At 34.0% G+C, this 72,089-nt stretch overlaps 2 protein-coding genes across 3 annotated transcripts; one reads left to right on the top strand and one right to left on the bottom strand.

The window, feature by feature from the left end:
* Window positions 1-24,433: 24,433 nt before the first annotated feature.
* Window positions 24,434-47,205, bottom strand: zc2hc1a (zinc finger, C2HC-type containing 1A). Of its 2 annotated transcripts, XM_056451059.1 has the most exons (10): window positions 47,120-47,205; window positions 46,378-46,448; window positions 42,487-42,603; window positions 40,409-40,444; window positions 37,625-37,766; window positions 37,391-37,539; window positions 33,713-33,812; window positions 28,685-28,790; window positions 28,496-28,606; window positions 24,434-25,487 (listed from the first exon to the last, which is right to left on the bottom strand). In XM_056451059.1, the coding sequence occupies exons 1-10, from the start codon at window positions 47,133-47,135 to the stop codon at window positions 25,352-25,354; spliced, it is 984 nt and encodes a 327-aa protein (XP_056307034.1). In that variant the 5' UTR covers window positions 47,136-47,205; the 3' UTR covers window positions 24,434-25,351. The 2 variants fall into 2 exon arrangements, with proteins under 2 accessions (XP_056307034.1, XP_056307035.1); XM_056451060.1 differs by lacking the exon at window positions 40,409-40,444.
* A 7,873-nt stretch (window positions 47,206-55,078) lies between these two features.
* Window positions 55,079-58,793, top strand: pkia (cAMP-dependent protein kinase inhibitor alpha). The gene is made up of 2 exons (XM_056450593.1): window positions 55,079-55,229; window positions 57,810-58,793. Exons 1-2 carry the CDS (start codon window positions 55,079-55,081, stop codon window positions 57,884-57,886), a joined length of 228 nt encoding a protein of 75 aa, XP_056306568.1. The 3' UTR covers window positions 57,887-58,793.
* Window positions 58,794-72,089: the final 13,296 nt, after the last annotated feature.

Below are 72,089 nucleotides of genomic sequence, written 5' to 3'. Positions count from 1 at the left end.
CTTACGTTTTCTCGTGAGATTAGGCTGGCATGACGCATGAAGAGCGCAGAACTTTCATGAACGTGCACCCTATACTGACACTGAGGAGAACAACCCGCTGAATAAAGTTGTTATTTTTGTTTTATGTGAACACAAAATTGTTCTCTTGATAATACTTAGATTGAACCACAGAAGCGATATACCTTTCTGGACTTTTAATGAGTCGGGACTGTTGCTGTCTAGTTTATCATGAACCGTTTGTAACCTTTTGATTTAATTTAATTTGTCAGTTGTTGTCTTTTTTAAATGTTGTATGTTATCATACTGTAAATCTGTTAAAATGTAGTACTATTTGATATAATCTGTTATAAGATATGAAAATGGTATAAATATATCTAGCTGTAGAAAAGGTGAAATTCTATGAGAGGTTTACTTAAAGAGCCCATATTATACATGAAATAGGGTCATATTTAGGTTGTAAGGGTCTCCAACAACAGTCTAATATGCATGCAAGGTCATAAAACACTTTGATGGTCTTATAATCTGCATTTATTTTTACCTAATTATCCCAACGACTCCCATATGAATCGTTCAGCGATTCATTTGTTCCCAACCCCCTCCTCAGCGCGAAGCTAATCTGCGCTGATTGGACCGATGACAGCCTGCTGCGATTGGTCGACAGTGACAGGCTTCAGCACGAGACAGAGTAAAATGCCCAGCTGGTAATCAACTATATAAAAGTAGTCACAGTGCACACGCGCTTCATAGTGTAAGGCTTTTTTCACACACACACACAACCCTCCTCAGAAGAACTGGGGAGATCGACGCGAGTCTCCTAGCCTCTCCCTCTCCCTCTCACACACACACACAACGCTCCTCAGAAGAACTAGAGAAAGCGACGCGAGTCTCTCTCTCTCTCTCTCTCTCTCTCTCTCTCTCTCTCTCTCTCTCTCTCTCTCTCTCTCTCTCTCACACACACACACACACAACGCTCCTCAGAAGAACTAGGGAAAGCGACGCGAGTCTCCTGTCTCCTAGCCCCTAGGCGTCACAAACTCGACCTGTTCTTTTTCTCTCTCTCTCTACTAAAGAGTAACCGCGTGTACTGTACCAGGTTAACAAGTAACAAAACACAATAAATACATAATTTGCAAGTTAAACGAGGCAACAATTTTAATCGCACTTACTTACACTAGTGAATAAACCTCAACCACTGACTCTTCACAGTTCACAACTCATCTTTGGGTAGAGACTGTCAATATAATCCATCTGAGCACAGCGTGACTTCATTCGACCGGCGGCGTCTGTGTGTGTGTGTCTAGTGTTTTTTCTGTGTTAGTGGGCGGGGCCGCAGGTTTCAAATCTCCCTGGTTTGCGCGCGTAACTACTGGCGAGGCTTGTGTTTCGTGGCTGCGTCATCGCGAAACACCTAATGACTCGTTATCAAGATGACTCGTTTGAAGCACTATGAGTCGACTCTTTTATAGATGAATCAATAGTTTTAAACACTGTACACTTACAGATTTAAGCCTTAGCTGGATATTTCACTTCACTTAGAGCTGTGTTACACACTACATGGAAGGGCATTTTCAAAAACCCATAATATGGGCTCTTTAAAAATCAGGGGCAAAATTGACGCAACTCCATACTCCACACAATAGATGAATCATTAAGAAGCATTTCAAACACATTGGATGCATTGATATTATTAAATACAATGTAACTCTATGTACACTGTATATATTGTTTGATTTATGTTAAGCTAACAAATATCAATTTATTAGTTCAATTATGTTAAAAGTAAATCTTTTCAAAAGTCTATTTTTTGAGTGTATGGAGGATGAGAGAGCTTATGGATTTAATCTGAAATATTTTAATTTGTATTCTAAACACATAAGAAAATCTCAAGGGGTTTGTAATGACATGACAGTGAGTAATTAATAACATAATTATCATATTTGGGTGACTAACATACTTGACTAATATATTAATACTAATATATGTCCCTCCCTTCAATGAGACAGCAAAATAAATAAAAGCTGGTAAATCGATGTGCTTTAATTACTGTAAAGTCATTTAAGGTAAGTCCAAGTATGCTAGCATTGTGTGGTATTTGATATAACGCTCAAGGCTTTCAGAGTTGACAATTATGAGAATTACCTGAGCAAAACTGAGATACCACAGTACACCTATGACTTACTGCTCAAGTATTTAAGGAAGTGCCAAACACTCATGAACCCTTATCGCCAACAGGTGGAATTCGAAAGTAAAATATTTATGACATGCTGCTTGTGTTTTAAACCTTTTCTTTTTGCTAAAACCAACTGACTCCATCCGTGCTAACAATTGACCTGTTTTAGAATGTCTAGTGAATGTTGGTTTTTAGTTCCGCGAATGTTATTTTTATCTATATTTATAGTATTTATGGTGTACAGGTATATTTTGTATATTTTGTCATATAACACTTGAGTTATTATTCATTCATTCATTCATTCATTCATTCATTTATTGTTTGTTTGTTTGTTTGTTTGTTTGTTTGTAAAAGCAGAGACTTTGAACAGTCCAATGTTTTTAAGTGATATTATAGTAAAGTTCATATACAATTTTCATTCATTCATTCATTTTCTTTTCAGCTTAGTCCCTTTATTCATCTGGGGTCACCCCAGCGGAATGAACTGCCAACTTATCCAGCATATGCTTTATGCAGCGGATGCCCTTCCAGCTGCAACCCATCACTGAGAAACATCCATAAACACTTATTCACACACATACACTACGGAGAATTTAGCCTACCCAATTCACTAAACCACATGTTTTGGGACTTGTGGGGGAAACTGGAGCACCCAGAGGAAACCCACGTGAACATGGGGAGAACATGCTAACTCCACACAGAAACACCAACTGACCCAGCCGAGGCTCGAACTAGCTACCTTCTTGCTGTGAGGCAAATGTGCTACCCACTGCGCCCATTTACAATTTTATCTGGTTAATTGTATCGGGACACTTCACAACAACAAGGTACTGTATGTATTGGTCATATGAGTCAAATAATCATGTGCAGCCAGGTGATATGATAAACAATAATATTAAATGTGTAGGTTGTTTAAATCACACTATCCACGCAAGATAAAAAAAAAAAAAAAAAAGATCTAGCCCCGGATGCCAGATCCTGTCAGAAAATAGCTCTTTGTCATAAAATGTGTTAATAAATAAAGATATTAAAAAAAATATGTATTTATTTATAAATTTATTTGTACAGTGCATCTATGAATGATCATTTTGCATGGTACTGCAGTCTTCCCTCTAATAACAAAGCTTTGTTCATAACTAGGCATTTGAAGATAATCTTACTAGTACATAATATTGGGGAAAAGTAGAATAGAAACACTTAATATTAAAAATATATTTGTATGCTTTACTGTTTAAGAATAACTGATTTACAAACATTTAATCTCATTCTATACAGCAAGTAATCAATGCTGTTTTTTTTTTGGAGGGGGGGGGGGGGTATAAAAAATATTTTCTTCTAAATATATAAGACAAAAATAAAAACAAATACCCTTGTGTTAACTCAGTTTTTCTGTTTTCCTTAATATCGAAATATAAATATACCTTCCTTAAACATATGTAAGAACAATGTTAATATTTTTTTTAAGAAAACAGCTGATTCACCATTTTGATATCTTTTATTTCCTGTTATACTTTCTTGTTTGTTTGTTTGCTGGCCTTCTAAAAAGAAACAGCATTGTTTCCATGAAGGTGGAGAAATAGTTAGCAAGTGAATCACATTGTGTTTTATAAACATGTACAATCCTGTCTAATACTGTAAGTCATCCTGGTACCATGCAGTTGAAAGACAGCTTGTGAGTGATGATTTTAATTACACATCATCTTTATTTCCCTTTTGTAAAGCTCACATTTACGTCCACATGAGACGCTTCTCAGATGTTACCGTATAGCTTGGTTTGCCTTATTCGTCTATTCCTATTCTCAAATGCAAGGGCATTCCAATCATATTTTAATCACATTCTAAAGATCATTAATGTTTATATATCTTTTCTTAAATATTAATGTAGTTATTGTTATTATATAACATGTATATGGAGGTGACACGGTGGCGCAGTGGGTAGCAGGATCAACTCACAGCAAAAAGGTTGCTGGTTCGAGCCTCGGCTGGGTCAGTTGGCATTTCTGTGTGGAGTTTGCATGTTCTCCCCATGTTCATGTGGGTTTCCTCTGGGTGCTCCGGTTTCACCCAAAAGTCCAAAGACGTGCTATAGGTGAATTGGGAAAGCTAAAATTGGCCATAGTGTATGTGATTGAATGTGTATGTTTGTTTCCCAGTGATGGGTTGCAGCTGGAAGGGCATACGCTGTGTAAAAAAAACATATGCTGGATAAGTTGGCGGTTCATTCTGCTGTGGCGACCCCAGATTAATAAAGGGACTAAGTCGAAAAGAAAATTAATGAATGGATGAATATATATATATATAAAACAGCACTCGTCCAGCCTCTTCACCTGTCACCCTTGTGTATTACTCAAGGTATATACAGCGACAAGCAAAGGACACTCTACAGTTTGACAAAAATTGCTGTTGTTGGGCAACAATGTACTTTTGAGGCTTTTTTAGTTGAGAATGTAGTTGTTTAGATTGCAACTATGCAGTTTATTTATAAGGATAGTGCCTATTTTAAATATTTATAATTTCTGATTAGCCTGTCATTGAATAGACCAAAGACGGTTGACGTTGTCAATCCACAAGATGGCGACAAAGACCACATAATAAGCCCTTAGAGGGAGCGAGGACGAAAACCCCAACGTAATTTTAAACTACAGCTGATCAAATCATTATAAAACTGGTAAGTGACTTACCAGTTGTTTGTTGAAGGGCTGTATTGAAGTGACTTACAAGTTGTTTGTTGAAGTGCTGTATTTATACCTAGTAATTGTAGTGTGTTGAGTGTGAGATGGGACTCTTAAAACCAGAGATGGCCATCTGTTTCTAATGAGTCTACTGTTTCCGTTACTGCAGACTAGCGTTAGTATAGTAAACAGAAAGAAAGAAGAAATACCTGCATGTGTTTAGCATTTTTCCTTATCACAAACACAACAGTAATCTGGTAGTGATTGCATTACTTTGGCTTTTTTGGGTTAATTATTGTGATCTCCCGATTGCAACAGAGAAACACTGGGAAATCTCTGGAGACTGAAAGCATTTCATGCCATTCCGCCTTATAATCTTAAAATGTCAGCAAATTCAACTGTTTTCTCATCGCTTTAGACAGTACACCAGAGAATCATTCAAATACGAGCTCTAAGGTGATGTTTCTGAAGTAGCAATTGTTTCTGCTGTGAATAAATGGCAAAAGAAAATAGTTCCTCTTACAAAAGGATTTTGAGACTCTCTGTTTGATTTTCTTTTCCACACAATTCATTAATGTTGTCCCAACACAAACTGATTAAGCTAACTTAATACTTTTAACAAATTTATATGGATTGAACATAAAAAAATTAAGTTGTCCCAATGAAATCTCAATAATTGTTTTGTTTCAGCTCATTTTAAACAAGTAGTTTGAACAAGCAAAATATATATATATATATATTTGAGTGTATAATACCATTATTTAATGAGATTTTAAGCAGAATTTTATAAAAATATTTGCTTACACACTACACATTTATAAATTGTAATAAAACCATAAAATTGTTAGGTATCAAATATTACAGTATATGCAGAGTTAAAGAAAAAAAAAACAGGAAGCATATTTATTTAAATAAAATTGTGTTACAAAAACATAACTTGAAATAAAAGATTTAGTAATAAATCTGAATCAGAACAACCAACCAAAAGTCCCATGTAACAATACATATGCACAATAAAAAACAAATTAGCGCTTCAAAATGTTCAGGTACTTTTAGTATTAGTAATCAAATGTAAAAAATTCAATCATAAATTATAAAACACTATATGGTCTAAACTGTAATCACTAAAAATAGACCAAAAAGCTCTTCAGTCATTTTTGTCTTGTTGTTTGACAAGTTGTTCAGGTTGTAGTCCCTGAAGTTAAAATACATGCACTTGCATTTTCTTTTTCTGCTTTTCATGTTCACTCAAGAACTGCAGTACAACCAACTGCTATTATGAGGAGGAAACCTGCCAAAACCAGCATTATGTCACAATCTTGTGTGAATCTCAAAATTCTCAAGAACTCAAGAAAGATGTGTAAGACTTTATTCAGTTAAACAAGCATTTTAAAACAAAAAGTTTGATCATTTCTGTCATCTTCTTCAAGGGATTTTCGCCTAAACCAGAGATGCCCAATGGCTCATGGTAACCTTTGGTTTGGCCCGCCATCCCATCTGATAAAAGTGTCAGAATGATGGGGATGGTTTTGAGATTGACAATTCAAATTTAATGTAAGAATTTGTCTGTTTTATTGTTAAAAGCCAACTGAAATTAATTGTTTTAATTAAATGGTGTAAATGAATCAGATTTAGTTTAAATGTACGCACACTGTCACCTGACAATGCGGAGACTTTGAGCAAATGATGGCAAAGGCAGAGTCCACTGTGTTATAAATGTGATTGTTTCTGTTTTTATCGCAACAAGTTATCATTTAAAAATGTTTTCTGCATTAGTTATTACAATTTAAAGTAATGTTTTTCTATTTATTTTGAAGTATTATTAAATAAATGATGGTATATTCACCTTCGGCCCACTTCTCTCAATGATATTTGATTTTTGGCCCTTCATACGAAAAAGTTTGGGCACCCCTGGCCTAAACTGTTCATTATGCTTGTTTTTGTAGAGTAGCTATTGTATTATTTGAATTTACTAATTTGCATACTGTACATCTTCTAAATGCACAGAACGTAGCTTTTATGTAAAATAAAATAGTAAATAAATAATAACAAATGAATAACAAGATCCAGGTTAACCATTTCAATGGGTTTTGCAATGGTTAAAGGTAGGTTAGGAGAATATATCAATCAAATGTTATTAATTAAAATTCTTGAAAATTATAAACACACACTAAATATTAACAGCTAAATAAAATACAATAAATTAGTAGTATTATTGAAGTTATTGTAGTAATATTGGTAGTAATACTAGCAGTATTACTGAAGTATAATTTGGAATACCATAGCAACTGCATGAGAGACGAACTGAGTTTTAAAAATTCTCCCAGAACAACATAGCAACTATACACAGCAACATGCTAAAAACAGTAAGACATCATAGCAACTGCAACACAATGATAAAAAGCATTTAAAATGCATAAACTGAAATAAAATAAAATGCAAACACACTAGCAACTGCAGAGCAACTTAGCAACATGCTAAAAACATTATAATAAAAATCACTGCAACTGTATAGCGACATGATAAAAACACCTTCAAATCATAATCATTGCACATAAATGTTTTTTTTTCACCATAGCAACATGCTGAACAAAACGTCTACAATATCCACAGCAACAGTACAAAATGACAAAACACAATAGCAAATGCACAACATGCTAAAAACACTTAAAATCACAGCAACTGCATTGGTAAAAATAAAAAGATCAAAAGTAGGGGGATGTGGGCAAAAGAGGGCATTGAAACTTCACATACACACTGTAGGGATATCAGGGGCTTATTTTACATCTTGTAAAAAGGAACATAATAGGCCCCCTTTAATGTACGTTTTGAATTACATTATGGGACCTTGATCTTTCAACAGCGAAAGTCAACAGAGCCAAGATGGAGGTTCCATATTGCAATTTATAACCACAAATAAACAGAAAACACCTGTGAGTCACAAAATAAAAAACTGTTAGTTAACACACGTTTTACTGTGTGTCAATAGGGCTGCACAATATAATGCAACAGTATCTTTATCACGATAATATTATTTGCAATATATGTACATATCAAAGAAGTGTGATAAATTACATTGACTTTACACTACGCATGGTTATTTATCTCAATTTTATCAATCAGATGGGGCCTCCCCTATTGGCTTGAAGGACCCAAAGCTGAACCTAGGTCTGAAAATAAATAGGCCTACTAATGGTGGGAGTCGAGATGAGGAAATTGACAATAGCCAATCAGAGTCAGAATAGAGTCAGTTTTTTACTCATCCATAGTGTTTTAAAGACTAAATGTTTGCACCTTGTCACAGTTTTTTAGTGTGTGTGTGTGTGTGTGTGTGTGTGTGGATTAGAATGAATTAAATGTTTTTTACCTTTTTATTTTAATATCATTACATTAATGATTTCTTTCTAGGAAATTATTATATTGTAAGACATATTGTTTTATTTTACTTTATTATTATTGTTTTCCCAGCATCATGCAGCTCTGGTAGAAACTGGAGAGCAAAATGCTGAAAATACCCACAGCAAGCATTTAGCAGCCTGCTAATAAAAACTCGAAAAACCGAATACTAGGATAAATCTAGAATACGCATATTAATGCTACTGTTCTGCTCTTACCACAATTTCTCATCCATTTGTGTAAATGAAATGTGCCTTACTCATGTTTTGATACTGTACTGGCAATATATTACTGTTATTTCTGCGTGTAATTGGGCATATCTGACCAACCTACAGTAGAAAAAACACACCTAACATCCTAGCAACTGTTTAGCAATAAGGTGGGAACAAATGTGTTTACCATAGCAACTGTACAGCAACACACTGAAAGAAAAAATCCTTCTCAGCTGCTAGGACAGAGACCCTTTCATCAAGGCTTACAGATCATTCTATTCTGGAGCAAACTTTTGTTTTGAGATTTGTGGTGGAAATTCAAATTGTTTGCTCAAGCAATTCAGTTCATCCACAACTGTTTTCCACTGGATCTGAGATTAAATTAATAAATGCTAAAAATGCAAGCATGGTTACGCTAAGCGAAATCTTTATCTGTCAGGTTGTCTAGTAAGCTGAAAATTTTCCTTCGGGATGTCAGTAGAATTAAGCTTGGTATTTTAATGTGACTTAATTACATATGATGTTTAACAGAGCAAGGAAATTTTCACAGTATGTCTGATAATATTTTTTCTTCTGGAGAAAGTCTTATTTGTTTTTTTTGGCTAGAATAAAAGCAGTTTTTAATTTTTTAAATCCATTTTAAGGTCAAAATTATTACCTCCTTTAAGCTTTATATTTTTCCTGATAGTCTACAAAACAAACCATTGTTATACAATAACTTGCCTAATTACCCTAACCTGCCTAGTTAACATAATTAACCTAGTTAAGCCTTTAAATATCATTTTAAGCTTTATAGAAGTGTCTTGAAAAATATCTAGTCAAATATTATTTACTGTCATCATGGCAAAAATAAAATAAATCAGTTATTAGAAATGAGTTATTAAAATTATTATGTTCAGAAATGTGTTGAAAAAACATTCTCTCCGTTAAACAGAAATTGGGAAAAAAATAAACAGGAGGTTAATAATTCTGACTTCTGTTGATATATATATATATATATATATATATATATATATATATATATATATATATATATATATATATATATATATATATATATATAGCAACTGTTTAAAAACAACAACAAAGAGGCTACTATATACTTGCAAGCAGACTTGCATGTGCATTTGTAGAAATTCATTACTCTGAACTAAATCTCAGTTGAACTTGAACACCTGTGTTTGCTAGTGGTGCAACATTGGGTAATAAGCATGTGAATTGGAGATTGTGAGCAATAATGCACACATTACATTTATCTTTGATGATTTGAAATATTTTTATCAATAGTGTTTAGCCTGATCTCACGAGAAAACGCAACTATTTTCTGTTTTGTCAGTTTAGTGGCTAATTCGTACGAATTCGTATGAGTTCAGTCGTATGAAATTGTATGATTTTAAAAAGAAGGCGTGGCACCTAACCCCACCCCTAAACCCAACAGTCATTGGGGGATGAGCAAATCGTACTAAATTGTACAAATTAGTCACTAAATAAAAAAATTACGAATTGCCATGAAATTGTGTTGCTTAATCTCATTTTCAAAAGTTTACAATATATCACATTAACTGAAATCACAAATAATCAAAGTGAATGCATGTTATTTATTGATGGCTATTTGTGCTTTGTAAAGTAATTTTTGTGCCATCTGAATTTTTTTTGTAACTAATTCCAATATGCATATTTTTGTTAAAGTTTTTAAAACTTTATTAAAATTTATTTTAGATTATCAAAGTGAAGCCTTTGAAATATTTACTTTTTAACTAACAATTTATATATTTATTTATCATTAAAGAAATACTCAAAAAACATTTTACATTTGTATTGCATATGCAAGCTCAAAAACATTTCTTCCATTCATTACAATATTAAGCTTTAAAGATGTTTTGTCATAGCCTATCCATATAGCATAAATTGAAATAAATAAATAAATAAATAAATAAATAAATAGGCCGATTAATATTCTACTAAAAATGTTTTCTGAGCAAACATCCTTTAAGCAGCATGGTTAACATGCAGACCTAACATGTAGAAACCAAAATGCTAGTGATTTTTTTTACTGTTATGCTTTTGATGTCTGCATTTCATCCAGTATTCTTGTGTTCAAAAACATTTTTTCCTCTTTGGAGATGTTCTCAAAGATCTTCGATTTTATTAAACTAAACTCAGGCCATGTAGAAACTAGCATGGTGTTAAAAAAGCCTATAGAGTGCTCAGCATAACTGAGGACACCCCATTTTAAAATGTAATATTTGTATCCATTTCTCAGTGAATACAGGCAATGTATTTTGGTGCATTTAAACAAAACAGATTTATTAAACAGATATATTTATTAAAAGAATATTTTGCAAAATATCTAAAAAAAAAAAAAAAATACAACCTACAAAATTTCTTTTTTTGCATCTCTTGATTTTTCCTCATTTTAAAATTGATATTTAATATTTTTCTATAACATAATTTTGGGTGTACTAGTTTTTGGACCTTTATCATAAGTCATTTTGTTAGATAAGCTCCAGACTTGACTTCAGTACTGACTAATCTAATGTACATGCACGAACATAATATTGTATAGCTTCCTATTAAAAATATGAATTTAAAAGCTAGATTTGTGAGGGCTGTACTTATATATGCTTAGCACTGTAATACTGAATCCTAACTGCTTAATCCTTTAATTTATTCGCCTATTTTAAGGTTAGCCTATTATGTGAGATTTGTTAGTCCGGCAATCCGTGCAACATGATTCAAAACTTTTAAATAAACAAAAAATTAAGTAATTAAATGCACTCAAATCCCTCTCAAACTTACCAATCTAGCATGCACCCTTTTTAAAAGATAAGATAAATGAAAAATCTCAGTCGTCTTGCACCTGTTATGAAGCCCTTGCAGGAGTGATTGGAACCTGTAACACATCATGATTTGTTAAAACCATATGTGGGATATCCTAAATGAATTAAACAATGAAACCTGCTGTCCATACTGGAATCGAATTAAGATACAGTTGCGCATTCGACGTTCTCCGACGATACAATGCGACCAAACCAGAATGACCATCTGTCAATATGTCATGTGGAAACCGGGAAGGCCACTCCTTTCGGCAAGTTGCCCTCTCCACTCGGTCCACACGCGCGGCTCTGCATGGCTCGAAGCGATATAGCCCCATCCATGCTGAGAGAAAACGAAAGCGATGAGATTCTCCGGTGACAGAAGTTTATTTTCTCTGGATTATGAGTGCTTCAATGGCTGAAAGACGAGGAAAGCGTTCGGGTTAATTAACTGGCAATCTAACTGACCGTCAGGTTGATTTCACGAGGAAAGAAAATGGATTTCCATGTGTCCAGCTTGAGACGAGTTTGCGCTGACGGCTTCGGTCTGAATGTGAACATGCCTCAAAAATGACCAATGGTAAGCTGATGGCATGTAAAAAGTTGACCAAGTGTCCCAGTGCAGTCTTTCTCAACGAAGGAAAGGAGCGGAATGAATGCGTACGCTTACCTTGACGAGCGCGCCGTGTCTGCGCCTGGAGTTTGGAGGAGGACGACAGGAAAAGCTTGTATTTATAGCTATAATTACAGGGGGATTCCCGGTCATTGTAAGCTACAATCAAAACGAAACTCGTGATTTACAAGAAAGCGTGTATATTATGAAAGTGAATGTTCACTGAGGGCATATTCACGTGGAATGTTTACCAATAAGTGCAGCCGTTTTGTTCTGCACCCGCGTGGTGTTGGCCAGATAACAGTGTTATGTAAATTGTTTTTAATGTCTCGCATTCGGGTGAATGAAACTGTGTCTAATAATGTGCCATTTTTGTAGGGTTATCAGTGTGCATTTATTTATCTGCAGCATCTTCCTGGTACTTCTGTTTTGACGCTTATTATACTACTACCTCTCGCTTTTTCCTGTGACCACAACTCAAGTCGGATCACCGAGGATTACCGCAATATCATTGTGATAAAGCTGGATTACGTTGTAAGTTACGATCAATTATTTTGTATTTGCAGTTATTTATTTATATATTCTAATAGAGTATTAAAAAGCCTTACATTTATATTAAAACCGGCTACTGGGGCTGATGTGAAACGGTGGTTTCAAGCTGTAGGCTGCATGTGAAATATTTGTGCCTTATACTTATAAATATATGATATACTTACCTGCTTTGTACCTTCAACATTTGTTGGTAATAATATGATAAAATAGGCCACTTAGTGAAGTTCAAAATGGCAATTTCCATGAACCACGGCTAATAAACACATGGCCTACTGTATACAACTATAGCAGGATAGGCTAATGCCGAAATATTTCGCCACATTATTACATATTAGCATAAAACGTAATAACAAATGTAATTTATTGTAAAATTATGGTAAATTAAGTGTCAGGTATTTTTATTTTCCCAATAGCCATTTTAAAAATTTGTATTCTGAATTATTATTTCCATTTGGATGCTTATTGAAAGCTGTAACTAATTAACATAAATCTAACAAAACACAATGTACATAACTGATTACAGAACATTGTCATTTGACAAAATATCCCACTATATAAAACTACTTCTGTAAATAGACTTGTATTGTATTATAAATGTAGCCTATTAGGCCATTTATAAGTTCACCAATACAAAATTGATGTATTTTTATTTAATCTTTTTTTTCAGGAAGACGGAATTAAACAGCTAAATTCAAACTGCACAAGCAGAAATGTTGGTGTGCGAGCAAGGTCACAGGCAACAAATGTAAGAAACGCATTTATGTCAATCAGAACTCAGTCTGTACAAGTGTTGCCAATTGTCTCACTCAAAATGAAAGTCCAAACACATAACAGCCTAATATGTGACCGTAAAGGCATCTAGGCAGTAGTTCTTTCAGTTTAGATTTCTAAAGATTTGGCCTGAAATGTCAAACTTTCTTTTCCCACTCATTCCAGAACACAAAGTCAAGCTAGTGGGTCAGCTTTTGCCATTATACACAGATGGGCTTTGTTAGCATTCGTATTTAAAGATACAACTTTAACTCCTCTGTATAATTATGTCATAACTTGTCATTTGTCATCATTATGAGTTCACTCATCTCCTGATTTCTTCCTGATCTGCTCACAGGCACAGCAGACCATCAGAAAAATCTGCAGAGTTAACAGCAAACTGGAGATATTTGGGAGCGAATCAAGAATTCTAAATGGACAACTTAAAGTTATTTTCAATACACTTGTGAAAGACGTGAAAGAGTCATTAGGATGTCAGTGCTACCAAAAGGTAACTGAAACAACCCATTTCCTCCAGGGGTGTGTGATATTTATGATCAATGAAAATATCGTCATTGAAATTGCTTGTTGTTTTTCAACATTTTTTACATAAAATAGTTTTAACATCTCATTTCTGATACCTCAATACCTTTGCCATGATTTCTGGTAATCTTGCAAGATACTGGTATTTATTTCAAAGTGCAGTTTAAAGGCTTAACTACTGTAGGTTAATTAGTTTAACTCCTTATTATTCCAGCATTCCACCCTGAGCCATTAGTAAAGCCAGACAGAATCTTACATATTTTTTGCTATTCTGCACAGAATTTTGTAAAAGATCTGCAGATTTATGCAGAATAACTTTGAGAGTATCTAAACTCTTACCACATTACCACTTACCTTGTATTTAAGGTTTACAATGGAAATCCAATGAGATCCACTTGTTTAGCAATCTACTTCATATTTCTACTAAAAGACAGATAATGGGCCTGTTTCAGAAAAGAGGGTAAGTGAAAACTCAGAGCATTTTAACCTTGAAATGAGAAAAACTCTGGGTTTTCTGTTTCAAAATGGCAGGTTTGTTAAACTCGAAAAAGCAGGGTAAGTCAAGCCTGTTTCTGAAAGAGGTAACTTTAACTCAGAGTCAGTTACTGTGGTAACTTACTCTGTGAACCTAACCTGGTCAGGAGCAGATTTTATTCTCTAAACTCTAAGTTTTTGTCAGTCTCCTCCCCTTTTTTAAAGACGAAGCAGTATTTCTCGCCTTTGCCTTACGTTTTCACCCACCTATTTTAATGCTCATTTTGGAGATGCGCATAAAAACGATTGATGGAAACGTCATGATGCACATATTTAAAAAAAAAGCATCAAAACATGCACATAACTGAGTAGGATAAACTTTTATCCGAAAGAAAAGATGTGCATAAACTACGATGGAAACACTTTTACTGAACAAATTACAGTATGTGCATTAAAAAAAGGTTTGTTATAAGAGATCGTATGATGATGAAAATATGTGTGAATGGATAAACCAGCAGGCTGAGCACACTGTAACACATCTTAAATGTTGTTTTGGTCATTCTTTCTAAAACACCTTAACCATTTCAGTATTAATGTTATTATATTGTTAATGACCTCCAGAGCGTCTGTTCTCTGCGTCTTATGGCTTCAAACGCCCCCAAGTGTTCATTGTGTGTCAGCATCTGTATTCTTATTAAATAAAGAAAAGATTGACGCAGCTTCTTCTACCGCAGTAAATTCTGTTTTAACTGTTGATATCCGGTGCCCGTTTAATCAGGAAGTGACCATTTTGTTCTCATTGATTCATTGGATGGAAACGCTGCTTTATTCGCACATTTTATGCATTATTCCAGTTTTGCCAGCCTGATCTCTCGAGAAAACGTAAGTATTTTACGTTTTGACAGTTTAGTGGCGAATTCGTACGAATTCGTACGAGTTCAGTCGTACGAAATTGTACGATTTTAAAAAGGAGGCGTGGCACCTAAACCCACCCCTAACCCAACTGTCATTGACGGATGAGCAAATCGTACTAAATTGTACGAATTAGATCGTATGAATTCGTACGAATTAGCCACTAAATCAAAAAGTTACGAATTGCCTTGAGATTGTGTTGGTTTTGCACATAAATTTAATTAATATATTTGGATGGAAACATAGCTATTGCTTACATTTCAGTCACACAAAGAACAAAGTCACATACGAGAATGGCTTGTCCTTTTTTAATCAATAATTAGCTTAAATTCACTGACCTTCGACAGGGACATGTACTGTGACTAGATATGGGATTATTCTTTCTAAGAATATTGTTCTGCTTACATTCTAAATGTCATATCAACCTCCATCACTTGATCAATAAAAAAGGTAGACACACACAAGTGCACTTTTAAATCTATTAAAACGTGTACAAAAGTGGGAACGTGTGTAAAAAATGTATAAACGTCACACATAACATTAATTATTTTATTATACTTAAATATTTAAAATGTAAAATTACGCTTTAACTTGAGCAGCTGTTTTCCCACGTGAACTGTCTCCGTTTCCCTGATGCAGTGGTGTTGCTTTTTTAAATATATGGTCATATTTGCTATAACTTTGCATGAGCACATCAAGTTCAGCTGGTGAAAGAAATGGTGATCTCTTTTTTAAGATGTTGCCAAAGTCCCTCGTAATATCTGCGCTTCATTGACAATGCCTTTTTATAGTTGCAGTGTGCGCGCTTGGTCTACTCAAAGTTGATTGACCTAACTCAAATCCGCTATTCTGAAACCGAAAACTCTTTGAGTTCAAGTTTAAACTCCGAGTTGGTTGAACCTCCTTACTGAAACAGGCCCAATATTACATTACAAACAGTATTGTAAATAAATCATTTAAACATTTGAATTTGAGTCAATAATATTACTGAAATTAATATAAAAACTGAATTAATATATACATTTACACACATTTACATGAGTAAATAAATAGATTCAATAGTGGTCTAAAAAAATCAGCTGAAATGTGCACAAAGATTCCATATGGGCCTAGCCATTACTTACATTAATACAGAGTTAAGGCGTTAACCAGGCAAATCATTGCAACAATGGTTTGTTCTGTAGCCAATGGGAAATCTGTAGCCTAAAAATACTAACCTTATTAGATTAAAAAAAATTATAATTATTTAATTAATAACTAATAAACCAAAACTTTCTCCAGAAGAAAAAAAATACAAAACATGGAATGTATACACACACATTTAAGTAATACCACACACATACTTCAAACTAATAATGGTGGCGTTTTACTTCTTAACGAATCAATGAGCCAATGATTTATTCATGCTTTATCAATGTCAAATAACCCATAAAGACAGCCTTGCTTTGTTTCTATTCCAATATAAAAGAATAATTCACAAAATAATTTTAACTCTCTCATCACTTACTCGCTCACCATTTGTTCAAACCTGTTTTGACCGTCTTTCCTCTGTTGAACACAAAGGTAAAGTGCTCTGAAGAATGGAAACCGGTTGTTCTACTATGGATGTCAATAGATGCTGGTTTCCAATATTTTTCTAAATATTGTCTTTTGTGTTTCTTAATGATTTTGTTTTGTTCAACAGAGAAAATAAACTCATAAAGGTTTGGAAAGTCATGATTAGGCCCACACGGAATCTGCGCATGCAGAATTTCACAGATTTTTAGCCCATCATTGATTCTGTTTTTTTACTTGTGTAAATGTGTGTAATTTATATTTATTCAGTTTTTAAATTAATTACAGTAATATTATTGACTAATAGTAAAATATTCATGATTTATTTACAATACAGATTGTAAAGTAATATTTTCTGTCTTTTAGTAGATTTATTATATGAGAGACTTGCTTTGTTTTTCCAAATAAAGTGGGTATAATTGGATTTGCATTGTAAACATTAAATAAAAGTTTAAAAGGTATTACTTTTTAGTTCATATATTAAGGTTTCATATATTAAGGTTTTATGATACTCCCAAAATAATTCCGCATAAATCTGCAGATTTTTAACAAAATTCTGCGCAAAAAATGTCCGTAGATTCCGTCTGGCCCTAGTCATGAGTAAATGATCACAGAATTGACATTTTTAAGTGAACTATCCCTTTGAAGTTCCCGCCCGATCGCATCAGCCAACTTTATTATTGTATTTATTGTCAGAAATTTGGCTAATTTGTACAAATTCATACCATTTTTATGCAAAATGATAAGCAAGTTGTACTTAACTGTACGAATGAGATCGTACAAATGAAACCGGTTGTGTTAGTATTTCTATGAAATCCAGTTGAAGTTTGTTGGATTTTATTATAAATATGTTAGCTTTAAGGTTAGTGTGCTTCGAAACAATGACAAATGTGAATCAGCAATCTTGATGACGTCAATCAGCATTTCTGTCCAATCAAATGGACAGGGAGGATCCGCTGTCTTATGCCTCATTCACACTACGAGTGACTTTGTAGCTGCCTGAAGCCGCCTTTCCACTGCACACGACATTTGGACACTACTGTCGGAATACACCCCCTTGTGGAAGTCGCTGATTTTTTTTTTGTTTTGTCGTGCACCATGGGAGAGAAGCTGATTCTCACAGTGTCCTAAATAAAGAAGTGCAAAAGCAAGAGCCTTTATTCTCCATGCTTTCACCATGGTTGAATGAATTAATGAATACAAGAAACTTATAGACTAATTTTGGAGGGACTGTGGAGACAACATAAAAAATATATATATATATTTTATGACCATTTATGAATATAAATGTTTTTTTTTTTAAGTCTTACAGACTTGAAATAAAATAATTAGCATCACTGATTCTGCCACCCTAAAGCTTTCTTAACAAATCAAGTTAAAGAACTACTTTATTGAATAATTATAAAATGATTTATACGATTATAAAATTTATATATTTTTCCTGTCAGGCCGTTTATACACAAGTTTCAAAAGTGACATTGATGTACATGCTCTTTCTGGGAAACTTCTACTTCAAGTGTAGCTCACTTATTTTAGGAATGTCTTTTTGTTCAGTCTTTTTAGATTAAAGTGCTTTTTTGAAAATGCTTCCATTATCCAAATTAATCTTAATCACCGTTTAAGACTTAATCAAATTGGAAAGTTTTATTTCTATAAATTTAAATACATGTAAAGCCATGTGACCGGTCATCATGACTGCCGCAACTTTAAGTGTCCAGCTGTCCGGCTTAACGGCTCCGTTTTCAACTCCGGCCCCCACCTGCGCTCGGCTAATCTCGGCTGTAGCCGTGCTTCATGTCGAACGCACCTAAACTCTTACCAGATATGTTAGTAACTTCATGCCAAATGTGTTGGAGCTAAGTTGGAGCTAAACTCTGCAGGACAGTGGCCCTCCAGGACTGAGTTATAGGTCTTTTACTGACATTTAATCATGTCATTTATCTATGACAGGAGCATAAAACACTAAGCAAAATATCCTTTATCATTAGCAAAAACATGTTTAGAGTGGTGTGAAAAAGTGTTTGCCTCCTTTCTTATTTTTGGTTTCCCACACTTTAATATTTCAGATCATCAAACTAATTTAAATACAAGTGAAAGATAACACCAGTAAACACATCATGCTGTTTTTGAAATGAAGCTTTTCATTATTAATAGAAAACTAAATACAATATCTACTGTACATAGCCTTGTGGCTGAAAAAGGAATGCAAAAAAAATCAATAAGGGGGCAAACACTGCTGAACACCATCACACACCCCTAATTTCTTCACTGTGATTTCTCTTTCACATGATATTTTCTCTGAATCGTCTTTTTGTTTGATTTGTGGAGAAACAGCAGAGGAAGTCGCCGCAGAATCCACAAAATTGGAAGCTTTGCAAAGTGAAAGACAATCTTAACAGCCTACAGTTCTACTATGAACAGCACAATACTTTTTAGAGCATGGGAAAATCTGGGAGTAAACCAGAATTTAACACTTGGACATTGCAGCATTCACAAGAATCAGTATTTGACTGAGAAAAAAACTGCTTTTCCAATGACTGACCTTGAACTTACTATCTTCAAGAATGTTTCACAACAGACATCGCTTTGTCTACGATGGGGATTGTCATTTGTGCCACAGAGGTGCTGCAAATGAAATGGAGTCGCAGATGTAACGGTTTCAAGGCCTGTAATATATATATTTTTCATTTGCTTCAAACTAAAATACACTTATTATGCTTCCGGAAGTGAATATATTGAGCCATTATATATATATTTTCCATAGCCTTCCAAATACAGTTTTAGATTCATTACAGAAACACCTGTGATTTTTATTTTTCTCATAAACTTGCTTTATTTCAGAGCAATCAGCTAAACATCCATGAGGCCTCTAAAGCAATACTGTCTATAAAGCCAACTTACAGTATGTTCCAAATAAAGTGTTTTGTTTTTTTAATGATTTTTAATACAAATGCTTAAATTTCGTTTTGTTGTTTGTTTTATTCAAAGATTAATCAGTCTAACTATTAAACTAGGTAGGTAAAACATTATTGTCCCAGTTAGGGAAGTCTGTCTTGGGCTCTTGCCCCCAGCTGCTGTCATCACATACATAGAAAAACAGATGAGTATATAAATAAATAAATCTATACCCCCACCCCCAAAAACATACATACCCACTTCCATATATACATCTAAATAAACAAAAAAGAAACACTATCAGTCTAAGCCACCACTATTCAATAGCTTAATGCTCATCGGATAAAATGAGTTATATCGATTTAATCACAATTTTACCCCTTCACCCTTCCTCCCATTCACGTGAAGGGGTACAGGTGTCCCAATTCTCTTTTGTTTGAATCGTAGGGATAAGGGAAAGGGCTAGCTACCTCTCGAAAGGGAGATTTTTCAGGACGACACTCGAAACCAAGAGGTAAGAACATTTCCCAGAATACACCAGCTACAACGGCTGCATAGCTTCACCCAGAAGTCAGGAGATGCACAAATTATTTAAAAATATATATGTTTTAATACATTCATAATGGCGATCATGTTTTACCGTCATGCTTTAAAAAAAAAGCTAATATAAAAACCGCTAAATTACGCTATCTATAATCCCTAATAATAACTCCTGCATAGTAGTCCCACAGCATACTTTCACATCTGACACTCGATGACACGAATGCCCTGTCAGAAATTTCTAGTGACTGGGAATGAGCTTTTTCCAGTGTCTGGTATAACGCTAATGTTGTTTTCTTGTGTTTACATAGATGAATATGGCCAGTGTGTAAATGCACAGTATAGTTACGAGCCACATTATATCGTTATGATAACATGATATCGTTGCCTTGAGTGATTTTCTGAAGATAAATACCAAAAGAAATAAAGAAATAACACAACTGGAATAACTAGAGCAGTCACGATCGTCGATCTCATTTGAAGTAAGAGATCGCGATGACATATGATGATGCGTGCAGGTGTTGTAATGCTGTCCCATTTCTTAGGGATAAATTCTGAAGCCCTTCCCCTCCACACTCTGTTTCAAGAGCCAAGGGGAACGGGTAGGGGTACAAAAGTAGAATTGGGATTGGGCCTAAACCTTTTCCCCAAAGGTAACAACTCCTACTCATTATGCAGAACATGTTATAAGTCACAGGCAATTTGTTTAGCATGTCTTAATGTGTCCTGTTCATAAATATGCTGCAGTGACATCTGCTCTGATACACCAATAATTTTCCAAGCAGTGTGAATCAAACTGACTAATTTAGTTCTCAGCTGCACAGACAAGTTGTTAAACTAGGCTCTGATGATGTATCTTATTAAGTTAAGTCTTACTGACATTCAAAGCTAGAAGGTTATCATCCCACCATCTCGCAAATCTTCCAATCTCTGAAAGATATTCAGATAAATCTCTGCTATTATTCAATAAGCCTAAGATGGCAGTTTCATATGAGAATTTAATAATGTATCTATTAGAATAAGCAAACAACACCGGTGAGCTAACGCAGCGCTGCAGAGCTCCCATGCTTGGACATTTTGGCTCAGACAGTGTTACATTAACATTGACCTGCAGTCTACGATCGGTTAAGAAAAGAATACCATTTAATTAATAATAATAAATGAACTTTAAATCATTTACAGTAGCTTTGTAATTTGAAGATGTGGCTGCAACATGTTAAAAGCTGAACTAAAATCCAGTGCCTATGAAACTGCTTATCAAATCGCTGATTAAAACACTGTTGAACTCAATTTCAGAAATTCCGATTAGAAAGCTTTGTATCTAGCCGTTTGACTCATAAACTCCCAATTGTGTTTAGGTGACTTTGCATTTTTCATTTATTCAGCTATTTTATACACAATACTGACTATATTTTTCTCATTTGTGAGTTTAAAGACTCTCTCTTCCAGCTTCCACACACACAAACACACACACAAAGAGTTCAAGAGCCACTTAAGATGGAAAGCACTGGCTATTTAAACAGCTGAAGCTTCCAGCAGACTTCTCGCCAACAGTGCAAGCAATATTACATCACAAAAAGTGCTTCCAAAAGCGCCGAGTTACAAAAGTGTTGACCCGGGGGAAGATCACAAGTTTTAGTGTGCCATTTAGGACAACTTCTTCTTTATAGCTTATAGACTGATGTGTGCGAGCATGCCTTGTGCACTTCTGCTTTAGTTTGGGCTAAAGTGAGCTCAACAGAACACTTCAACCCAACAATCCAAGTGGCATTACGTCAGGAAAGTGTGACCACAAAGATTTACTGAGGCAAATGGGATTTTTTGGCAAGCCAGCAGAAACATACTGACTCTTGTTACTTCGTAAAAATACAAGAGTCAGAAGCAGAACAAAATGGTGTAGGGGGTCATATGAAATGGGGCCTGAATAGCAAATGCTAGAACCATTTATAAACCCACATTCACAGGCCTCAAGTGTACATACACTCTGATTTGATTTTAGAGTATGTGTATGCTTAAATCCACAGCTCCCGGTTTTTAAAGGGAAACTATTATGTAGAAATCACATTTATAGGGGGTATAAACAGTTGTGCAGTTGCGCAGTGTGTGAATATATCCAGCATCTAATGGTAAAAATGAATGATTTCTATTTTAATAATCACAGAAAATATAAAACAGTTTGCAGAAATGCTTCCTTTGTACATGTCTTTAGAGGGGGAAAGCCTCACCCATTAGTAACCAGTGTTGAGGGTAATGCATTATACAAGTACCACAAGTTACATAATATTATTACTTTTCTAAGTAACGAGTAAAGTAACGCATTATGTTTAAAAAATAAGTAATAATATTTGAGTTTAGTTTAATCAGGGTGTCCTTGAGGCTTTAAAAAGTCTTAAATTTACTGAAATGTTATGTTGTAAGTCTTAAATCAATTTTGACAGGTTTTAATTTTTCTTTGTTCATGTATAGCTACCAAATCTGGCCATTAACTCCCATACAATCAACAACAATCCATCTCAATTAAACTTTTAACTTTGTATTTAAAAATAGTGTTTAATTACTTTGTTTTTAAGTAACACTGTTTATTTACTGCTGAGGATACCGATCTGCCCTATATATTTTTATTATTATTAACTTATTATTATTGTAGAATGAAGCAATAGACAGCTATGTTTTGTTCTATTCTTGGTAAGGGTTATCGGGTTTGTGAATGGACATATTTCAAAATTAATACAAACAATATTATTATTGTATTGTTAAATGTATTACATTTTAATCACAAGCAACACGGTGGCGCAGTATTTAGTGCTGTCGCCTCACAGCAAGAAGGTCGCTGGTTCGAGCCTGAGCTGGGTCAGTTGGCATTTCTGTGTGGAGTGAAGAAGATTTTTATTTACTAAACCTATATGAAGACACATTTAATTGGGTGAGTGCAGGGCCCTACGAATCTGCCATTATATATCTTTGAAAACAGGTGATAGGTTGAGGCAAAGGGGTCATAAAAGAGCCTGAGAGAGGTTTTGGGGATGCATTGAGAACCATCTGTGTCAGAAAGGCATGAAATGTATACAACACATGTTGAAATTGTCATGTATATTTGAAAAGACACACACTGTATGGGAGAGAAGAGTCCAGTTTAGATGTTTGAAATATAGATACTAGTCATGATTACCAAATGTGAACTGTATGTGGAAAAACGGTGATGATTATATTAGATCTGTACATTATAAGGGCCAACAAGAAGAGGGGTCTTTAAATAGGGGTCGTAAAGGAGTAGGAGCTGGGAGAGGCCTGTTGAACCAGTAAACAGCTGTGAAAACACAAAGGTGGGAGGAAGCAAGGATAAAGGGGATAGCAAATTTGAGGGACACTGGATTTGTTCTGGAGTGAGACTAGAGATGGGTCTGCTCCAGGCTGTCTCTGCTTTTTTGGGAAATATTCCAATAAAGTATATTCTTCTGATATTCATAACCCTAATCTGAGTTTTATTCATTAAGAGAAAAGCTAGAAACCACAACAGGAGTTTGCGTGTTCTCCCTGCATTTGCGTGGGTTTCCTCCGGGTGCTCCGGTTTCCCCCACAAGTCCAAATACATGCACTATAGGTGAATTGGGTAAGCTAAAAATTGTCCATAGTGTATGTTTGTGAATGAGAGTGTATGGGTGTTTCCCAGTGATGGGTTGCCGCTGGAAGGGCATCCGCTGCGTAAAACATATGCTGGATAAGTTGGCGGTTCATTCAGCTGTGGCGACACTAGATTAATAAAGGGGCTAAGCCGAAAAGAAAACGAATGAATGAAATTTTAATCATTTTTGATAGGGCAACTGGAAGTCTTTTCTAACTGGGATATTCAAAAAACAATCCACAGCATTTAGCCCTGTATAAGTCTAAAATTTCATTCATAATGGTCTTAAAATGTCTTAAAAAGTTTTTAATTTACCTTGGTGAAAACTGCAGAAACCCTGATAATTCATTTAATTCAGTAATTTATTTTTCACAATGAATCACGCAGTCAATGAGAGAATGTGTTTACTATTTTGAATGCATCAAAGAAAAGGAAAAGGGGATTAAAAAAAAAGTTGTGTAAGAGATCATGGCTCAGGCAGGTAATAAAAAGTAACACAAAAGTAACGTAACGCATTACTTACCATACATAGTAACGCAACTAGTTACTTTTTTTGGGGAGTAATTCAATATTGTAATGCTTTACTTCCTAAAGTAACTCTCCCCAACACTGTAAGTATTAATCTCTCCCTCATTATCATAGACTAATGCCTTGAGTGAGAAGCAGCTGTCCACATTAGAGTTTTCAAACAAGCATCAAACAAGACACAACCTGAGCATTTCAACCCCTTTATTTATGTAGGATCAATTCAGGAGCCATTTTAACTATTCGTTTTTTTTTTTAATGGCAACATTTGTGTCATAATCCATTAAGCAGGTATTCAGAAGATATAACAATACGCTGTCAGAGCAGCAGCAGTAGTAGTACAAGCATTACAAGGTACAGGGTGATGCTTGAAATGCATATTAAGCTCGAGACCAGCATGGATTTTTACCTCTCCCCCTGGACAGCAGTGATAAGGCTCTGAAGCAATAAAATACCATTGTAAAGCTACTTTTTCCATAAGCTTGTCTGCTTTTGAAGGATGTGACATGACATTTCGAGTTGCCTTTATGTTTTGACTGTGTAAATATGGTGGACTTGCGATGTGATGGACTGCGCGTCTAATAAATACACAATGAGGATCTCTACAAGACATGTTCATGTGGAATACTGTTAAAACACAATTGAGAACATATAAAAACAAACGTGAAATACAAAAAGTGGATTGCTCAGCAAAAAGAACCGTTGTCAATGCATTAATCATACTAAACATATTTACCCTAACAAATTAAATAATAAACCATAGCACTTAAATTCCCTCACACAGCAAACTACGCTAAGATACTGCCCTGTTAACATCAGAACGGCGTGATATGGTCCCGTTTTAAGGCCTAGATCAATAAAAGTTCATTCTTTTTTGTGTGTAAATATAAGATTGATAATACTCCTTTTGTAGCAGTAACCAATATTATTGCACTTCTTTTCCATATAAAAACAAAACTGAGCAAAAGGTTGGGATCAGATTTACTTGGGATAGGAGATATTTGTACAGCACATGGATTTGCCAAGTACACTAGTGGATTTGAAGGAAAGCTCAGTTTTTGAGCAACAGTGAGTCAGTCTTTCTATATATTCGTGTTCATACATATTAAATGTACATTCGTTTTACCCCACACTCACAGCAGAACTTGGCCGACTCCACGGGGTACTTGGTTCCACACTCATGGCAAAACTTGGTGCCTGTTGTGGAGTAATTGATGTCATTTTCGTTTTTCATATCATTCCTGGTGAAAGAAGAAATACAAGATGTTTAAGAGCTAATGAATAATGGCCTAAAACAGAGAGATCTTTTATAAGCTATACTCAATAACCTTTACTTATGGCTCGAGGATTTTGAACCATGGATTTCATTCATTTTCTTTTTTTGCTGTTGCTCATTCAAATTTAAAAGCAGCAGTCACCAAAATGGTACAGTTTGGAACAAAGCCTAAAAGGGACAGTTTCAAAGAGGTATTCGTTTGTTTGTGTGTGTGCTATATTTTGAGCAGAAACTTCACATACACACTCTAGGGACATCAGAGGTTTATTGTATCTTGTAAAAAGGAGCATAATAGGTTCCCTTTAAGATGAAAAAGTACTTACAGCCACATTAAGGTAGGGCTGTGCAATTAATCGAAATTCAGTTTAGATTTTGACTTCTAGTGATTATCAAAAACATAAATTGAGATAAAACGATTATTGCATCATATACCGCCCCCTTTCCAGTTGTACACATTAGTTGCTCTGCACTTTTGCAGCATGGGATGCGCATCATTCATTGATATACATTCCAATAATTTGTTATTAAAAGCACGAAAGAGATTGCATGCTGTTTTATGTTTGCACTCAGCCTCAGAAACGAGTAGAGAGCACACACATCTAAAGTCATCATAATGTGAGTGCTTTAATGGTCAAATGCATGCAAATTTGTGTCAAAATGCGGTGTTTAGTGATTATTCATATTAACCCTCATTTATGTAATAAACAAACGAGTTAAGCATCAAATGACATGTGAAAGTGAAACCATAAATAACAACCATACTGCTCTTAAAGTGACAGTGCACAATATTCCTGCTGATGACTGTTTTTATTATTAAACAACAAAAGTACAAAATCGCTCACTGCTCTTGACTGAAGGACTTCTGTAGCTATAATAAATTTTTTTTTTCTTACAGTGAAGTTGCTTAAAGCACAGTTTGTTTCATACCTTAAATCTATTGTATTTATTTCATTTATTTACAGGGAGGAAAATAACTGTATATACAGTTGAAGTCAGAATTTTCAGCCTCCCTGAATTATTAGCGGTCCTTTATATTTTTCCCTCAATTTCTGTTTAACAGAAAGAAGATTTTTTCAGCACATTTCTAAACATAATAGTTTTAATAACTCCATTCTAACAACTGATTTATCTTTGCCATGATGACAGTAAATAATATTTGACTAGATATTTTTCAAGATACTAGTATTCAGCTTAAAGTCACTTTTAAAGGCTCAACTAGGTTAATTAGGTTAAGTCTTGAGGGGGTTATTAATATTGACCTTACAATAGTTAAAAAAATATTTAAACCTGCTTTTATTCTAGCCAAAATATAACAAATGCGTAACGTCCACAATAAATAAATGATCAAACTACAGTGCATCCAGAAAGTATTCATAGCGCTTCACCTTTTCCACATTTGTTTATGTTACAGCCTTATTCCAAAATGGATTAAATTAATTTATTTCCTCAAAATTCTACACACAATACCCAAGAATTACAATGTGAAAAAGGATTATTTGAAATTGTTGCAAATGTAATAAAAATAAAAAACCTGAAAAGTCACACATACAACAGTATTCACAGCCTTTGCTGTGAAGCTTTAAATTGAGCTCAGGTACATTCTGTTTCCACTGATTATTCTTGAGATGTTTCAGCAGGTTAATTGGAGTTCACCTGTGGTATATTCAGTTGGTTGGGCATGATTTGAAAAGGCGTACACCTGTCTATATTAGGTCCCAGGGTTGAAAGTGCATGTCAAAGCACAAACCAAGCATGAAGACTGTAATTGTCTGTAGACCTCAGAGACAGAGGCACAAGGCTGGAGAAGGTATAGAAAAATGTCTGCTGCTCTGAAAGTTCCAATGAGCACAGTGGTCTCCATCATCCATAAGTGGAAGATGTTTGGAACCACCAGGACTCTTCCTGGAGCTGGTCGGCCATCTAAGCTGAGTGAAGGGCCTTACTCAGGGAGGTGATCAATAACCCGATGGTCACTCAGTCTGAGCTCGAGCGATCTTTTGTGGAGAGAGGAGAAACTTACAGAAGGACAACCATCTGTTCAGCAATCCACCAATCAGGCCTGTATGGTAGAGAGGCCAGACGATAGTCACTCACTGCCTGGAGTTTGCCAAAAGGCATCTGAAGGACTCTCAGACCATAAGAAACAAAACTCTCTGGTCTGATGAGACTAAAATTGAACACTTTGAAGTGAATGCCAGGCGTTATGTTTAGATATAACCAGGCACCGCTCATCGCCAGGCTAATACCATCCCTACAGTGAAGCATGGTGGGTGCAGCATCATGCTGTGGGGATGTTTTTCAGCAGCAGGATCTGGAAGACTAGTCATAGAGGGATAGAGAGAAAGATGAATGCAGCAATGTACAGAGACATCCTGAATGAAAACCTGCTTCAGAGTGATCTTGACCTCAGACTGGGGTGACGGTTCATCTTCCAGCAGGACAATGACCCAAAGCATATCAATGGAGTGGCTTCACAACAACTCGGTGAGTGTCCTTGAGTGGCCTAGCCAGAGCCTAGACCTAAACATTATTGAACATCTCTGGAGAGATCTGATAATAGCTGTACGCCATCGCTCAAGCTGATAGAGCTTGAGAGGTACTGCAAAGAGGAATGGATAAAAATTCCCAAAGACAAGTGTGCCAAGCTTGTGGAATCATATTCAAAAAGACTCGAGGCTGTAATTGGTGCCAGGGGTGCATCAACAAAGTGTTGAGCAAAGGCTGTGAAAACATTTGTACATGTGATTTTTCAGGTTTTTTATTTTAAATAAATTTGCAACAATTTCAAAAAATGGAGGATGTGTAATAATATTTTAACAATGAATTAACTACATTCAAATAAATAATAATAGTTGGATTTGTATCCAACTTAATCAAATAAATAATTGACAAATTGACCTCCAGACAAATGTGGAGCCGCTAGAAGTAAAACTCTTCACGCTATAAATCACAAAAGCTAGCTTAACACCATACCGTGAAATACAATTATCTGCATTCTGGATCTTCTTCTTGTTCATTCCTATACCTGTAGATGGATTTCTCAGTGAGCTTTGTGAAACCATACCCTTGGGTTTCATGTTCCCCCTGTGAAAACAAGAATGATGTTGGTCTTAAAGTCTGGAGAAAGTGTCAGGATTCAGGATTGGTGAGGGTTTGTCTTACTCGGAGGGAGGGCTGGTCAAGCCGGATGAGTTGTTTCGTAACGGAGAGTATCCTGATGGTGTGCTCTTTATTGAGCCGGTGGATGAGGGTTTGCTGCTAGGAATTCCTAAGAAGGAAGAGAAATGGACAGATGTTTTTCTTTCACTTCTTCATTGTATTATTTAGACAGAAATTAACAGAAATATGCCATGTAATGAAAACATCTAATTATTATTGAAATAAGTTCCAATTTATTTTCTTAATATCATAATACTAAATATAAAATGAACTGCTCTTACACTTTCGTATCTGTTGTACTACATTTATATAGACCATTTTTATGGATGTAAAAAAAACAATGGTCCCATCGTATTTCTTGTTTTACATTTTTTTATTTCAATAGCTTCCGAGAATCCAAAAAGAGACACATATAGATAAATACTGTTATGATAGCCATTTTATCATGTAGTTATTATCTAATTGCCTCTGGTTACAGTTATGCAATAGTTTGATAACAAGCAGGAAATGTTCTTGGGCCAAAGACATGACAACATTAAAATGGTCTATATGAAAACGTTTTATAGTGTAGCCAACATTTAGAAACCAATTGAAAGTTTTTAGATTTATAGTTATGCATTTAAGTAAAGTGTATTTTTGGTTTTGTTTTGTAAACTAATAATGATAAATGTACCAAATTCATTAGGCTATATGCACAGCTAATGTCTTTCAGCCATCGATAAACTTCTTGTGAAAGGTTTATGTGACTATATTCAATTGCATAAGGTTTCTTTTACAGCACTGATGTTGTAATGTGATTAAAATACAATTAGTTATATAGACTTAAGCATTCATTTAGTTGTTCAAGCATGAAACAAGATGAAAGAGAGCAGGCTAGCACAAAAACACCATTGAAAATACTTGGGTAAAATAAATGTACATATTTTAGAGAAATGGCGGAGAAAAATGGAATTTCATGCAGTGCTTCTTGTATGGTGTGATACCTGCTTTATATCTTATGGCCCGTTCCACTGAGTGGTACGGTACGGTTTGGTTTGGTACGCTTTTATGGCCGTTTCCACTGTCAAAAAGCGTACCGAACCGTACCATACCACTTTTTCGGCACCCTTTCGAAAGGGTACCAAACACGAAAAAGGGTACCAAAAGGCGGAGCCACACGCGCAGCTGAACGCTATTGGTTTACAGAGATACGTTATTCGCTTACGCAACAAGCCAGATTGAAAACAAAAAACCCGCCATGTTTTTTTTTTTTTTTTTTTTTTTTTTAATTGACTTCAGTAACAAACATACAAAATCCCATTTTACACAAAAAAACACCATGATAGTAACAATGACAATAACAGAACAGATCAGATCAGATAACACAAACACAAAATAAAATAAAGAGAGACAAAAGAAAGAAAAAGTTAAAATAAATTAATTAACAATTTTAAACTGAGATACATACTTAACACAGATACAGCAAGAGGAAAGAGTGACTTATGTATCTGTGATATTTACAAAATATTTATGATAATAATCCAAGAATCTATCACTTTTCTTGTTATTAACCAGTCAAAAGAGATTTAATAAAAACAAAGAGATTTAAAGAGAATAAATCAAAGAGATTTAATAAAAACAATGTGAAATGTGAAAAAGAAGGCTGCGAATTCGAGAATTTTGTTTGTGAATAAAATATTTTCCATACAAAATAAAAAAGTTAATAATGTACTTCTCTGATAAATCAGTTTTACCTTTAAAGTAACAAATAATATCTTGTAGTCGAAATGGTCTGGAAGAAGCAATGTAATTACCTATATGGAGATATAAGCTATTCAAAAAGCTTTTTGTGTTTTCACATTGGAAAAATAACTGAATCAGCGTTTCGTCTTCAGTTCTACAAAATGTGCATGAACTATCAACCTCCAAATACTTTGCCAAAGTACTATTCACTGGATATATTTTATGAAGAATTTTAAAATTAACCTTTTTTGTTTTATTGGGAATGCAGTACTTATGAGGTAATAGCCAGGCTTTTTTCCAGTCTATTATGTCAATGAAGGATGCCCAGTAAAATTTGCCCTTAGGAATATTATACTTTTTTATTTTGAAAAATTTGTTGAATATATTTATTATTACATTTTTTTATCAAAAACCCGCCATGTTTGAAATACACACAGCCGAGAGATTACAGCGGAATTATAAATACATATAATAACGAGCCATGGTCGATCTGGCCTCAAACAAACCTTGTCGTCGTCTGGATGAACAGCCACAAAGCCAAGAAGAAGAGCAGATTTACCCTGTGCCCCGTAGTTTTTTTTACGAGCCAGTCTGAGGCGCGAGCGGTTTCGCTTTCTTGCTAGCGCTCGCGCGCGTCTAACATTATATTTGAAATAACAAACTTCTTGAGCTGATAATAATAACCTGCGCTTGATTATTGACGTGCTTTTGAAACCCGATCCTGTCAGACACTGACAAACGCGAGAGTGAAGCGTGAAGAAACAAAGGAGAAGCCGGAAAAAAGGAGCACATTATTTCTCAGCAAACTTGAACAAAATGCCATCTATAACTAACTTATTATCTTCACATTTTGGACTAATATGATCCGGGAATGACGGAATTATTCTCTAACCGAGGCTACATGTGCTGCTGAAGATTACAGACACAGATGAGAGGTTTTCGCTGACTGTAGGCTATATTTTGTGGTGTTTTGAACCTAAATACCGACGAAATGTCTGCTGTGTGTCTTCTGTAGTTGGTAATATATCGGAGACTGTAAGGGTCTGTATGCGTTTATATATGTTCATTCATTTATTTATTTATTTATTTAATATAATTATCTTTGATCTGCAGTTATAATCAACTCATGTTCATTGAAAAGTTAGTAATAAACATTTCTACACAAGTATTTATGTGTATGAAGCATCGGTGTTGTGAGAAGTGCTTCTCATATGATATGTAAGTGACCCGTACAGCTTTATGGTAAACATTTCCTCGAGCTAGAATGACGTCGACTGAAACTTTCTGTCATACACCACGCCCACCAAAAGGGTACCCTTGTTAGTGGAAACGCAAGCCTGATAAAGGTAACCCAAACCGAACCGTACCGTACCGTACCAGTCAGTGGAAACGAGCCATTATATCAATAAGGCAGTGAAGATTGTTGATTTTTAAAGATATAAAATCTTGAACGTGGAAATTTTTTAATATCGAGGGAAAGTCCATTTATTTCAATCATTCGTTTAAAAAAGTGAAACTTGTGTGCTATATTAGTTCACTACACACAAAGTGAAATATTTCAAGCCTTCATTTTATTCAATTTTAATGACTATGGATTAAAGTTGAAAAAAAAAAAACAAATCCAGTATTTTACAAAATTAGAATATCATGAGAAAGTTCAACGATGCAGGCTCCCTGTGTCTCAATCTAGTCCACTAAATACTGCAAAGCCTTGAAATTGTCTCAGTATGGCCTAATAGGCTTCAGAATCATGGGGAAGACTTCTGACTTGACGGAATCATTGGAACCCTCAATAAAGAGGAAAAGTCTCAAAGTTCAAGTGCAAAACAAGCTGCATGCTCACAGAGTGCAGTATTTAGGTATATTAATAGAATGTTTGGAGAAAGGGAAAATGTGGCTGGAAAAGTTGCACAAGTATGACCTCAGCCTTGAGAGGATTGTCAAGCAAGGGCTACTCTGGCTGTCAGAAAATAAAAAACCACCACATACAGATGTCTGGATGACATGGGCTACAGCTCTAGAATTCCATGTGTCAAGCCACTCCTAAAGTAAAAATGATATTAGAAGCATCTGTGCTGGGCTAAAGAGGAAAAGTACTGGTCTGTTGCCCAGTGGTCCCAAGTCCTTTTCAGATGAAAGCACATTTTGTATTTCATTTGGAAATCAAGATCGCAGAGTCTGGAGGAAGAGCGGAGAGACACAAAAGTCAAGCTGCTTACTGTCCAGTGTGAAGTTTCCACTGTCAGTGATGGTTTGGAGAGCCATGTCATATGCTGGTGTGGGTCCATTGTCTTTTATCAAGTCGACAGTCAACGTAGCTCTATACCAGGACGTTTTAGAGCACTTTATGCTTCCTGCTGCCGACAAGCTTTTTGGAGATGATTTTATTTTCCAGCAGGACTTGGGACCTGCACACAGTGCCAAAGCTACCAGTACCTGGTTTAAGGACCATGGTATTGTGTCCCTGTTCTTAAAAAAGGAAACTGACTGAAAACACCTGACTTAAACCCTATTGAAAATCTATGGGCTTTTATCAATGAGGAAGATGAGGGAACAGAGACCCTGAAATGCAGACGAGCTGAAGGCTGATATAAAAGCAACTTGGGCTATCATAACACCTCAACTGTGTCAAAGGCTGATCGCCTCCACGTCACACCACAGTGATGCTGTAATTTGTGCAAAAGGAAGCCCAACAAAGTACTGAGGGCATAATACAGTACATTAACACACTTTTCAGAAGACCAACGTGTGTTTAAGATCCTTTTTTTATTGGTCATGTGAAATATTCTAATTTCGTGAAATACTGGATGTTTTTTTTTTTTTCTTCAATCCATAATCATTAAAATTGAATCAAATGAAGGCTTGAAATATTTCACTTTCTGTGTAGCGAACTAATATAACACACAAGTTTCACTTTTTGAAATATTGAATTATTGAAATAAACTAACTTTCCCTCGATATTCTAATTTTTGGCACATACCTGTATACCCCACTGTACACAATTAAAGTGTAATTCTTTTTTCTTTAACTGCAGATAATACATAATCATCATAAAATATGGACCAAATGCATTTTTCCATTGTTGTAGCTGTGTAGTAACAAAATTGCTAAAACTAAAATAGAAATCCTGAATACAGAAGGAAAAGTCACGTGTGTCAAACTACTGCAGAAATAATGACAGGGAAAAAAGTAGAGGAACGCTAATTGCATCCAGTTGGGAAAAATTGAATTTTGATTATATAATTGGGGAAATAATTGGTTAAATCTGTCGATGACAGGCCAACCAATAAAATAAATGCGAGTCCTTACCTGTGCCAGCACCCTGGCCATAAGCTGAGCGCTGAGGTAGACGAGAAGACACGCTGGAAGCAGTGGGAGAGTTTGCCTTCTTTGGTGCAGGAGGTTTGTACTGCAGGCATGAGAATATGCAATGTTTATAGTAATCAACTTAAAATGCTGTAAACAAATGGTGCAACTGAGTGAAATGCACTAACTGGTCACTTTATTATGTACACCAAGTGTTTGTTAGTGCAAATATTCAATGAGCTAAACCTCTTGGCATAAACTCAACGCATGTATGAAAACATCGGCAAAACTATATGCTGAAACTATCGGAGGATCAGAATGAAGAAGAAACATCATTTAATGGGTTTCAAGCATGTTTTTGGTGGCAGACAGGCTGATCGGAGTATTTCAAAAACTGCTGATCTACTGGGATTGTCATGGACAATGATCTCAAGGGTTTGTATACAATGGTCTGAAAAAGAGAAAGTTTCCAATGAAAAAAGGACTTGTTGACGGCAGAGGCAGGGTTCCCACTCTAAAACAAATGTCAAATTCCCTGACTATAAAGCTGAATTTCCGTGGCCTAATAGACAGAAAAACAGGTGAAGTTATGCACGAGGAGCAAAAAAAAAAGCCACAGACAATATTTTTTAATTCAATTAATTTGCAAGCTTTACTTGTTTACAAACATCTTCATATAACATTAGGTTAACTAATAAAATTGTTGCGGCTGGTTAGGACAAATAGTGATTAACATGGAAAATGTATCTTGTGTTATATAATGCGTAAAAGTTGGCATTAATGTGATGCATGAACACTGACTACAACAGAATATCACTCTTGGACTGAGAATGAAAGTGAATGTGTTGCAAATGAGTAAAACACTGTGAAATAATGTTTAAAAGCTAGTTCTCTGCAGCTCTGAACTAAAAGCTAATGTAATATAATGCAGTTCTAATGGAATTTCCAAGTATGATTTTTACCTAAACAATTTTGCTTTGAAAACATTTCTTTGTTAAAATGTTATAAGGAAACTAAAAACAAAAAATCTAATGTTCTCCTTTTGGAATAACAACGGTTTACGTTCTTTATGACTGCTCTTTGTAATCTGGCATGTCAATGTTACATTCAGAGCTTGTTCATGCTGAATATAAGATGACGAAGATTTTTTTATTCTCTAACAGTATGAAGCAAATGTGTATCACCAAGGCATGTGTGCATAAAATAATCATATAGTTGTGCACCAATAAGGTTGCCTAAAGAAATGGCTGAGATAATCGACTTTATCCATATGATGGAAACCATATTTTGAAACACCTATGCATGTACGAAAGTTATACATTACAGAAACATTAGAAGGGGCTTCAATTCGGGATCTCAAAGTAGTATAATATCTTGCATACCTGTCAACATTGGGATGTGAAAATATGGGATATGCCCACCCTAACCCCTACCCCCTCCTCCACTATGACCAAAAAATAAAAATAAAAATCACCAAATGAATAAATATGTTCATCTGGAGCTGTTTCATTGTAAATAAACAGTTAAACGATCGGTAATATGTGTTATTATTTACAAAAGTAAAAATAAATAGTATAAATTAGCAGCAAATAAATAAGCAAACAGTTCAGCTCATTAAAATTATTAGCTATTATAATGAAATTGAATCAAGTTATCAAATCTTATTAATCTTTTCTTCACTGTATAACTTACACATTCTGATTAAAAAGCAACTTATGAATCTCATTGACTTGGATTTTTCGTTTGATTACATTAAACAACAGATGTGTCACTTTCAAAATGCACACAGCTAACTTTTTTGTGTTTGAAAAAACAAAACCCACCAAAATCGCCATCTTTGGATGTCATTATTATTAGTTATGTGTATATGTCTGTTCAAACACGCACCCAAAACCCAGACTTTCGCTCCCCTTCAAACTGTGTGTACAGAATCCGTTTTAGAAACAGCGTTTATTTATCACTATGGAGCACGTCAGCTGAAGGAAACCGGCCGTATATATATTTATATCTGAGGCGGTTTCTCAATTCCAAGAATGCAGAGAATGGACTTGCGTGTTTGTGAAGACCGGTCTTGCCAGGTCACCTCGGAAGAACGAACTTGGGAGACCATGAGAACAGAAAACGCGTGCTGTGAGAAATGAGATGCTGCATTCTTCCTGATGGTCACATGACTTTCACACGTTTTTAATGGAAAAATATTTAACCATTACAGCATTCATACAATGACTTATTGTTTTTCTCCTTTTCAAAATATATACTTTGCATAAAGACTTTAAAAATATACGTTGCACAATACAAATAAAACATTTTAATTCGCATTTCAGCAAACAAACACCCTTAATGTGTTTATTCCTATATTAAGATTTTCATGGTAATGTTTATATTCAGGGTTTCATTTAGGGAAACTCCTGAAATGAATAAGTTATATCTCTGAACTTTTAATAATAAACCTCTATAAAATACTAAAAGAGCGAGTTCGGTCAAGGAGCATAGAATCACCAAGAGGTGACACTCTGTTGTTGTTTTGGAAACAGCCACGAGATGTCGCTAGTGTCACGCGGTGGCCATTTTGGAATGAAAATTCCAATAGAACAACAGCATTTTATAAGTCTGTAAAATAAACTATTAAAAGTGTGGATGATTGTGATAGTAAGTGTTGTATTGTCGTCTTTCAGGTTGTATCTCAGCTTTAATGCGCTTTTTAAATCAATAAATAAAAAACAAAGCAGCTGCTTGCCATCGTGACAGCAATGAGATCCAATGGACGCCCGATCGCTTCCACTTCAAAATGGCGGAATCACGGGGCTGGTGCTGGGCACTGCTGTTGCATTGGAACATTCTATTGAGTGTCGCCTCTTGGTCATTCTAAGCTCTTTGGTTCGGTGCTCAAGTCTGCATCGGTGCGTCCTCGATATCAAGAAAACATCCGGGAAGTTTCACGCGTCCTCTGTTCTTGCGGTCTTGAGTATTGCAACTAAACTTTGCCAGCTGATGATGACGATACACGAGAACTAGAGAATGCAAGATCGCTGAAGAAAGCATATTGAGAAATAGTAAGTGTTTTCATGCCTAAATACAATGAAAGCATAGAACTGATTCACATTTAAGAGCAAGGGGTGTCCCCTGGTGGTTCGGCGGTATGGCTTGCATATAGGGAGTATTGGCCCTTTAATGTTTATTGACACCCTTTCATAGAAAGATTGAAATTACGGCAGAAATACAGGAAAATACCTTTACAGGATGATAGCGGGATAGACCTGCAAAATACGGTAGCATCCCGGGAAAAAAAAAAAAAACGGGAGGGTTGACAGGTATGGAAGATTGCCAAATTTTCAGGAGAAAGTGGATAAAAAGATTCAGAAATTTGGTGAAAATCTCAGGGCATCTCACTCTTTCTTGTCAGGACAATAAAGTTCAACTTTAACAAAAGAGATACTGTTTATAAATAAATCATTTTTAATATGGAAGTACTGTCATACATAGAAGCCAATCAGAAACCAAACCATAGAAATGGCAATTCTGGTTAAAATTGGAAAGACGTATTTGCACAATTGAAAAAAAAAAAAATGTAGCTCAACAATTGTTTGAAATCAAATCATGACTCTCAGATTCCCAGCCCCAGTGTAAATGGCACCAAAGTTTGGTTTGGTTTATCCCAACAAGTGACCTGCGTAGCCTCACCTGAGTCCTGGCTGAAGGTTTGGCTTTATCACCTCCAGCAAACTTGCTCTTATTGGAGATTCTGGATGCTTGTTCTTTGCAGAACTTGATGTGTCGATCTGCTGCATTCTCACCAAAGCGCCGCTGGCAATAAGGACATTGGATATAATCTGAAACAGTCAATCACTGTGTTACTGTTTTTTTGTCAATTCCACTGTCAATTATTTCAAGTGTCACTAAACAAGTGTTTTTAACCTGGATCATAGGATGGAGGAGGGGGTGGAGGAAGGGGTCCGCCATCTTTCATCACTTGGTTTATGGATTTGGCAGCACGAATAGTGGCAATGAATTCTTCGTGCTTTCGGCGCCAGTTGGACTGCTTCTTGGGTGGTTCGGGCTGTTTAAAAGCAAACGTTTCGTTAAAAAAAGACGCAAAAATTTCAACTAAACTGTCACTATTTAAAAAGAACACAGCATACTAAACTATATTTTTTAAATAACCAGCTACAAAACTTCCAAGCGTACAATGATTATCTATTAAAATTCTGATGACAGCAATGATAATCTAAATGTCAAAATTGAGAACATGCACGACTAAAGAGATTCAGGTGCAAACTCACACATAACCTGTGTTATACTGTTATACTACATACTATTTGTAATGTTTGTAAACAATTTTTTTCATTTTATTTGCACAGACTGATAATTTTCCCCTCAATATATTGTCGAGAGCCATGAATATTAATTTTGTTCTGCCTGTACATTATTTTTGCACTCAAAATGTCACTAGCCATTGACTTGCATTTTATGAATCACTAATGAACACATCTTGGATGGCCTAATGGTGAGTGGATCACCATCAAATTTTCATATTTACAAATTTTTTGTGAAAGACCTGATATTGTGGAAAAAAACTGATGAATTTGTGACAAGAACTGCATGGAGTTGGATGTCACCCTGTGGCTATCGTTTGTGTATTGACTAAACAACTGTTCTCACAGGAACAGCCTTTTTTATAATATCAACTTTAAATCTGAAACATAACATGGTTAAGTGCATGTCTTTTACTTTATAGTGAAATGTTTATTTTATATACATTTTATGTTCGTTATTTGACTATTTTAACCTCAAATTCTGCAGACTCTATCCCTATGTATGGTTCTATTTGAAAGCGTAGAATCTCTATTTTCTACAGATTGGCAACACTTTCACATTTATGTTACTGTGAGAAACCTATTTACACTTACACACAATCATTAACACAAAGCAACTCTTGCATACTACATGACAGTAGGCATGGGCTGGTATAAGATTCTGACGGTGTGATACTGTAAACTTGGATAAAAATATCATGGTTTCACAGTATTGTGATTACTGCTTTAAAATATTTTCTTTTTAAATGCCTCGGTAAAAAACAAAAGCTTTTTTCCCATTTGAACACAAAATATTTTATTTTGAGAATCATTTATAATATTTTGGAACAGTAAACATGTCAGGCTAAATAATTCAAATGAATCATTGACTTCTGCTGTCTTTATTTGTTCCAAAAACACAGATTTCTTTACTTTTTAAAACAACATCTTTGGGTATATTTTCTGCTGGAGATACTGTTGTCGTAAAATGATTATTATTTTTTTTTTAATCTGACACATATACCTTAGGAACAGTATAGCAGAAAGTTTTGGCGGTTTTAAAACCTTGACTTTTCCAAACCGCAGTATACCTTGAAAACTGTTATCGTCCCATGCCTACACGATATAGACAAGATTTCTTTTTTCTATCACCTAGTATCAAACAAAACTGTCTGGAATTTGCTAGAGTACACAGGGTCCGAGTTACAAACAAAAATAAAAAGTGCCTAGTGTTCATATAACAGAAAACATCACTTCAACATTTAGGTTACTGTAAGAACCTATAGAACACAGAAACACACAGGGCCTGAGTAACAGTTTCAAAAAACAGATTTTAAAACAAACAAAAAAGCATTTAGAGTTGGCTCATCTTAGGACAGAAACATATACAGTAGTATTTATTAGACTCCTATATAAAATAGCATTAGAAAGAATCTATTTTCAGCTAATATGCTTTATCACATTGACATTTATTTTACTGTAAGAATCTTATTTACACTAAAATTACAAAAGAACAACAAAATGTCAATATTTCTATTACAATAACTCTTGCATAATACATACTATAGACTTTTTTTCCATTGTCTGATTACATCTTCTAATCTCAAACAAAATATGCACACATGTCCTGAGGTTTTCACTTTCAAAGAGAAACTTTAAAACAAAAACTAAAAAGCTTCTAGTATTTCAGTGGTTCAATCAAAGGCAGAAAACATACTACATAACATTTATCAGTTTCAGCAGTTTGTCATGTAATTTCAAAGGGTTTTCTGTTGAAAGACACTGATATTTTACATTTAAAACAACTGTATGGAGGTATGGGGAGACTTCAAAATTGGGTAGAGGGAGAAGTTATACAAAAAACAACAACAACAATAGTGTTACACCTCCATTCAGTTGGAATAGCATGAGTTTTGCATAGATGATGAGAGTCAAAAATTGTTTTCCTTCTGTTTGCTGATGTGCTGAAAACAAACACAATTGTTTGCATGGTACACTTCCAAATATGACTTTATGAAGTAAAATAAAAATACCAACATTTTGCAGCTACACCTCTGTATGTGGGTATGGGAAGCGTTTCAATTTGGGAAGGAAAATCCAAGCAGAAAACTTCAAAATGGCTGCAGAGTGGAAGAGTTAAACAATTTTTATAACTACTTTATGACATATTTTTGTCAAAATTTTAGATTTTAATCTACTAAAAGATATTGAAAAAAAAAACAACTTTGTCATAATTACAGCAGAAGTACTATGTGACTGTCTTGAATACTGCCTCGGATAATATTTAAAAACCAAAGATTGTGCTTTTCAGAATGTTAAAGAATTTGAGGGCCCTTAATATTAGGAGTAACATGGTGAGACACAAAATTCAACAAAAAGAATATACAAAGTCAAATATTCAACTTACTTTATCAGACTTAGAGTTGCTGGAAGAACTTTGTAACTGAAACATAAAAGGGGTTTCAGAAGATTCAGGACACTGGGGAGTGATATGAGAATAGCCGTGGAGAAATAGTTTCAGAACAGAAGGTTCTGTTTAAGACCGAGGTGTTTTTCTCATTTGCCATGTTTGGCTTGAGGCTGAATCAGGGATGTTCACTGGAGGCTTTATTGTGTTAACAAAGCTTTATTTTCAATGTTTCAAATAAGATTGAGAAACAACTCTCATGTAAACACTGCCCCAATAAATGCGAGTCTATGGGGGAAACTGTTCATGATGCCTTGATGGACTAAATGATAAAAATGGACTTGACAAAAATTGCAAGTAATAAATTTGCAACTGCAAAAATGTAACACTGTGGAAAAAAAAACATAACTAACTCTGATTATTCAGATCAAAAACTATAAATTCAGATAATTTGTCTTGTCATTCTGAATTAAATCTCTCAATTCTATTGTTCTCCCCTATGAATTGTAATGAATATCTTTTTATTCTTTATTCCATGGTGGAATAAAAACATGAAGAAATAAACAAGACAAAAATGATTCACTGTTCTGTTCGTTTTTTTTTTTTAAATAAACATTAAATTAAACTTGACAAACTTATTTTAATTTTGACAGATGACATGAAATTACAACCAAATTGTGTGAAGAAACGGTTTATGTAAATAATTGTTTGAATTTGTTGTGAACTTGCAGAAATACAAGGCCTTCCTTTTTGATTGAGATGAGTAACACCTCTGCCATTGTCTTTATATATTATTGTATATTCAACGTTTTCATTAAAATAACAGTGCTTTAAATTTTCATGTTGCAAATTACTAAAAACATTGTATTTACATAATTTTGGGCGTTTCCGGAAATTCTGACAATATTGTCACACCTCAGTGGTTCCATATTCATAGTTTGTTAAAATTTCCAGCTGAGCATCAGGCCTGTATTAACTTTAAATAAGGTTTTTTGTTGTTGTTGATATACACATCAAGTAAACTCCTCTGTCAATGGAGGTTCTCAGCAACGATGCAAAAAATAAAATAAAACATAAGGATCCTTTGCGTTAATGCTAATGATGTTCTATAACTAATATGGCATAATATGTTCACAATTACAGATAGTTTAGTTCTCTTGGTTTTAGGTCATATCGTTTGTTTAAAGCTTTATCTATTGATCCAACTCTGAAAACTGGACTGACAGTTTCAATTTACTATAATCTTCTATGTTAAGCTGCTTTGACACAATCTACATTGTAAAAGCGCTATAGAAATAAAGATGAATTGAATACTGATTTAAATTAAGTTCATTAATATTGCAGCTTTGCATTTATCTACACCAAAAAAAGCTCAAATTGCTCATGCATAACAGATTACAGATATAATAATTTTTCAAAGTAGCTCAAATAATTATAATGAATAATCTTTGCTAAAACCTGATGTAACATATCTTTAAAAGTGTTTTATGAAATGGTGACCTTTAATCAGGAGTAAGAGAAACTGGGGAGTGCCTTTATTGTGTCAAGAGATTGTTCAAAGTTGATTGGTGGACTAAAATATCATGACGACAAAGAGTGATTCAAGTTTCATGGTACCTAAAAACCAAGATTGATGTAAACTTAACTGAAATTAGAATGACTAGCCAGCTAATCTGGCTTTATGAAACCCATAACCCCATGCTTGAGCTATCAGTCCACATTATTTTCACATCTTTAGACGCCATGTTGTGTTTTTGGTTTGTTTAGATATATTTGGTCTATGTTGCATTCATATTTCAGTCAAACTGCACCACATTTCATTTTAATGGTAACATTCCCTAATATGTTGATGGGGAGCATCATTTTTGCTACTGCAGATGGACTTTACAGTGACAGCGAACAACACTAATTCTGAATTTACAGCAGTCTGTATAATATACTGACTGTAATCACTTACAGTTCACTACACATCATCTGCGACAATGAGAGGGACTGTATATGCCAACATATACAGTATACAGAACCATAGTGTGTAAGTGTTTCTGTAGTGTTTCAGTGGGACGTGGTTGTTTCCTCACCTTTGGTTTTATAGGTTTGACTGTAGAAATTTCGGTCCCCTCTGCTCTTTGCCTGCCAGAATCGAACACCTTCCTCCTCTTGGCCGCTGTCTTCTGGCAGATCGGCACATGTTTTTTCTGGAACAGGAAAAAAGGCTGCAGGTGTCAGATATCTGACAGCACTGCACTGATTGAGTGATCAAACCAGGTTTTGTGTTTTCATTGTGACTTGTGAGAAATGCATGCCTCGCTAATCTTGACCTGGCATCTACATTACAACATAAGTGCTTAGCGTATTTATAGGTAACTCAATGTAAACTACCATTCAAATGTTTGAGACCAGTATTTTTTTTAATGATACTTCTATTCAGCAATGTTTACTTAAATTAATCAAAAGTGACACTAAAGACAATTTATGATCTTTTAACTTTCTAGCCATCAAAGATTAATAAAAAAATGTATAATGTTTGTACAAAAAAACAATAATCAGCATATTAATATAATTTATGAAGTAACCAAAACAGGTCTTTTAAATTGAAATAACATTTTGTGTTATTGAAAATTAAAAATTTTACTTTTTGTTCTGTATAAATTATTAATGAAATGTCATATAAATTTGAACTTTATATTAATTTAAATATATAAATTATTATTTTTTTGTTCTGTACCACTGTAACGTTTTGCAACTTCTGCTGCAACACACAATGCATTGCACAAAGTAAAACACTACATAATAATTAATGTTATTGTATATAAAAATTAACAAATGTTTCAATCAAATTAATTTAATGCATCAACTAACATAACTTCTGTAACAATGCTGCTTTTAAAAACATTTTGAGTCAATATCTCAGATAGTTTGTAGGCCAGAATATAAAGTGAACATGTTTGTTTGATAATAAACAGCTTATAGTGATGAACTGTGAATACAACAGTCTCAGAATATTCTTAAAAGACTTCCTAAAAGATTAAATAATAAATAATTATTCAAAGTACTTAACAATACCATGCATTTTTGTTATTATAATATATGTGACAATGGACCACAAAATATCTTATGTTGCACAGATTTACTTTTTACATATTTTATTTATATATACACATTTATATTTTGGTATATTTACATATTCCATGACGATATTAATTAAATGGCCTACTTTAAATTCACTCAACGGCCACTTTATTAGGTACATCGGCCCAACTGCTCGTTAACGCAAATTACTAATCAGCCAATCACATGGCAGCAACTCAATGCATTTAGGCATATAGACATGGTCAAGACGATCTGCTGCAGTTCAAATCGAGCATTATAATGGAGAAGAAAGGGGATTTAAGTGACTTTAAACGTAGCATAGTTGTTGGTGCCAGACGGGCTGGTCTGAGTATTTCAGAAACCGCTGATCTACAGGGATTTTCACAAACAACCATCTCTAAGGTTTACAGAGAATAATCCGAAAAAGAGAAAAAAAATCCAGTGAGCAGCAGTATGGATGCAAATGCCTCGTTTATGCCAGAGGTTAGAGGAGAATTGCCAGAGTAATTTGAGCTGATAGAAAGGCAACAGGAACTCAAATAACCACTCTTTACAACAGAGGTATGCAGAAGAGCATCTCTGAACACCGGTCCTTGAAGCGGATGGGTTACAGCAGCAGAAGACCACAACAGGTGCCAGTCCTGACAGCTAAGAAAAGGAAACTGAGGCTACAATTCACACACGCTCACCAAAAGTAGACAATAGAAGATTGGAAAAACGTTGCCTGGTCTGTTGAGCCTTGATTTCTGCTGCGAGTGCGACATTCGGATTATAGGGTCAGAATTTGGGATCAACATCAAGATGCATGGATCTATCCTGCCTTGCATCAACGGTTCAGGAAGGTGTTGAAGGTGTAATTATGTGGGGGATATTTTCTTGGCCATCTTTGGGCCTATTAGTACCAACATGAGCATCGTGTCAACGCCACAGCCTACCTTAGTATTGTTAATGACCATGTCCATCCCTTTATGACCAGTGTATCCTTCTTCTGATGGTTACTTTCAGCAAGATAACGCACCATGTCATAAAGCGTGAATTATCTCAGACTGTTTTTTTGAACATGACAATGAGTTCACTGTAATCAAATGGCCTCCACAGTCACCAGAACTAAATCCATTAGAGCAACTTTGGGATGTAGTGAAACGGGAGATTCGCTTCATGGTAGGGCTGTGCAATTAATCGAAAATCTGGTTTCGATTTCGATTTTGGCTTCTAACGATTATGAAAAAGCATTAATCGAGATAAACGATTATTCCATCATATACCGCCCCCTTTCCAGTTGTACACATTTGATGCTCTGCAAAGCTCAGTTCCACGTGAAAATGACTAAAAGCATGTACTGTAATGTAACTTTTGCAGCACGGGATGTGCATCATTCATTGATGTACAATCGAATAATTCATATTTTTAAAAGCGCAAAAGAGCACATGCTGTTGTGTGTGTGCGCACCGCCCTTAGCCTCTGACAGGCACAAATACATGCACATTTGTGTCAGAGTGTGGTGTTTAGTGATTACTCATATTAACCCTCATTTGTGTAATAAACATTTGAGAATCAAAAGACTTGTGAAAGAGAAACCATATCAGAGACGCAATATTCTTAAAGTGGCAGCGCGCAATATTCTTGCTGCCGCCTGTTTTTATTAGTAATTAAACAACAAAAGGAGAAAATCCTCACTGCTCTTGACTGAAGGACTTTTGTAGCTAAAGTTTTTTTTCTTACAGTGAAGATGCTTAAAGCAGTTTAAACAGATCAGATTTAATAAATAATTTCTAATAACTGACTTATTTTATCTTTGCCATGATGACAGTACATAATATTTTACTAGATCTTTTTCAAGATAGTAGTATTCAGCTTAAAGTGACTTTCAAAGGCTTAATTAGTGTAATTAGGCAAGTCATTGTATAACAGTAGTTTCTTCTGCAGACAATCAAAAATATATATTGCTTAAAGGGGCTAATAATATCGAGATATTAAAATAGATTTCAATACATTAAAAACTGCTTTTATTCTAGCCGAAATAAAACAAATAAGCCTTTCTCCAGAAGAAAAAATATTTTAGGAAATACTGTGAAAAATTTCTCTGTTAAACATCATTTGGGAAATATTTATATATAAAAAAAATAAAAAAAAAATCACAGGAGGGCGAATAATTTTGACTTCAACTGTATATCGTTTTGAATAATTGTGATTACAAATATGACCAAAATAATCGTGATTGTGACTTTTCCCATAATAGAGCAGCCCAACTTCATGGACGTTCAGCCGACAAATCTGCAACAACTGCGTGATGCTATCATGTCAATATGGACCAAATTCTTAATTCCAGATTCAATACCTTGTTGAATCTATGCAATGAAGGATTAAGGCAGTTCTGAAGGCAAAAGTGAGTCCAACCTGATACAAGATGTACCTAATAAAGTAGCCGGTGAGTGTATATGAAAATGTAATTTCTGTTTAGTAATTTAGACAATTTAAAGGTGATTTTCTCAATATTTCGATTTTTTGCACCCACAGAATCCAGACATTCATATAGTTGTACCTCAAAATATTTTCTTATAATAACAAACTATACATCAACAGAAATCTTATTTAATCAGCTTTCAGATTATGTAAAATTACCAATTTCCAAAAATGACCCTTATGACCCAGGGTCACATACTTATTTATTATATTAGATTTGATATAATATATTGTTATATTTTATTACATATATTTATTATGTAGCCTTATGCTGCATGTCTAACTTAAACTTCTCATTTAAAATTTCCCATTTTTAATTTTACAAATAGCTAAATGATTTATAAATAGCTGCTTAATTAATATCAACATATATCTGGCTATCACTTCATCATCTGTAAATATGCAGAAACACTTACCAGAACCTTCGGAAAGAAACTCCTTCCACATATTTTGCAGGGCACCAGCTCTTCAGAAATGGGAGGAGATTCTGAAGACAAAAACAAAACATTAACAATGGCAACAGATTACCACAGTAACACATGGTTTAAAAATAAAAAAGCACACACACACAAAACAATGAAGTAGTTCAATGTGTCTGGGTGTGTCTAATGGGTGGCTAGTTCACTCAGAGACAGTGGCTTTAGATTAGCTTAACAAATGAGAACAGATCAAGCAGGAGGAAGATCTGAAAATAGGTCACTCCTGTCAGTCCATGTAAAACAACTGAGGGACCAAAATAAGGATGCCAGTTAGTGGAGAAGAAACTAAATAATCGTGCTTGAACGACATATAAAGAATTTGACCTTTGATTTTTAGCTTTTAACAAACATAAGGGACTATTTTTCATTGACATGTCATTAGGGTTGTGTCCTAATTTACATAAATCAAACGTCAAAAAGCAAAACCACATATGCTATCATATTTACATACATACTGTACACAAAAAAAAACACACACACTAAAAATAAATTGCATTGAATTGTCAGTCCCTTTCCTACAAGACGTCATTCTCTCCCATGGTGATCCATACAAACAACACAGCACTACACAAACCAAAGCTGCTCTCCTTCACACAAACAAGCAGACTGCGTTTTAAAGGTTCCATACACCTTAGTCACAATACTTATATATGCGTCTATTGTTTATTTAAAGCCTTACCATCAATTTCCTCCATTTTTCTCGCCTGGTGAGACACTGAGGACGATGCTGTAGCAACTAGGCTCTTCTGGGTAGCGGTTCCACATGCTAGTATCCTTATTTTTGATTGGTCTTTTCCCGTTTCCCTGCAAATAAACGCGATGCAGTACTTATATCTGGCCGCTAGGTGGGACGGGGGAGGCGACCGGTAAAATTATAAAAAATATATAATAGGCCTATGTTTATGTTATTATCGCGTTCTTTTAATATTCACTTACTAAATGTATAATTATTGTAGCATATCGTTTTTATACAAGTTATCTGTCGTATTATTGTATGCATTACTGGCATATTTTCAGAGCTAAATCTACTATTTACAAAAAATAACAATAACAAATACTCAAGTAATTATACTCCACTGCAGATGCCATATTGCACCGTATTTCCCTGTTTTAAGCTGTGTAAAGATCTTGTTCACTTGCCCATATTTGCAACAATGAGCATGTGTTTTTGGATGACATGTCAGACAATAGGGCCCTTGTTTAAAGTCTGAATTGCTGAGTGTTGGGTGGCATCCCAGCACATCTGCCTATGTGGTGAGAAATGCATGTCAAAATCAGAGCAACAGCTGCACTGCCTGAAATTTCCTCAATGAAAACAGTGCAACAATGATTTATTTGAATGAGATATATGTGAGTAATTCTCATTGAGTAAAAGTAATGAGATAAAAAAAGTACTTGTATTTTATTAACTGTTATATATAGACTATTAAACTATACTTTAAAATAACAATTAAACTACAATAAACCTCAAACTAAAAAAATTAATGAAATTAGGAAAATTAGGAAACTAAAAGTGTCATTTTCTTAGATTCGTTCACTGATTTATTCAGTGATGGCTCTGTACACACACTCACGGATTCCACTTGAGCACTTGTCTACTTGCATGATGTATTTCCTGTATTTGGCACAAGAACTTTGATTAACACACTAAAAACAATGTTTTGTAAAAAGGTATGGTTTATTGAGCTTTATAATTTGCACTTTACAATATATGTTCTCTACAATCCCTATTACAAATTCATTAATTCGGACCAAATTTACAAATATACTTACATACAATCTAAAGATTCAAATGGTGTAATAAAAATAAAAATACTGAAATATAAAATAATATTTTAATTTATTCTGTTTTTCCCCACTATCCTTCAAACTAGTTTTATTCTTTTTAATTACTTTTTAATTATTTAAAATATAATACAATTTAGTACGATGACCGATTATCATATTCTTTATAATAGGGGTTAGAATAAATGTCCTGTTATTATTTTTAAAATACTACTACAAAATAACAATTAAACTACAGGAAGCATTAAACTTTTTATGATTATAAATGAGGAAACTAAAAGTGTCATTTTCTTAGATGCTGTTGTCGTACTGTAATAAAACAACTCAACGTTAGTTTATGGTTTTATTACTACTAAAACTGTGGTTAATTTTAAGGTTACTTTGATTTGTCTACAGGAAAACATTAAATTAGGGTGGCATGTGGCTCAGTATTTAGCACTGTCGTCTCACAGCATGAAGGTCTCAGGTTCGGGTTCTGGCTGAGTCAGTTGGCATTTCTGTATGGACTTTGCTTGTTTTCCCCATGTTAGCGTGGGTTTCGTATTGGTGCTCCGGTTTCCTTACAGTCCAAAGACATGCGCAGTACAGGTGAATTGAGTAAACTAAATTGGCCATAGTGTATGTGTGTGAATAAGTGTGTAGGGGTGTTTCCCAGTACTGGGTGGCAGCAGGAAAGGCATCCGCTGTGTAAAACATATGCTGAATAAGTTGGCGGTTCATTCCCCTGTGGCAACCTCTGAAATAGAGACTAAGCTGAAGGAAAATTAATGAATGAATATTGCCTTAAAAGCTCCATGATTAATAAAAAAGGATCTTTAAGAGCACCTAGTAGTTTTCCACCAAATTAACATTAGAGATTCTACAGACAAATGTATGCTTAGTTATTGCCATATGTGCAACTTATGGCTAATTACTAGAAAGTAAGTTGACGTTTTTTTCTGCGACCCCTGATGAATAAAGGACCTAAACCAAAGGAAAATGAATGAATGAATGAATGAAAATGTTCAATTGTAGTTATACATAATTTCTCCAATAAATTGTTTCATATTTATTATACCATTTAAACCTTTAGATCCTATGAAAGTACGTAGTTGTGAATTGCCTGAATTATTTTTATGGTGGTATTTTCCTACATGCACGTTTGGCATCTGAAATCACATACTAAAACAGAATGTGTAACAAGAAGGCTGCATCTGAAATAGCACACTCTCTTGGGTAAGCACTTATTTTAAATAAATAATTACTTTGCAACTTTGTTTAATAAAGTAATAATATATGTAATTTGAATGTATTATAGATGTAGCCTGCTACATTGCCATGTTGTCAGTTATTTATTTATTTATTTATTTATTTATTTATTTATTTATTTATTTATTTATTTATTTATTTATACCATTAGATTGTAAGTTGTGAATGGACAGAAATAATTAATTTGTAATATGGACTATAGATAACATTTATTATAAAGAGCAAATTAAAAAGCTCAATAAAGCATACATTTTCACAATACAACGTTTTTTTCGTGTGTTAATCAAAGTTTTTTGTGTGTGTGGGTGTGTGTGTGTGTTAATCAAAATTCTTCTTGTTCCAAATGCAGGAAACACGTCATGCAAGTAGACAAGTGCAATCGGCGAGTGTGTGTACAGAGCCCTTGCTGAACGAATCAGTGAACAAGTTCAAAAGATTCGAGTCACTGAGATGAATCAAACTCCTCGGCATTACTGGGCATAAGCAGATAGAATGGTTTTGGATAATCCTCGCATATCAGCATCGCCCGGTTACGCGCATACGTCATCTCTATCTTCACTTGCAGACTCATGTACTGAAGCAGCAGCAGCACCGCCACCGTCGCATCCAACTGAAGTAAACCTGAGCGACAAAACTGTACAGCATTGACAATTACAGGAAAACGTCCAGCCTAAAACAGGTACAATTTGCGGACTTGTTCGGCTTTCTGAGTATATGATTTTAAAACGGTCACGTGCTTGTTTCATTAGCAACTGTGTTGTTGCACCCTGTCGGTTTTATATAACCGTTTCATTGATATGAGCTTAAACGACATGTGCTGGACTGTAAATGTAAGAATTTCTCCACTGGGATGGCCACTTGTAGCTGTCATGTCTAGATATGTCATGTGGGCATGATAAGCTAGGCTATGTGTTTTGATATGCTGTTATAAATCGAGTACACGTGACATCAAGGACGACACCGTGTAGCTGCAGTACATTTATGTTTTATTCATATTACGTGATTTAAACTATTACATTTATGCTCTAGTTTATAGTTTTTGGTCATGATTGTGTGTTGACTGGAATAAACGAGCAGAACTCGAGTTAAATTAAGGCAAACCTAGCTTTTTTGTTCAACATCATTGATGTTGTTTCAGTTTGCCTTTTTGTGAGGATGATGAATAGATTTGACTTGTGCAAATCAATGTTACAGTAAAAAAAAAAAAACATCTCTAATTTTATATAAGAGCATTCAGTCAGTGTAACAATGTTTATTTATAGCAATCATATTTAATAGACTCATTAAAAGGATTACAGTGCAGCCCCTAAATTATTTACTGTATTCATTTTTCCCACACTATCCTTCAAACTAGTTTTATTCTTTTGTCAGCAAGAACTTTTTAATTATTAAAAAAATAATATAATTTAATATGATTACTGATTATTCTTTAAAGTTGAGTTTTTTTACTTTTACATAAATACAGTATACATTGTGCTGAATGATAATGGAAATTAGTTTCGCCCATGGTTTGGTATTATTTTTTAACAAAAGTGAAACATTAAATTTCACACTTTATTTGCATTTGCTTTGCATTTGGATTCAAATTTGCTTATATTAAAATTCAGTGTTCGCTGAGCAACAGAATAAAAAAATGTATTGCTCTCATAGATCTACTGTATTACAGACAGAAATACATTAAATTTGCTCAAATAAAATGCAGTGTTCATCTTAAGTAATATTATTATTTTTAATACATTACTTTTGCATGCAAGTTATTGGGATACCTATATTACACAGAAAACTGGCACAGCTATCTCCACACCATTCAACAACTACTGTATCTTGTTCTTTGTTGTGTAAAAAAAGTGTATGCAGTAAAAATGCTGAGTTAGCTTTAACTTATTCAGCAAGAAGGTCGCTAGTTTGAGCCCTGGTTGGGCCACGTGGCCTTTCTGTGTTGAGTTTGCATGTTCTCCTCATGTTCGTGTAGGTTTCCTCCGGGTGCTCTGGTTTCCCCTACAGACCAAAAACATGCAGTATAGGTGAATTAGATAAACCTTAATTGGCCATTTTGTTGTATTTTTGTCATTATTTTATTTTTTTGATTTATTATGTCTACATGTTTTTAAAATATTTTTCGTATTTATTTTGTGTTTTACTTGTATGTTTTTTAAGTGAAAGTAATTCAAACAAGCAGTATTTCCTTGGCAACAACCTAAAAAAAAAAGTACATTTACAGTTAGTTAATTAGTTTTTCCTGTAATTTAAAAAATGTATATTTTTTCATTCATTCATTCATTCATTTTCTTTTCGGCTTAGTCCCTTTATTAATCTGGGGTTGCCACAGCGGAATGAACCGCCAATTTATCCAGCATATGTTTTATGCAGCAGATGCCCTTCCAGCTACAACCCAACACTGGGAAAAACCTATACACACTCATTCACACTCATACACTACGGCAATTTAGCTTACCCAATTCACCTATGTCTTTGGACTTGTGGGGGAAACAGGAGCACCTGGAAGAAACCCACGCGAACACAGGGAGAACGTGCAAACTCCACACAGAAATGCCAACTGACCCAGCTGAGGCTCAAACCAGCGACCTTTTTGCTGTGACAGCCCTACCCACTGTGCCATCACGTCACCCTTTGTTTTTGTTATATTTAATTACTTTTTTTTTTTTAAGTATTAAAAAAATTGGAAATTTAATAAAGTATTTAAACTAAATTACAATAATATGAGAAATGTTCTTTGGCAATTAAATATTTTTTTCTTGTTTTATAAATTTAGTTAATAGTTAATTTCACTTAACTTAAAAAATAATTATAGAATAATTATAGAATCAGCTAAAGTAATTTGGAATGAGCAGTGTATGCAAAATCCAACAATATTTTTCATATTTCTTTCCCTTTATTTTAGTACAGTGAATCAGCCCTGTAATGATGACCTCCTTTTGGGTGTTTCTTCACACAGTGGCATCATTTTAAAGGCAACAGCTGAGAATGACTGTGCTGAGATGATAACATGAGCTAAATATAATCGTGAGCTCAGGGAAGACCGTCCTTGCATCCTATGCCTGATATTTAGTTTAACAAAATTCCAGATAATCTTGCAGATTTGCGCAACATCTGTTTTGATATTTTCTGTGGCGATACTGTAGGGATATAGGATTCCCAAACTGATAATATATCACCAATATTTTAATATACTATTTGGTTGAATAATAAAATCTATTTTTTCACAGTTCACAAGTTGCTGGTGTTTTCAGGTGAGCATGGTCACCTTCCAAGGTATCCGTGGGCTCTTAAAATGTCTTAAATCTCAAAAGCAAAATTTTAGGCCTTAAAAAGGTCTTAAATCTACTGAAATGTTGTGTTGTAGGTCTTAAATCATTTTTAACAGGTCTTAATTTTCCTTTGTTCATGCATAGCTACCCAATCTGGCCATTAACACACATACAATCACCAACAATCCACCTCAATTAAACTTTTTATTTAAAAATAGCATTTTATTTCTTTCCTTACAGTAACACTTGCTTAAAAATAAAAAAAAAAGTTTTCTATTTATTTACTGCTGAGGACACTGACTTGACCTAATTTTTTTTATTGTTATTATTGTAGACTGAATTATTGAAAGCTATATTTTGTTCTATTCTTGGTAAGGGTTATAGGGTTTGTGAATGGATATATTTGAAAATTATAAAAAAAATATTCAAACAAAATTATTATTATTATTGTATTGTTAAATGTATAAATTGTAATCATTTTTGATAGGGCAAGTGAATATATTTTCTAAATGGAATATCCGAAAAAAATCCTTAGCATTTAGCCCTTTTTGAATCTAAAATTTAATTCATATGGTCTTAAAATGTCTTAAAATATATAAAATTTAACTTCATGAAACCTGTAGAAACCCTGCCTTCAGCATGCAGTTAGTAACTAAAAGTGGTGGCATCGGAGAAAGACGCAAACAACATTTATGACAGCTTCTCATTAATCTGTTGTTATCAGTTTATCTACTTGATAATCCCATTTTGCCATGTAGCAATAAATCCATAGTGTGATAAACAAATAGATAAGTGTTTCTGTTAAGTTAAAACAGATGTTGCCAAAGTTTTCCATAATTTGAAGTTGCAATGTATCACAGAAAATCTAAATATATTTAAAATTGCACTAATATTGTATAAGGATTATGACACAAGTATCAGGATAATATTGTATAGTGGGGACTCTAATATTTAAATTAATTCATGGGACATTTTATTTTCACACAACATAAAAAAAAGAATAGATTCAATTAGAAATGCATCACTTAGAAATGCATGAGATCGCAGATATGAGACTGAATAAACAGTCTCTCATCCAAGCTCATCTTCTTATTGAGCCCAGATTATATGCCTCCTTATGTAATCTTTACATTGTTTGGGATTCCTAATGGTTTGTTCAAATGCTGACCAGTAATAGAAACAGTTGTTTGACATTTAAGACTTGCATTCAGAACTTTGGGATCAGTAAAAACATGTTCAGTGTTTTTAAAATATATCTACAGTATTCTGCTCTTTTTCTGCTGCATATCTGGTCAGTTTGAATGGAATTGCTAATTTGACTGACCAGTGGAAACAAATATGTGTGCAGTAATTAATAAATTACAGAAATTACATAACATAATTTTTTATATATATATTTTAAACTTTCGCAAATCCCCCCAAAATGTGGAACCTGCATGTGGTCAAGTATAAGTCAAAAATGTATTATTAATTACATTATGAAAAAGACATTTTCATGCATCATGATACATTTTTATATTTTTTTATCTCACAAATGCAACCAAAATATATAACATGAACATTTAAATGAACTTTCTGAAAATTTTATTGAGAAATCGACAAATAAAATATTAATATCTGTGTGTATAACTGTGGCTCTTAAAGGGACGGTTCACCCGAAAAAATGAACCAAATTCTATAGCATGAGCATTTAATTGAACTTTCTGAATTTAATTGAGACATCCACAAATAAAATATAAATATCTGTATATAACTGTGGCTCTTAAAGGGACAGTGTTGTCTTCTTTACCTATGTTAAAGCGTTAAGAATGGTTACATTTTTTTCAGCTTTCTTCACAATTGTCTATGTTCAACTGTTCAATTCATAAAGGTTTGGAACCACTGCAGTGTGAGTAAACTTTCATTTATGGGTGCAATATCCCTTTTATATCCTTTTCAAACTAAATAAAAAACAACTTAAAGAAACACTTTTATATTGTCCGTACAAAAAGAGATACATTTTTTATGCTACAGTGGTTTGTCAATTGGCAAACAAAATGTCAATAAAATTCAGCCCCATGAGTGTATTAAATATGGCAAAAAAATGTTTATATCAATTTATACTTAAATGCAAAAATGACCTCAACATGAAATGCAATCAATTTGAAGTTTTTAATATGTTGTATATCTTAAAAAGTCACTAATATGTCGTTTTGGCTAAAAACTGCAAATCTTCAGGGTCAAATCTGATTAAAACCATGGATTTTTAAGTTGAAAGACTATTAACTGCAAGTCACAGCAGGTTTAAATAAAAGCTCTGTCTTTGGCAGGCACTGCTATGTTGAAACGCGTTAGATATGACTGATGTTGAGGTGACGTATGAAGACTTCATCGCCTCTGGAAGGACCGGCAGACGCAATGCTGTACACGACATCCTGGGATCCTCTGGTGGGCTGGACGCTAGCGGACTCTCCCAAACGCTGTCTGAGCTCAGCATCGGCAAACCAGGTCACTACAGTCTCCTTAACTAATCACAAACAACATGAGAGCCGGTCATGTAATATGGCACTGAGAGGCAGGCTGCCCATCAATAATGTATCAGACAAGCCTGCTTTGGGCAAACTAGAGATTTTAGAGGTTATGTTAGTGGCTTCCCACAACAGTTTTAGCTGAAGACAAACATTGATGTGTTTTTATCAAATATAGGCCTGTTTTAGCTGAGGGCATTCCTGGGAAAAAGCAGAGCAGCTACTGCTAAACAGCCTGCTTAGCCGTAGGGCATTGAAGATATGCTAGTTATCTTGACCTAACAAAGCCAACATGCTGGGATTCTGTTTAAGCTTTTTCTGGAACAACTTTTTGTTTGAGTGTTCAAGCTACTTGAGTCAGACATTTAAGATTTTAACTCTGTATATGTGATATATTTTATAACTCATCAGACTTGCAGTTTTTGTAAAAACAACTACTAAAATGACAAAAACAATCCTTTTGACTTTAATTAAGCGTGTTAAAACGTTTGAACATTAAATATTAAATCAAATTTTACACATTCACTAGTTCAAGACATTTTGATCTCACTGTTATCCATCTATATATCATTAGCAAAGCTTTGCATTTACTCTAAGCAACATGCTGTTAGCAACATGCTAATTCAAATTAACAATATACCAACCATCAGGGGCGTTGCTAGACATAAAGCTGTACTCCCTCAAAAAAAAAGGTTAGATAGATAGATAGATAGATAGATAGATAGATAGATAGATAGATAGATAGATAGATAGATAGATAGATAGATAGATAGATAGATAGATAGATAGATAGATAGATAGAAGTATTATTGTTCTTATACAATTATTATTCTTAATAAATTAATCCTAAAATTAGAAAATTATCCTAAATAACTAGAAAACAAAATAAAGACACAACTGGAGTGATGCTAAGATCATTTAAGAAAGCTTTTGCATGAATAAATATTTCATTAGAATGAAATTCTCTAGACAATTATATAATCTATAGAATACAAAAAAGATGTTTATAGAATTATCTGTTGTTTGGTGACTTGACACATGGCAGAGAATAATATTATAATATTTATTAAGTCTTTACCTCCCTGACTCGTCATCCCTCCTTTTTACTTCATACAAAAAAATCTATCAGGAGAGATGCTTAGTAAGATCACCATCATAATATTTAAACTTTAGATTTGTCGACTTGCAAAACTCACTGCATGCCGTCACCTCCGCATAAAAGGCTGTTACATCGGTTTCACAACGCATGAGCAGCGTGGGAGCAGCAAGTACTTTTTTCGACATGCATGTTAACAACCGGCACTCGCACTGGGAGAAGGGCAGTGCGTCAGGGTTCAGCTGGAGCGGTGTTAGGCACGGGTATGGTTTTTTCTGTGCACATGCTGAGATGGGTCAGTTTGCTTTTTGAATAAACGCATTGCTTTCACCAGCGTTGGTTCGGGTACACAGAGACTAATGTCTTTATTCTGGGATTACCACTCCTAATAAACACACTTTGCATGTGAAGTACATCATATATCAAAGCATTTACTGGGGCACTTGCAATTTTTACTGGGGCCCAGTAAATTGGGTCTGGGACGCCCCTGCCAACCATCAAAGAGGGAACATGGTCATTTAGGATTTTTTATGTTCAGGTGTGTGTGTTATGGAGGGGAAAGACTAAATACATTTTACAATATTTTTTTGACTTAAACATCTGTCAACGGATAATTTAACAAAAATTGTTCTGAACACCTAAAGGCAATCCATAAATCCTTGGGTCCAAAATTACAAATTAAAACCTTTTCTGTTAAGCAATGCATGCTAGCATCATCCTAGAACAGGGGTGTCAATCTCAGTTCCTAAAGGACTGCAGCCCTACACAGTTAAGTTCAAACCCTCCTTCAACACGCTTACTGGTAGGTCTCAAACAAACCTGAAGGACTCAATTAGTTGGATCAGTTGTGTTTAATTAGGGTTGGAACTAAACTGTGCAGAGCTGCGGCCCTCCCGGAACTGAACTGAACTGTCAAACATCAAGCTCAAATGTTATTTTAAACTTTAAAACCATGCTAATTCATGCTAGCACACTAATTCATGCTAGAAATTTGCTGTCAACATACAAGCTTAGTATAATAACCATGCTAGAAACATGTTAATTCATGCTAACAAAATGCTGAGCGTTTTAGCAACATGCTAAAACATGTTAGCTATCAGACAATGCTAGAAATGTTTATCCAACATTTATCATAATCAGAAAAGGCTTTATTGCCAGGTATGTTTACGCATATGAGGTATTTGTTTTTGTGACAGTACAAAAGAATGACAAAAGCACAGTTTAAGAGGTTAATTCGTGCTAAAAGAATGATAAACTTGCTAGAAACATGTTAGCATGATGATAATTGACTTCTGCTGACTTCAACCATTTAAAGACTTTCAGATCTGGCATTTCAATGCCAACATTTGCCATAAAACTTTACAAACATTAATTTCCATCAAAACTGTTTCATTACAACATCCTGATTTCTTTTTGTGCATTCGCTAACAATACTCTCTCGTTTTTTTCTACTTTGGGATGCAGGGAATGATGAAGAGAAAAGCCAGCGCTCGGCTGATTCTGAACCGAAGCAGGAAGAAGCCAATGGTGAAGGCACGTAAAAGACTTCAGTGAAATAATGAAGTAGGAAACCCCCTCTAGTGGCTGATTTTAGTCATGCAGGGGTTGATACTGAAACATACAGAGCATCCCTCTCCCTTATGGATCCAGACGGAGGAGACTTTGCTATGAGGAAGCTAATGTGAAAGGCTGGGCCTTACGAATCGCAGCACAGTGGTTTTTATACATCCACCGCTGCTTTTGCTGAAGTAGGTATGACTTTTACTTAGAAGTTCACTTTAGTAGGTTTTGGTAGATCTACTGGTGGGGATTTGGGTCAGAAATAATGACATTCAAATGGTGGAGATCACAGGGTCTGATTTTGAACAACACCCACTGATCTTGTGATTTCAGATTCACTTGTTAACTGCCAGAGTAGCAGCTAATACGCACTTAATACACTGTCATTTTATAGATGTGGTGTTGTAATAGTAATATCAGATTTTGATATCAAATAGTGCTGTGTTTCTTTGATATCTTCGATTTATGTTGATATTCACATAATCTGTAAGTGCTGCATTTTTGTTAAACACTCAGAATTCATTAAAAAAAACTACAGTTTATGATGGTTTTGCATGGCACCTGTCAGAATATGTGTTTAACTGTTCACATCCCGAAGAGCACTAGTCATTTGTGTTCAGAGCATTTGCAGTGTGAGCTGATGATAATTCCTTGAGTGTTTTATATTAAGCATTATGAAATCCAGCTTGATTTGAAGTCCTGACTGACACTGCCTATTAACCCTTTTGAAAATGTGTTCAATAGAGCTTGCCTTACCAAACTTCTGCCCATATTTTGTCTTCCAGTCTTTAGTTCTATGTCCTCAATTTTCCTTTATTATATTTGATGATATTTTCATTTGTGGGTACATAAATATTTGAATAAATTCAAGAAGTGTTTGGGAAAAAATGTTTCCTATTGTTCATTTATGCCTATACATGTAGATTTGTATAATAGAACATTAATTAATATTAATCTTATTAATATTAAAATGTATTACATCTTTATATGTGTGTTATGTTATATTTAGATATGCTCTGTACTAATGGGAAAGTTTTTGATCTCTTAATTGCCTGAAAAAAAATAATTAGAATGTTTATATTATAATCATAACATATCATTATATGTTTGCTTATTCTCAATTCTGCCTTCTATATGAGATTACGCACATTGTTTAAAAGGGCAAGCATGATTGTTGGGGAAGCAACACATAATCTAACAACATTTGATCTAATGGAGTGACTTGTAACTGACAAAAAGACCATTTTGAGGGATGTAAACAATAACAATGGTCCTAACATTTGCTCTATTACTTATTCATTTCCACAGCCTCCAAGAATATAAAAAGGTCCACATATATCACTAAACAATTTTGATTTCTTTTTAACGTTATGATATGATTAAATTGCCTTTTTGTTACAGTTACAAAATAGTTTGACAACAAGCAGGAAATGTTCATGGGCCAGTGACATCACCACATTGAAATGGTCTATATATAACAATCACCTATGCTTGCTCCTCCTACTAAAATAATCGTTTGAATAATTACTTATAAAATCGTTAAAAAACATTCTGCAGCATTTAATAAAGTATTTTAAAGTATTAGTTGTTAATTATTGTATTAAAAAAATTTATTATTTGATTTCATATTTATGAAATTATTTTTTGTAAGTTGCCTACAGCTAAATATGCTTTTTACAAAAATATTCAGACAGTGCTCTTCCGGGAGATGGCGCTGTTCACTAACAAATCTTTTTCTTTCTACAAACGCAGCTCCACCTAATGACTCAATGAAGCCAGTGCACAACATCCATTTTAGATTGTTATATTTCTCCTTTTAAACTTTCACTACAATCAGTTAGATCATGTAGTTTTAGTAGATGCATATAACTACTTTATGTTAAACAATGTATAATAATTATTTAATTTTGACACAAGGTAGTTTAAAATACTACAGACAGCGGACAGACAGACAGATAGACAGATAGATAGATAGATAGATAGATAGATAGATAGATAGATAGATAGATAGATAGATAGATAGATAGATTTACAAACAATCATTCTTCTACTTAACATATAACATTATTTATCATTTAACCTGCCTAATGAATCCATTGTTAAATATAACTTGAAGAAGTGAAATGCAAGAGTGCAGAGCAGTGTGGTCATTTGCGCTGTGATTTCTGTGTGAGTATTTTGAGAGCCGGAGCCGCTGACCTTTTCTGCCTTTTAAGTGTCAGAGGCGCACATTAATCATTAATCAGCTTCATGCAGCACACTGGAGTTCACAGATCTCTGCCAATTTCACAAGCACTGAGTCCATGTGGCGGATCTGAGAGATCACTTATGTCATTGTGAACAGCAGAGACGAATGGTAGTTTATAGCAGATGCCAACTCTACCCTTAAAATCAACCTGACATTAAATTAAAATTTTGTTTATGTGTTAGTATCAATATGTTCATCTTAAATTTATATATAAGCTAGTTTGCTCCATTAATCATTTGTATTATTTTAATGATAGTTTTAATTAACTGTCCTGATTTTGGCTTATTTTAATATATTAATATTAAAATTATTAATCAATATAATTATCAAGATAATTTGTATTATAATATATTAATTATAGTATAAAACAATAAAATGTAGTATAATTTCCTATAGAACATAAAACAGATAATTGAAGAAAATTCGGTTAATTAGGTTAACTAGGCAGGTTAGGGTAATTAGGCAAGTTATTGTATATCGACGTTTTGTTCTGTTGACTATCGGAAAAATATATAGCTTAAAGGGGATAATAATATTGACCTTAAAATGGTTTTAAATAATTAAATAGTTTAATATAATATAATAGTTTTTATTCCAGCTGAAAAACAAATAAGACTTATCAGACATAATATGAAAATTACTTTGCTCTCTTAAACATCATTTGGGAAATATTTAAAAAAGAAAATCAAAGGGGGGCTAATAATGTGTGTGTGTGTGTGTGTGTGTGTGTGTATATGCATGTATATGTGTGTATATATATATATATATATATATATATATATATATATATATATATATATATATATATATATATATATATATATATATATATATATATATATATCCTAATCTGTGAAAAAGAAGCAAGACAGCCTATAAGGATATAAGGCTTAAACAAACAAACATACAAAAACCTAGTTATCACAAAAAGTACAGTACTTTCCCAGTTGATTGATTACATTCATAATTCCAAATGTTTTTGAAGTTTTTTACAATGTTATGTTTAAATATGATTATTATAATATTTTTGTTATATTAGACATAAAATATTTTTTTTTTTACTGAGGGGAATTTCTGAATGTTTTATATGACTCCACAATTTATAAAATACTGTGAATGGCCCAAAAAATATGTATTTATAATTTTATGTTTTGAGAATACATTGTTGTATATAATACGGAGATTTGCATATGGACATATGCTTCTTTAAATACCTTCAGAAATGAAAACTCGAAATAAGCACAACATTTTTCGAATGAAGAACCAACTACTCGCCCTCATGTTGCTCTTTGTGGTGCAATTTTTTTCACCATCAATCCTGCTGGTGTTTTCTATGTTATGAAAGTGAATGGTGACTTGAGGTGGCCAGCAGCAAAAAGATAAAAAAGCACTCAAAAGTCTTCTAAAGCCATCTGAAAACAAATTTTGTTTGAGGAACAAATTTAACACATCACTAACTATTAAATCTCAAATAGTTGTGTTGCCTTTGATGTCTATGACTTCTGGTCACGTGACGTAATAGCCAATGATGTTTTAATGCATCAAAAGCTATTGAATGGCTTCAAAACACTTTGAATTTAGATGTATGACTTGTTGTTGTTGTTATATTATTATTATTATTTGGTCAGTGTGAAACTTGACAATATTACTGTTGGTAGAAAACATCACACAGGTTATTATTTAATCTAAATATAAATGATAAAAAATCCATTATTTGTAACTTTTCTATAGTTTAACTAAATAAAAAAAAATTAATCTAAATAAAAGTTATAAATAAGCCAATGGTAAACAAACAAACAAAGAATCAAACAAACACTGAAAGAAATATTTTTTTTATTTAACTGCTGAATCTAAAATAATAATAAAATTAAAAATATCACAACCATGCGAGCCATTAAATTTTATTCTGCTCACCATAAACTTTAGTCCAAAATAACAAGTAAAACTACTTCCAAGCTTTCAGTTAAGCATAATAACCCTTTCTCAAATTCCAATACACAGGCCTAGTCCTATAAATTTGCTGCTTAATTAATAAATAATAACACACACACAAAAAAACCCTTGGCAAAACTTGCCGTGGAGTTTGAACCTCCTGAACTTGTGCCCACCTGTCCTCTCGTCGCCACCCACGGCGTGTCAGTCAGTCAGGCTGGAACTGATATTGGCTGTCCTGTCGCCGCTTGTTAACCGCTGCTCCACTAATGATCCTCCGGCTGTCGGCGGGGAGGGAGAGCCGCGAGCGCCGCCTCATCATCACTGCTGTCGGGCCGCGCGGCTCAGCAACACCGCCTGCGGGGAAAAGACCCTCGGAGCGCGAGCTGCAGGTCCCGCGTCACGATCCGCCAGATCAAGGGGGATTGTAATTAGACAGTGACATCGGGGTGGCAGTGGGACGCTTGTAATGAGGGCCGTGAGGTGGTCTAATGCAGACAGACTGAGAGAGGGAAATGGAGAGAGGGAAGATATCATGCATTTATGTTTTATAAGGATTACCGGCAAAGGTCAGGCTGAAGTCTTGCTGATGCTCGACGGAGAGATCGAGTACAGAGAGCTAAACAAAAAGGAGGACAGCTTGACTCTGGCACACATGACAGCCGCGACTGACTGCTTGACTGTGTGTGTATGTGTGTGTGTGTGTGTGTGTGTGTGTATGGAGCAGAAACAGTAGAGCTAGGACTACAAAACTTAGACTTGATGCTTGCTCTAGCACATAAGTTTTTCGTTGCATTTTTTGACAATGATTTAGCCTGTTTTTAGGAATTAGCCCAAGTTTTCCCTCTCAAACACGTAAATGTGTAGGCAACAAATAGTGATATACAGCATGTTTTTATCAAGTATGTGTCCTAATATTGACCCTTTTGATGTCCTAGTTAAACAACTAATTAAAAAGTAAAAAAAAATAAATAAATAAACATAAAATACTCGATTAAAATGTAAACATCAATATAAAACAGAAACCAATATTAATATTTATTTTATTATTAGTATTATTATTATTATTATTATTATTATTATTATTATTATTATTATTATTATTAATGATAATAAATTAATATGGGGCGGCCTGGTGGTGCAGTAGGTAGTGCTGTCGCCTCACACCAAGAAGGTCACTGGTTCGAGCCTCGGCTGGGTCAGTTGGTTTTTCTGTGTGGAGTTTGCATGTTCTCCCTGTGTTGGTGTAGGATGTCTCCGGGTGCTCCGGTTTTCCTCACAAATTTAGGTGAATTTGGTAAGGTAAATTGGCCGCAGCATATGTGTGTGAATGGGAGTATGGGTGTTTCCCAGTGATGAGTTGTAGCTGGAAGGGCATCCGTTGCATAAAACATGTGCTGGATAAGTTGGCGGTTCATTCCTCTGTGGCGACCCCAGATTAATAAAGAGACTTAGCGGAAAAGAAAACGAATGAATAAATTAATTGTCCTGTTCGAAAATATGCCTAATTTTCAAAACAAATAAAAAAAATTATAATAATGATAATAATAAAATTTAAATAAAATGAAATGGTGAGATGGTTGAAGGAATTAATTTTGCTTAGAGCCCCAATAATTGAAAATATGCATGAATCTGCATAGACAAACCTTTATTAGCAGAAAAATAAGAACTGGTCTAAAATTGACTTTAGTTTATAAAAGCAGTTTTAATTAATCAGGTTAGACTGGAAACATTATGTTTACTATTTAACTGAATGAACAGTAAAGTGTGTAATGCTTTGAAAGTTAGTGAAATGTGGAGGTGAAGTGTCAGTATCACTTCTATTGAATACTTTTTTCCTTAGCCGAGTGTTTTTTCAGTTGTTTCCACTGAAAGTGTTGCATTTAGAAAGCCCGCTGTTTATTGAGTATTGATGAATGTTTTGCATTTTGCAGTTGGAGAAGTGCTAAGAGTTGAGCATTTTTAGAAGGACGCTGGTGATTTCAGCTGTTTTGGTGGACACCGCACAATACAATTCTTTAATTTTGAATAATAAAGTTTTCATTTTTCCCCTGGAAAAACTACTCTACTACGACAACTGTTAATTAATAGATTCGTGCATTGTAGAAAACAGTTACTGAAATATATAATAAATTACAGTAAATATAAATTCTTCTGTAAAATGTTTTTCAGATGATTTTGATAAGATTCTTGTTTAATATCACAGGTGTCGAACTCCTGGACGGCCGCAGCTCTGCACAGTTTAGTTCCAACCCTAATTAAACATGTCTGATCAATCTAATTCAGTCCATCAGTCTAATTGAGCTTGTTTGAAACCTACAGGTAAATGTGTTGGAGCAGGGTTGGAACTAAACTGTGCAGAGCTGTGGCTCTCCAAGAACTGAGTTTGACACCTGTAATATAAAAGAATCTCTTCAAAGTCACCCCTTTGTCAGTTTGACGCTCCTGTTTTATATACATTTGTTTATTTAAAATGCTTTCACACTCTGAAATTGATCTATTCAATATTTCATTCATATTAATGTTTTATCTCTTCTGTAGACAGGATTCATAGACGCATATAAACAATTAGTGCTGCATGATACTGGGATATTTACATTTCCTGTACACTTTACAGTAAGACTCCAGTTCGACGTTAATCTCTTATGTAATGTTTATTTACTCCAGTTTACTTTATTGAACTGATAATGTTCAGTTGTATATATTTAAACTAACATTAACTTCTGCAACCGCTGTTTCTCACTGTTAATATAAATTAGTATTACCTAATGAGATTTTACTGTAAAGTTGTACCTATACTTTACATACTTTACAATTCTTTTGCAGTTGAATTTGTGTGACTCTAAACATTCATGAAAATAAAACAAAACTAAATAGACAAATTACAAAAAGATTTATTTATTATTATATATCGTGATATACAGAGTTATAAAAATGATCACAACAAGAAAACTTGATACTGTCATAAGCCTATAGTCAGAATATGTTCTCCGTGTTCAATATCTTTAGTAAATTAGGGTAAAAATTAACTAAAAGTTGTCGTCATACATACGCCATCATAGTTTTCTAAAATATTATATCTAAACATGCAAATGAGGTATTATGTAATTAACTTTGGATTAATTTGCATGTTTATTGCAAAAATCTGAACATGAACTTTTAGTCATGTTCAAAAAATTCCTGTTTCTTTTTTTTTTTTGCTTTTGACATATTAGAGTACAAAAAGGTATTTTGCAAACTCTTTTTATCACTATAAATAAGAAAATACTGCAAACAGCCAGAAAAAAAACTACACTTTGAAAAACTACATATTGTATATAATCAGGCAAATGTATGCATGAATATTTCCCTCTGTAAGAACCTTCATAATACAGATATGGATCTATATGAAGTGGAAAGTTTGGTGTATTTACACTAAAAACCCAAATAAGTTGACTGAACTAATTTAATTGAGTAAACTCGTTACCTCCATTTAATTGAGCAATAGAGTCTCCCAAAACTTGCATATTTAAGTTTATTTAACTTGCCGGTTTTGTAGACTATATTTAAATTGTTCAGTTCACCAAACTTAGTACATAAGTAGATGATACTTAAATTGTTCAGTTCACCAAACTTAGTACTAAGTTTGGTGAACTGAACAATTTAAGTATATATAGTCTACAAAACCGGCAAGTTAAATAAACTTAAATATGCAAGTTTTGGGAGACTTCATTACTCAATTTAGGCAAAAACTTGAGGCAACGTGTTTACTCAATTAATTTATTTCAGTCAACTTATTAAGGTTTTCAGTGTGTGTAATAATATACTTGTTTAAAATGTTTAACTAAATTTTAAACAAAAAATAAGTAGCCATTTATTCACATTATGATGAATAATTATACCTGAAGCCATTTGTTTTCTGATTAAAAAAAGACCTTGCACTTAAAAGGTTGCACAAATGATCTATTTTGAGCTCACTACACTTGAAACCTTAAGTTTATGCATTTTCATGGTACATAAGTTAAATTAGTTCATATTTTTAAGTGATAGAACCAAAATGTTAAATTTTAAGGGTTTACAGCGTAAGTGGACATATGGCTCACTGCAGAAAAAAAAAACTAATTTAGGGAGAATAGCAATTAAAATCTATGGACATAGATTTATATAGTGTGTGACAAACTATTTTATTCAAATTGACAGGTTCATGAAAACACAGTGTTTTAGCTTGCAGCGTCTCATCTTAATTATTTGTTCCCATTCTTAATTTCAGCTTCTCATGTCATTTTTTAATGAATGTGATGAAGTGACCCGCCTGGTTGTACATAAAGAGTATAGGGTATACAGGACTTCAGTGAGTCTCAGCTGGCTCTGATAGATCAGTACACTCACACAAATACATACATTGTTTAAGGCTTCTACCTCACAGATTACAATATTATTTCCTGGCAGATTGTGAAATGATTCATATTTATTACTGGTTAATATAACAATTTTTCTTATTTATCTGTCAGCTGGAGCCAAAATACATAAATCAAATATATAGGGATGCAGACTGTAACAATATGTAATTACCACAGTGTCTGGGCCCTCTCCCAATAAACACAATTACAGTGACGCATATTGCTCATATTGGGTCAGATTTTACAGGGTGGCAGACTTTTATGATTCTCGCACAGTCTCCGTGTGTTTATATGCTGCAGCGTCTCTGAGTGACCGATGCATCACTGGTTAAAGCAGGATTATTATCACTAACTAAAACTAAAGCCATAAATTTAAGAACAAATTTTAGTTCATGATAAATATGTAATGAAATAAATAATTGTTTATATTTGGAAATACACCCAAATAAATACTTGTAATTTTCATTATTTTAACTAGATTTAGAAAATTTAAATTAAAGAAAGATAAAACAAGTTTAGAAATAGGAAAAAGACTAAAAATTAAATAAATGTAAAACAACAAAACTAAATTCACACAATATATGTATGTATATGTATATATATGTATATGTATATGTATATGTATATGTATATATATATATGTATATATATATATTATAACATAATATATATGTATATATATGTATATGTATATATATGTATATGTATATATATGTATATGTATATATATATATGTATATGTATATATATATATATGTATATGTTTATATATATATGTATATGTGTATATATATATATATGTGTGTGTAAATATATATGTGTGTATATATAGATGTGTGTGTATATATATATATATATATATATATATATATATATATATATATATATATATATATATATATATATATACGTGTGTATATATATATATATACGTGTGTATATATATATATACGTGTGTATATATATATATATATATATATATATATATATATATATATATATATACATTATCCCATATATGTATAATGTCCATATATGTAAAACACATGTATGTCCCATGTATTTGTAACACCTATTTGTCCATGTGTTTGCCAGAAACATATATGTCCCATACATGTATAACATATATGTCCCATATTGTTAACATAAACGCATATGTTGTACTGTATGTCACATATATACAAACACATTTATGTCCCGGATATGCAAAACACATATATGTAAAACTCATATATCCTCGTAAATACCAGAAACATATGTGTCCCATGTATGTATAACACAAGTATATATGTCTAACACATATACATCCCACATATGTATAATTTCCATATATGTAAAACTAATATATGTCCCATGAATGTATAACACATTTATGTCCCATGTATGTTTAACACATATACGACCACATATAAGCCAGAAACATATATGTCCACACATATGCCAAATATATGTCTTATGTATATATAACACATATATGTCCACATATATACCAGAAACATATATGTCCACATTTATACCAGAAACATATATGTCCCATACATGTGTAACACATCTATGTAGGCCACAAATATGTAAAACACAAACACATATATGTAGAAGACATATACGTCCCATATATGTAAAACACATATACAGTATGTAGGCCTATAACACAATATACGTGAAAGACAACAATGTCCCATATATGTACAACACATATATTTCCCATGTATGTGAAACATAAATGTCCCATATATGTATGTTCACATATATGCCAGCAAGAAGGTCGCTGGTCTGAGTCCCGGCTGGGTCAGTTGGCGTTTCTGTGTGGAGGTTGCATGTTCTCCCTGTGTTCGCGTGGGTTTTTTCTGGGTGCTCCGGTTTCCCCCAAAGTCTGTAGTGTATGTGTGTGAATGAGTGTGTATGGTTGTTTCCCAATGATGGGTTGCAGCTGGAAGGGCATGCGCTGCGTAAAACATATGCTGGATAAGTTGGCGGTTCATTTCGCTGTAGTGACCCCTGATTAATAAAGGGACTAAGCCGAAAAGAAAATGAAAGAATGAATAAATGAGATGTAGCAAAATAATATCTAATCTAGTTGGCTAGTATTTCATAAAATGTGAAAATGATTTTAAAAACTCCTGTGAAAATGTCAGAATCATATAAATGCACCAAGATGCTCAATATATCCAGCATTATGGTGCTCAGTATAACTTACTATGTTCACCTGCTCCTTGTTTGAGTTTTATAATCTCTTATGAATTTAAAAGTAAATCTTTCACAACAATGATATATTAAAAACAGAAGCATTTTTCCAAAGACCTATAGGCCAATGTTTCTAAACAGCTCCAAATGTGGGTTGCAGATGTGTTTTGAGAGGGTCGTGAAGTTTTTGAGATGTGATTTTAAAAAACGTGTCTGAAAGCTGTTGATGCTTCTTTCAGACATGCTTCAGATATCTGCTTTTCATTCATTCATTCATTCATTTTCTTTTCGGCTTAGTCCCTTTATTAATGCGGGGTCGCCACAGCGTATGAACCGCCAACTTATCCAGCATATGTTTTATGCAGCGGATGCCTTTTCAGCTGCAACCCATCACTGGGAAACATCCATGCACACTCATTCACACACATACACCTCGGACGATTTTAGCTTACCCAATTCACCTAAACCACATGTCTTTGGAGGAAACCAGAGCACCCGGAGAAATCCCATGTGAACATGTGGAGAACATGCAAACTCCTGCTTTTAATTTGTTGAAACTTTTCACATTTATCATTTGTTTTCATGGTTACCAATTATGTTCACCTGTCCCTTGTTCAAGCCCCATCATGGTTATGTTTGTTCAACACTCTTAAAATATCAGTTCTAAATATATTATTTTAATTTTTGATTCTCTAAAAGAACCTTCAGAGATTGAACCACTTTTTTTCTGCCTTTATTAAGCAAACGTATGTGATCTCATCTCTTTGCCACAACAAAAGTTCGAATTTTACAACAAAAAGCAATCAAACTTGTGAAAAACCAACTAAATAAGTAACTAAGACTGACGAAAAGCAGCCTTGCTTGAAAAATCTGTGTATATTTATCCAATCTTTAGCTTCTCTACCTTTATACAATTGTCTTGTTTATTCATCAAGCACCATTGAATTTCTCTTCATGAGAACACAAAACTCCCTGGAGGGACTTTCTGATCTCATATGTACAAACATGTTAGACCTCGTCTCCAGCTCTCCACTAATAAACACAGCTCTATTGACAGAGATAACACAATGCGCTTGCCTTTGGCCCCCTTTAAAACCCACAAATAAACAATTATATTCGGGGTCCTCCAGTGGAACTCCAAAGAAACGTTCCTACCGCGTTGAATTATGAGCAACTCTGTGGTGTAATATGAGGCGGCTGGTGACTTATGAAACAGATATATTGTGTAGCTCCAGTTTTTCGCTTTCAGGAGACTGAAGGGCATTTCATGCTATTAACCTCCGGTCTGGGAGAAAATTCAGCCGGGTGCGTGATTGAAATGCTTCTCATGGCGAGGGCCTTGTAGCGAGGTCTCTGATTGTTTGCCTTGTTCATTTCTGTAATTCTCTTCATCATGGGGCTCTCAGAGAATCTATTAAAAGCACATGGCTGTATTTTGAAAGGTTAAGCTCAGCTTTTCAGGCTCGCCAATCAAGCAAGATGAGTTTTAGATGAAAAACAGCTATTATTCGGAGGTTAGATGCTTCTCAGGGTATAAAGTCACTCCCTTTGGATTTTTCACTGCTTCAGTCTGTGAGAAGGAGGCTATTTTGGGGGTTCACAATTTTCCACTTAAGCCGTTTTAAAAACATTAAGACTGAACACGTTTTTATTTCGTGCTTGAAGTGATTAGCGGCCTGTAACAGTAAAATTTAATCCATGGTGTCTCTTGTTAAATACAGCATATAGGAAATCTGATTCACATGACTGGACATGCAGTATGGCTTCACAACAGTAGGGTGCGATGTTGCATAGCAAAAGGAATACAAATGCTCATGACGTTTGCTGGATCAACATATGCTGCATCTTGTTGATGACAAGAAAATCTGACCCGGTTCTATGGTTTTGACCAAATATACTATTTCTACTATGAAAATTAATAAATAGTATAATGTGTTTGGAATGCCAGCATTAGTAAATGCATTTACAATAATGAATTAGTATTTTAAAATATAATAATAGTAACAAGTATTCAAGTATATATATTAGGCATGGGCCGGTATAAGATTCTGATGGTCTGATAACCTTGAATAAAAATATCAAGGTTTCATGGTATTGTGATTACTGCTCTAAAATATACTCTTTTTAAATGTCTGGGAAAAACAAAAACTTTTTTCCCCTTTGAACACAATACATTTTATTTTGAGAAATTTTATAATGTTTTGGAACAGTAAACATGTGAGGCTAAATAATTCAAATGAATCATTGACTTCTGCTGTCTTCATTAGTTTCAAAAACACAGATTTCATTACAATTTAAAACGGCATCTTTGGAGATCTTTTCTTTTCTGCTGAAGATACTGTTGTCCAAAAAACAAACAAACAAACGTACCAAAAAAAAAAAAAAAAAACGTAAAAAATATATATCTTCCATTTACCATAGAAACAGAATAGGAGAAAATTTTGGCGGTTTTAAAACCTTGACTTTTCCAAACCGCGGTATACCGTGAAAACGGTTATCGCCCTATGTCTATTATATATATATATATATATATATATATATATATATATGCTTTAAAAAGTAGTTGCAGAGACTTTCTTTACTGTATGTTGATGCACTAATATACAAAATATTAAGTAGGGGTTAAAGAATAAGAATATTCTTTATATATATATATATATATATATATATATATATATATATATATATATATATATATATATATATATATATATATATATATATATATATATATATAGTCTGCTTTAAACAGTAGTTGCAGAGACTTTCTTTACTGTATGTTGATGCACTAATATACAAAATAATAAGTAGGGGTTAAAGAATAAGAATATTGTTAGAAATATTGTTGAAATTGTGGCTAAAGCCATCAAACTGACCTCAAAATAGAAGGAAACGCAGAAGCAATGGTCATACTTTGATTGAAGATTACCAAACAGTCTTTTTTTTTCAGTTGATTAATTTGCACAAGTGAATTATTTACCCAAAGAATACCCATGTGTGCTAGCGAAATAAATATTGTTAAGTATGATTTTACACAGACTTTTTAAATATATCTAAAAACCTAAAAAAGTATATTATAGTCGAACTTGGCTGCCTTCGGGGCTTAAGCCCCTGATTTATTGTCAAAAGCCCTTGATCTTTTGGAATATGATTCACTTAAGAAATAATAGGTTGTATAACCTTTATTTTTTTATTCAAGTACTTAAAATTACCACATACATAGCTGATGAGGTAATAATACAACTGTTTCGCGAAACTGCATAGTTCTAACTACTGATGAAGCTTAATTTTTGTTTTCACAGTATAAAATGTGTGTAGTTTTGGTGAAATAAAGTAACTGTCATAAGTAAAATGTGCTTCATATTAATGTAAATACATGTTAATTATTCAGAAAACGTGAATTGCACTAGCTTTCAAGATATGAAATATGAATATTTTTTT

This window comes from Danio aesculapii, chromosome 24 (genome assembly GCF_903798145.1).
Source record: "Danio aesculapii chromosome 24, fDanAes4.1, whole genome shotgun sequence".
NCBI lineage: Eukaryota > Metazoa > Chordata > Actinopteri > Cypriniformes > Danionidae > Danio > Danio aesculapii.
This window is presented reverse-complemented; position numbering and strand designations above follow the sequence as displayed.

Excerpts from the sequence above, each read along its gene's own strand:
- zc2hc1a (XM_056451059.1), bottom strand. Across the intron at positions 37,767-40,408 it reads GCAACTCTAAGTCTGATAAA|CCCGAACCACCCAAGAAGCA; the intron begins GTAAGTTGAATA and ends GCTTTTAAACAG. Across the intron at positions 28,607-28,684 it reads TTGACCAGCCCTCCCTCCGA|GGGGAACATGAAACCCAAGG; the intron begins GTAAGACAAACC and ends TTGTTTTCACAG.
- pkia (XM_056450593.1), top strand. The coding sequence starts at position 55,079 with ATGACTGATGTTGAGGTGACGTATGAAGACTTCATCGCCTCTGGAAGG. Across the intron at positions 55,230-57,809 it reads GCTCAGCATCGGCAAACCAG|GGAATGATGAAGAGAAAAGC; the intron begins GTCACTACAGTC and ends TTTGGGATGCAG.